This window comes from Sesamum indicum, linkage group LG1 (genome assembly GCF_026168435.1).
Source record: "Sesamum indicum cultivar Baizhima isolate 11 linkage group LG1, ASM2616843v1, whole genome shotgun sequence".
Classification (NCBI taxonomy): Eukaryota; Viridiplantae; Streptophyta; class Magnoliopsida; order Lamiales; family Pedaliaceae; genus Sesamum; species Sesamum indicum.
Window position 1 is genome coordinate 8,033,573 of NC_142657.1, and position 72,089 is coordinate 8,105,661.

Here is a 72,089-nt window from a genome sequence, read left to right on the forward strand (position 1 = left end):
TACTTTTAATAAGGTGGAGAATACTATAGAGGATAACCAACAAGGTGGGGGGAAACTGAAAATTTTGAACATTTAGAAGAACAAGACCTAGAACATCCTGAAAACGCGAACTTAGAAAATACCCTTGATGATTATCAATTAGCTATGGATAGGAGTAGGAGGCAACTTAGGATGTCCTCAAGACTTAAAGATTTTCAAGTAGCCCTTAACACTGAAATCCCCAAACCTACTAATGTGGAAGATGCAATAAACTCAAAAAATTGGCTTGGTTCTATGGAAGAAGAAATGAAATCTCTTAAGGATAATAAAACATGGATCCTAGTTCCCAAAATGTTCAATAGTTGATTGTAAGTGGATCTTTAAGATTAAACAAGAGAATCCCATAAAATATAAGGCAAGACTAGTAGCAAAAGAGTTCACACAAAAGAGAGTATCGATTACAATGAAATATTTTCTCCTGTTGTTAAATACACCATTGTTCTCATTATACTTGCCCGTACTGCTCATTATAATTGGGAGATGAAACAAATGGATGTGAAAACTGCTTTTTTACATGGAGATCTAGATGAAAATATCTATATGCATCAACCTTTTGGCTTCATTGACAAAACAAAACTTGATCATGTGTGTCTTTTGAAAAAATCTCTATATGGTCTAAAACAATCCTCCAGACAGTGGAATAAAAAGTTTGATCTTTTTATGCTTTCTCTTAATTTCAAAAGGAGTAATTATGATCATTGCCTTTATTTTAAATATATTGATGATTGTCCCATATTTCTTGTTTTATATGTGGATGACATGCTTATCTCTAGCCAAAATCACGAACTCATTGACAGTCTACAAAAAGATCTTTGTAAAAGTTTTGAAATGTTCCTTGGAATGGATATCACTAGAGATAGAAAAGAATAAAAAAAAAATTTAAAATCAAAAGACTTATGTTCAGTCCATTTTGAAAAAAAATTCTATGGAAAATTCCAAACCTGTTTTCGTCCCATTAACTGCTCATTTCCAACTGTGCAAAGATGAATGCCCAAAAATCGAGTTTGAAAAAGAGAAAATGAGCAAAATACCGTATTCAAATGTTATCGATTCTATCATGTTTCTTATGGTTTGTTCCAGGCCCGATATTGCTTATACCATCAGTTGTCTCAGCAGGTATATGTCTAATCCTGGTCCTCCACATTGGAAGGCCCTGAAATGGCTCCTTAGATACAGTCGTGGTTCTGATGATATCGGTATCACTTGGTCTAAATTTTTTGATAACATTCATCTTATTGGGTATGTGGATTCGAATTATGCAAGCGATAGGGATAGTAGAAAATCTACTACCTCTTACATATTCTCTCTATTGGTTCATGCATTAGTTGGAAATCTCAATTACAACATATAGTTGCATTATCTACTACGGAAGTTGAATATATAGCTACCACTGAAGCCTTTAAGGAGGCAATATGGTTAGAAGGTTTGATAAAAGAAAATGGTTTTCTTAAAAACAAACTTACAATCTTTTCTGATAGTCAGTCCTCTATACAATTGTGCAAAAATCCAATGTTTCATGATAGGACTAAACATATTGATGTTAGAAATCATTTCATTCGAGACATTGTTAGTAAGAACTTATAAAACTTGGAAAAAATCAAAACTGATGAAAATCCAGCTGATATGGTACCAAATGTTTGCCTGCTGAAAATTCCTTATGTGTTTAAAAATTCTAAATCTTTTTCCAGACTAACACTCCTGCTAGAAATTTTAGTTCCTTGTGACTGCAGGTACCTCGGAGGACTCTCTTGGCAATAATGAAAAGCCAGATCCATATAAAAAGGGCTCCGGACCTCAGACTTTGGGTCTTTGGTCCAAGGTGGAGCATGTTATTTTTTCTATGGCCCAAAGACTCTAAATTACTAAGCCCACTTGGAGGCCCAACCAAGCAAACCCGACAGGCTGACCCATGGACTCTAACCCAACCCAGGTTCCACCCCTTTTATACCCTTTACCTTAACCCTAAAATCTATTTTTGATCTCTCTTCTTCTTCTCCTAGCACCGACTGCTCTCTCCTCTCCCCTATCTCTTTGATTTTGTTTCTCTCTATTTCTCACCATGGAAATGGAATCTTTCCTTAACCAAATCAATGGTTTTTGGAAAAGCCTTCATGGCTTCTCTTCTTCTTCGATTCCCTACTCCTATAAAAGGGGATCTCCCTTTCAGTTGAGTATCATCAGCTGAATCTCTTATACGCACTAAACCAAAAACTGTTCTGAGTGAACTGAGTTTTCTTCGTGGGTCTCTATGATATAAAAACTGGTAAAGATCTGAGTGATCTTAAGGTTTCTGTCGGTTTCAGTGGTGGTGCAGCCGTGGCTGAAAGTTTGTGTGGTACTAGGTCTTCTGTGACCATATTTGGGGATCTGGCTTACCTGAGCCACATTTCACTCTAATCTGTTATTTCTGTTTTCGATTCATTCATTCATTTTATAATCTGTAATATTATTTGTATTTTAAGGGGTTTCGTACTCCATTCTCTTGTAATAGTTGATTAGGGCTTCAATAGTCCGAAATACATACAAGGTTGCCACTCTACAGTATATATAACAAAAAGTAATTTGATTTAATTTATTTTAAATTCAATTCCACATCATTTAAATATTTTATTAAATAGAATTTAATAATAATCCAGTTTATTCTTATAATATCATAGAGTACGGTATGCATTGGTTTATTTATATGGACATATCATTTGTTGTTTAAGTAAGCAATAATGAAAAACCTGATTCATTTTTTCCATCCCAAATTAATTGTTCCAAACTATATGTATTTTCTAACAAAATTAATAATTTTAAAAGTACGAAGAGGATTAATTTTATTCTAACCAAATCCGTATTTAAATGTATGATTAAGATCAACATATTATAAAAGTTGAAAAAAATGTGATAGTATGAGCTATTATATATATATATACATGTGTATTAGAAATCTATATTAAGTATAATACAGCTAAATATCAATAAGATGTTTGAAACATCAAATAATTTTAATTAAATAAAAAATTCTTTGAAAACAATTATAGACCAAAAAGAACAAATCAAAGCTCTTTGTCAGAATTTTGTTTTTTAAAAAAACAATGTATGCATGAATTATATACTATCACTGAAATAGAGACTAATTACGATTTAAAAATTAGAAATTGTTAGATAAAATTACACGATAAAGGAATTTTATGATAAACAATTATATAATTTTTTTTTATGATTGAGCATGCCAAAAGTGAAAAAGTACACGGCGCTAAGTATTTCTTGAAAGACAGAATGAGTAAAATTTAAAAACATAGACCAAAGTATCTAAAAATGATTTCGTGCCTCAAAAATAATGTCTTGGTGATTATTTATTCATTAAATTAATATGAATGATGCATTCAAATAGCTCTTAGTTGAGATTTATTTTAAATGAAAAATTCAAGGCATGATATCAGCAATGCAATGGAAAAAACAGCACCTGTGGTAAAAAAATTGCAGCGGGACCTTTGTTTATTGGAAATATACTTTTGCACACTAATTCAAACTTGATTGTAGATGACAAAATTGCCGATGCGTTCAACAATTTATCGCGTAAAACACTTTCATACATTGCCCCAACGAAGCAAAAAAGGTGAGGTCGTAGTCCGTCCTTCATTAGAAACTGTGAGAAATGGATCTAAACGATGGAAAACTACGGAAGTAGGATACTTTCTTGGAAAGCGACCGTACTATCATCGCTTGAAGGAGTTTGCTCACTCGATCTAGCAGGCACTACGAGAGGTCACAACAACTGCAAATGGCTTCTTTTTCTTCCAATTTAAATCTGTAATTGATATGGAGGAAGTTATTGAAGGGGGACCGTGGTTGTTCCAAGGACAACCGATAGTATTGCAAAAATGAAAACCAGGTATGGCTATGAGAAAGTTGAAGCATACACAAATACCTATCTGGATAAGAATGCGACACCTCCCAATGGAGTATTGGACGACGGAAGGATTGAGTACTGTTGCTAGCGGTGTGGGTAAGCCTCTATACCCTGATGCGATAACGAGGGCATGCACGAGACTGGACTTCACTCGTGTATGCGTGATGATTGATGTTACTCAGAACTTGCCCAAACATATTATCATAATGACGCCAGATGAAGATGGCGGGGAAACCCCATGCAAGGTTGATATCAAGTATGAATGGCTTCCCCCTAAATGCACTGGATGCATGACATTGGGTCACTTGGAGAAGGAGTGTTCGTTGATTAAACCTCAGAAACAGACAAAGCCTCCAGTGAAAGTGTACGTACCAAAAACCAATGTCCCCCCTCCACCAGCCCCCAAGGAGAGAGAGAAGAAACATAAGACCGTGGTTGAGGTGGATGATGAAGCGAGAGGAGATGAAGGCACAGTACAGAATAAACGTTACATCTCATCACAGAAGGAGAATGGTAAGGAAGTGGTTATTTATAATCCTTTTGATGCTTTGAATTTACTAGATGATATAGAAGAGAATACTAGGGGTCCTAACACATGCAGCCCCTCTAGTAGTGATCCATGTTGAATTTAGCGGTGTGGGATGTCCGGGGGCTGAATAAGAAAGACCATCAGCTCGCAGTTAAGGACCTTATCTCAGAATACAGATTACATTTTATGGGTATCTTAGAAACTCGTGTTCGTATTAACAATGTCATGCATATTCAGTCGTTTTTGCTTCCTCATTGGAAATGGTTTGTTGATTATGCAACTGTGGGTAATCGCATTTGGATAGCGTGGGATGAGAATGTTGTGGATGTTCATATTCTAGATTTGTGGAATCAATTTATGCACTGTCGTGTCACTCTTAGGGCTGACAGTGAATCACTCATTATCACTATTGTTTATGGTGCCTCTGAGATGATTGATCGCGGAAGCTTATGGACTACCTTGGAAACATTAGCTCGGGAGCACTCGAATGAGCCCTGGCTGGTGGGGGGGAGATTTCAATGCGGTCCGAGAAATGAATGAGGTGTGTGGAATTTCTGGTGATATAAGGATGGCCATGGAAGAATTCAATGCTGGTATCCAAGAGGCCGGGTTAATGCCATTGCCTATGCAGGGGGAATGGTATACTTGGCATAATTGTAGCACGAACTCTCGGAGTCTATGGAAGAGATTGGATCAGATACTCATTAATGATAGATGGCTTGTGAGATTTCCTTCCTCATGTTATCATAGCCTGTTACCAAGGACTTCTGACCACTCGCCGCTTGTACTGCATGGGGACAGGCAAAATCAAACAGGAGGTATGTTTCGTTTTGACAACTACCTAACACATTCACCTGAATTTATCCCCTGTGTGTAGAATATTTGACAGCATACAATCATTGGGGTTCCTATGTTTGCGGTAACACGTAAACTTAAAGCATTGAAGCCGGTCTTCAGGGAACAAAGGAGGAAGAAGGGGGACTTGACATTTAACGTTCAATTAGCTATAGGCTTTCATGATGAGGCAAAACAACTGGTGAGCTCAGATAGACAGAATGAGGCCTTTTTATAATTAGAACACTGTTGCCGCCTGGTTTATGCAAAAGTGGTAAAACTGGAACAAATCATGCTGCAACAGCGAGCCAAGCTGCAATGGATGAAGGGAGGTGACCAATGCTCACGGATTTTCTTCCATAAAATTGCCCAAAGAAGGGTGGCGAGGAAGATATTGCAGATCAATGATGATAATGGGACCATCCACACAGAACCAGAAGAGATTATCAATGAATTTGTCCGTTACTATCAAAATCTCTTGGGCGGCAACAGACGACAAATAATGGGTGATATTGGTTTTCTCAGACCGTGGGCAAGACATGTTCTTTCTAATGAGGAGGCTGACCACCTTATATCGGCATTTACACCGGATGATGTGAAGCAAGCAGTATTTGACATTGCAGAGGATAAGGCCCCGGGACCTGATGGATATTCATCAGGATTCTTCAAAGCAGCCTGGCCAGTGGTGGGACAGGAAGTCACAAAGGCGGTACTAGAATTCTTTAGTTCCGGTAAACTACTCAAGCAAGTCAACTCCACACTTTTGGTACTAATCCCAAAGGTACACACTCCTATGACGGTTGGTGATTTTAGGCCAATTTCGTGTTGTAACGTGTTATAAAAAATTATTGCAAAATTACTAGTCCAACGGTTGAGTGTGGTTCTAGACAAGATAATTAGTCCCTGTCAGGGAGCGTTTATTCCAGGGCGTAGCATTGGTGACAATATTTTATTGGCACAGGAATTGCTCATGGGATATAACCAGGTGAGACTCCCACCTCGTTGTACCCTGAAAGTCGATATAAGGAAGGTATATGATACTGTGGGAGTGGGACTTCCTACTTGCGGCCTTGCAATTATTTGGCTACCCCCAAACGTTCACCAGGTGGATTGAGGAGTGTGTGACGACGGCCTCATTCTCGATTGGTCTTAATGGAAACCCTCATGGTTTCTTTGCAGGAGCACGTGGATTAAGACAGGGAGACCCTTTATCTCCCTATCTTTTTGTTCTTGTTATGGAAGTCTTGCATTTGGGATTATTGCAACTCATTGAGCAAGATATGCAATTCTCTTGTCACTGGAAATGTGAGCCGACCAAAGTATTCCAGGTGGGATTCGCAGATGATCTCCTGCTCTTCTGTAGAGCTGACTTAGATTCTCTCAGGATCCTCAAGATGGGGTTGGACCGATTTGCAGAATGGTCTGGACTACGGCTGAACGTACAAAAAAGCCATGTCATTATCTCTCGATCAGCACAAGGTTGGAAGGATCAGATTTTAGCTATTATGGGCTTCCAGGAGGGCCAACTACCAATGAGGTACTTGGGTCTCCCTCTACTGTCTTCAAGATTGTCTTTATCCGATTGTCAGCCACTTTTATTGAAAATTGATGCTCGCATTAATGGCTGGGGAGGAGTTTCATTATCGTATGCTGGACGTATACAAATCATTAAATCCGTACTATCAGCAATGAGCATTTATTGGGCGTCTGCATTCATCTTACCGAAGGCTATTATTAGACAAATTGAGAAACGCCTCAGAACTTTTTTATGGAAAGGCAAATCTACGTCGGGATACACCAAGGTAGCGTGGAAGGATGTGTGTAAACCAATTAAAGAAGGAGGCCAAGGAATTAAGGATATCGGTATCCTTAACCGTGCCTTAATGGCAAAGAAGTTATATGACGTTATCAGATGTGACCGAACATCTATATAGGTTGAGTGGTTGAAGAAGGGACGATTGCACAACACTTCAATTTGGACAATTAATGAGAAGGGAGGATCATGGGGATGGTGAAAATTGATCCGACTTCGCAGCTCTATCCTACCTATGACGGAGTTTCTTATTGAGTGGATTAAAATAAATATTATTTCCTAATTATATATGTATGGAAATGAAAAAAAATAATTTATGTAAATACACTTTTAAAAATAATTAAATGCACTCTAATAATGGATTAACAATATTTTTTGTTAGTTGTTCTATTCGAGGTGATAAATTTAAATACATTATTCAAATAATGTAATATATGAATTATCTGCGTAGAATAATTATATTATTTTATATTTTTTAAAATTTTTAATTATTCCAATCATGTAGAAAATATTACGTATAAAATATTAAGTGGTTAAAATAAAATATATTTATATTTAAAAATTAAATACTTAGAAACAAGACAAAATACTTAGAAACAAGACAAAAACATGACAAAACAAGCAATGGCAAACATTGCTTCTGTTTTGGGCCATCTCTGAGATGGCCCAAAACCGAAAACAAACATAAGAAAATTATTTCACCCTATCTAGATCGAACACAAAAGATAAAAATAAAGAGGAACTCATGGAGTCGAAAGTTGAGCATGAACGTTTTGTCGCTCCGGCGCTGGATCTCACTCCTCCACTTGTCTTCTCTTTCGCGTTTCCATCTTTCTAGCCAAAAGGTTTCTTTCTCTTGTCTCTTTTCTTCTTTTTAAGCTAGTTACTCAATATGGTAAGAGAGACAAGGAATCTGCCTTTAATTAAACCTTGTTTTCTTTCCCTTCCTTTTAGTTCTATTTCTACCAAGCTTTTCAAATATATTTTACAAGGAAATAAACTAGTTCCACAACAAATTTCATATTAGCACTCAACTTAGAAATTTTCAAATTTCGCCTACTGCATGTCTGATAGCCCGTGGGCACAGGTAAAACTAACACCGGTTTGTCTTGCGAACTTCTGATAACCCGTGGGTCACAGGTTATTTTGGCAGCGCTTCTATTAGAATATTTTATTTTTCTATTTTAGTTCTTCTCTTGCAACTCTCGTTCCTTCCACAAAAGCACCTAAAATATCACAAATACACCTAAGAACAAGCATCATATCATAAGAGTATAGGGGTATCAATAGAAAAATACATCATATAATTGACCTTATTCACGTATACTTAATACTAATGTATTATCTAAAATAATTTTTTAAAGGATTAATATTAACTTTAAATTTATAATATTAGTTGATAATCTATTGAATTTGGGTTATTGCTTTTAAAAAATTATTGAAATTTTTATTTTAAATTTTAAATTAATCTATGTCTATGGTACACTATTAACAGTAACTTAAAGTTATTTCTTCATATGTGATTTATTTAAAAATATTAAAAAAATAAAAAAAATGCGAAGCTTATTTTATTTATTTGTAATTGCATAAGATTTCAAATTTGTAATTTTCTATTGTAGTATTATATTTTTAAGTAATTAATTAGTTAGCTACTTTATTTTTACAAAAAACCAATTTGTTTGACCCTCAAAAAATCCTGATCAAATTTATGATGACTACATAAATAAAATAAAGAAAATGAATAAGAATCATTAAAAAATTATGGTTCATTGAAACTTTAACATGTGTCGAATAGATTATTCTTATATGTCTATTAATAACTTATTGAATGACTTAGTTAATGACTATTTCTGTAATACTTGTTACAATCTTATTATATCTGTATCAGTAAAACTACAATGTGTCTACAAAATTTTAAAAGACCTATCCAATGATTCATAGTTTATAAATAGTACAAACATTAATTTGTTTATGGTTGCGTGCCCATTTTTTTTTTCATTTTCTTTTAATGTATTTGGAAAACAAGTATATGTGGCAATGGTTTAGGAGTAAAAATTTCAGTGTATTTTATCGAAAAAAATTGAATTTAGTACAATGACAATTTGTTCATATTATAATATCATAAATGAATAAAATATCACATGACAAGTAATAGTCACACTCCAGATGTTCAAATTATCTTTTAGCGTCTTACAACAAATAGTCTTTTATTTTGAGGATAAGTGATTCAATTTATTTATTTTTATTTATCTTTTAACATGTTTTACTTTCAAATGTTTGATTTATATGACAATTTTGTCTCTAACTAATTATCATTTATATATGTGCTTGGAAAAAAATTTCTAAATGTATTCAATATTCTTTAAATGTTTATGATTTTTTCTAGTAATTTTTATCTTTAGTAAAATAATATTATACGATTAAATTAGTTGAGTCAAAAAGTAAAAAAGACTTTTAAAGACATTCATCTTTTTTATAGATATATAGATATAGATAGACAGAGTATAGGTAGATATAGAATATAGATATATAAAATAGAAATAGATTTAGTTAATTATTTATAATAATAAAAAAAAAGAATGGGTTGATTATGAAAATGTAAAAATACAAATTTGACAATTACGTCTACTCTCTCCCCTTCCTCTCTCAATCACCGTGCGTGTCTTCCTATCTCATACTTAGAAGTAAACAAGAAAACAAGAATTGCTTCTTCTGAAAATATATATATTTTTTTTATGGGTTTGATATTTTCGATTCACTTCTTGATGGGTTTATGACTGTTGATGTGCTTATTTACATAATTTCACTGTCGATTTTGCGGATCAATATAGACTGAGATTTCTTGGAGTAGTTTATGGGGGTTCTGTCGACGACGGAGCGGTCGCGCGTGCCTTCGTGGAAGTTCCTTGTAGCCGGCGAATCCACCATGGAGGAGTATAACCTGCTTATTTGGTTTCAAGAACTTCATCATTCCAAGACTGCGTGTGGTTGGTCGCTCAACCCTAGAATATATTCGTTATCTTTTTCCTATGTTGGGTTCATTTTTCTATTTTTCGTATTTTAAATATTTGTACCCACTGTCCACCGTTAACTTCTTCTCTTCTCTCGACCCTTCTACGCAGAAGAAACCCGCCTCTCTCCACTAAAGATTTGAGAGCCCTCATTTTTATAATTTGATTGAAAGGAAAGTTGATATCCTCCTTTGAAATTGCAGGAGATAGTTATACGAATCCATAAAAAATCGCGTTGAAAATGTGGGTTTTCTACTCCAGAGAAACTGATTTCTCTACTACAGGTGCTCTCATCTTTGTCCTCTCAATAATTGAAGTTATTTTGGCAATTTTAATTTCAGTTTGATTTCTTAATGATAGTAACTTTATATGTTTTCATGGGTTTCGTGTCTTTTTTTTTCCCCTTCTGAATCTGGGATTATTTATTATTCTGTGAGAATTTGGAGAAGATCAAGGTAGGAAGACTTTTCTTGATGTGTAGGGTTGGTACATTGATTGAGTAAATTGTACATTGAAGGAGACCGAGAGAGTTTGAATCTATTTTGTGGAACTTCGGAATTATTGAGATAAACTTTGGGGGTGCTGAAGCATTCTTGTTCGGACTCCAAAGCCACAAGATCGAATATAAGAAATTAAAATTCATCAACTAGTTACTAATTTTAAATTATATATTATGCAGTCGAATGAGAACTCCAATACCTTTAGCAAAGGTTCTTCTTCGGGCCTAGAATGTAGATAACTATACATACACATGCAAGCATATTTGGGCATGTATCAGTATTTCTGTTTTCCTTTGTGTTGGGTGTAGGATTATTATAATGGATTTCTAGTGAGTGACTTCATAAATTTACTTTTTCAAAATTCATGATTCGGCATGAGTACTAGAATGAAACAGGGACCTTGCCATGTGTATTATGTTTTTTGCTTTCAGCATTTACTGAATATGCTGCTACCCGATTTGTTAAAAAATTCCAGTGTTATGATTTTTAGTTTGTACATGACTCTACTATAACTTGTTTTAGCAGACTTGTAATCTTCATTCAAAGTTATGAGACTCATCTCGACAGAATTCTTGTGTTCCATATTTTTATCAATGTATGTATTGTACTTTGTGGCATATATTCAAATATGATTGTAATTACTTGAGCTGATGTGGCACTCTGTAAAGGTTACTCTTTAAATCCTGAGGTCATTGCTTCATGTTCTGGCAATAAAACCTCCCTACTTGTAGGGTAAGGCTTTGTGCACTTGGATCATCAGCTGACACAAAGACATTGCTTCCGTTTGCATTAAGTAGACCTTTTCATTAGATGTTACAACCGTTGACAAGAGTAAAGACACAGTTGAATTATGTCTGTCCTAAGTCTTGAAAATAGGTTGGAGCAAAATAAGGTAATAATTTCCTGTCTGAAATTTGTTGAAATGGCATTTATCTAGTTTGTATTATACATAAAATTATTTCAATTTTTCAAGGAATCTTTGTTTTGCTGATTTGCGTACTATCTTTTTCCATTGTCACCCTACTGACTATAATATCTTGCTAATGGTGTCCCTTATTGCGGACTACAGGGAGAAGATATTCTTCTCAGCTCAATGAATTGATACCTCAGTCGCGGTTAGCAGATAAGTGTCAACAAGTGACTTGCTTCCATGCTTCCAAAAGAAAGCAAATTGGTGTGAACAGATTCACCTCCGGATTCTTTGTTGACAAGTCAAACTTTCATCTGCCAAGGCACAAACTTGATTATGCTAATGTAAGGCATTGGTAACTGTAGTAGTTCTTTTCCAGTGCTTTATCTTGATCGTGAATCTGTGAAGACAAGTTGTTAGCCAGTCTTTTTACTATTCGTATGAAAATTGTGATGTCTCTTTTCTATATCATTTTCTTCTTGCTAAATTGGCAGTGGGGAGATTTGAATGGCATCAATTGTTTTCTGCTACTTATAGATTATATTCATCTTTGATCATAATTCTATGATTACAATTGATTTCCACCCCATTTTCCATCTTTTTCAAAATTTTGAGGATCTTTCTTCATCCACACCACAATTCAGAGCAAATATTTACATTATCCAACACTGCTTTTCTACAGCATCGTTGTCCTTTTTTAGGATGGTTTTTTTGAGGCAAGAAAGGGAATGGCGAGTTCTGAGGAGAGTGAAGGGAATTTAAGGAAACAAGTGCGTTTATGCTGATTTTGTTTTCATTCCTTCCCTTGGTATCTGGTTCTTGTGTCAAGCATTTGCCATGCTCTATATGGTTAATCTTAATTTCAAGAAGTTTCATCATTTATCTTCTAATAGTCTGAACTCACTTCTTATTGATTCGTTCCTGCCAGGTTAGACAATTTGATGTTCCACATGCCACTGTGGGCCCTGAAGAGCCACATGCAGCAAGTACAGCATGGCCTGATGGTATTATGGAGAAAGAGGGTTTGGACTTATTAGAATCAGAAGTAGAGAGAAAAGATTTTGAGAACTTTTTGAGATTTGAGCTTCCTTCTCACCCAAAATTGCACAGAGGACAACTGAAGAATGGGCTCCGCTACCCCATTCTGCCGAACAAAGTCCCTCCTAACAGGTACTGTTGTTTACAATATTTTGCAGTCAGTTGGATGCAATAAATGTACTTTTAGGTTGTTCCGAATTTACAGTGACATTGTAAGAGATTTTTAATCAATTCTTCAAGAAAATCATGAAACATTGCAATCTGCAGTGCGGTGTGAAAATAATTCTCCCCATTTAGGAATATATGAATGTTGACCTCACCATTTTTCATCATTTTTCTGCTCAAACAAGGTGCCCGGGGGGGGGGGGGGGTGCCGGGGGGGGGGGGGTTACATCTCTTCTTTAATGGCATGATTTTAGAATTATGAAGTATTTCTTATTCTCTTTCTTTCTCTTGTTCTATTATAATTATTTTTAAGAGCATTATGAATGTGTCATGGTGGGAAAGAAGCAATAATCGGGAGAGAAAAATATTTACCATTCCCTAATGATCATACTGGTATTACAATTTGAAGAAAGATCACTTTTCTGTTATTCTCGTACCTCTCTAATATTCTTCAAGGTTTGATCTTTTGTTGGTACAGTTGTTGCACACTTGCACTCTGAGAACAAGTTGAGCAAAAGATTTCCTATTGATTGGAGGAGCAGATTAAGAAATGGGATGCCGATAAAATCAGGAAATTCCATGAGCGCTGGTATTTCCCCGCAAATGCCACATTATACATTGTTGGGGACATTGATGACATTTCTAAGACGGTTAACCACATTGAAGTATGCAATTGTTCTCAATTGATTAACTATCTCTAGATGATGTTGATCTGGGGCATCCGTCTGTTATTGTCTACATTTAGTTTCTCTGTAGTTACCTCAGAAGTAGTAGGTAATTTCCAAGTCTTTTGTTGGCAGTTTTTGGACAGACGGGCATGGAAAGTGAGGTAGCTGCTTCACCTACACCAAGCGCTTTTGGTGCGATGGCCAGTTTCCTTGTTCCTAAGCTGTCAGTTGGACTGGCTAGTGGCTTATCTCAGGAAAGGTTATCCAATTCTGTGGAATCATCAAAAAACTTTAGAAAGGAAAGCTATGCTATTCGCCCTCCTGTTCAACACAATTGGTCCCTTCCTGGAAGCTACACCGGTGCAAAGCTGCCCCAAATATTTCAGCATGAATTGCTTCAGAATTTCTCAATTAATATGTTTTTCAAGGTTTGTATTCCTCTCTCTAAGTATTTATTGAAATTTGTTTCTTTGCATCGTTGCTTTTATGCTGTTACTGGGACTTGTTCTATGTGCATAGACTATTATAGTTACTCTTGAAAGTGTTCTTTCCTTCCATATCTTCTATTCTGCTCTTCTTCTTTATATTTTTGATGTGGGGGTTGGGGGCATTAGGGATTAAAAGGCATCCTTTCTCTGATTTACCATCATACTTTGAACACATTGCCTACATGGGCAAGGATGATATTAAAAGTACAAAAGAAGAAAAAAGAGAAAACAGGAAAAAAAGGTTAGCTATCTTAATCAAAATTGAATTGTGTTTAGTTATTTGGTTACGTGTATTACTTAGCCTGTGCACTTGAAGACCAGCAGTTGATTATTTGGTGCTGGTTTTGGAAGCTTTAATATCTGAAGGCAGTCACTATCTTCTCTGTTCTCCCATACAGAGATGGTAATGGATTGCCACGGCTTATGCATGCTTATAGTCAACGTTTTTAAGAACATGGAGTAGGAGTACCTGGAGTCCTTCGCTGATGTTCCATTTCCTTTAGATGAATAAAAAGGTAGTTTTCTTTATCAATAATTTCTACCATAATGAATCTACTGCTGTTTTCTCTCAGATCCCTGTTAACAAGGTTCGTACATATGGTGACTTGCGGAATGTGCTGATGAAGAGGATCTTTCTTTCTGCTTTGCATTTCCGAATTAACACAAGATACCAGGTGCACTGACTTTTCCTTTCAATTGGTTCTTGCGCAAAAAGCCGTCTTGGGATTTCTGCCTCTAGTATGTTATGGTTTGCTTTTATGTTGCCTCAGGTCAAAATTTAAGTTGCTTGTGAAATTCATGAGGCGCCTTTTTTCTTTCTTAATTATATAAGAAAAGGAGAAGTGAGATACAATGTTTCCTCTTTATGTGTTCTTTCATCCAAATCCAGGCATAGTGAACGACAAAATTATAGAAAAATATAAGGCAAGTAGTATATTGCAGAAAAGTAACAAATATTATTTTTTTCTTGTCAGTGCCAAAAATGACTAATCATATGTTTTCTTTGGTGTGCCTCTTCTAATGCATTGACTGAGTTGACTGGTCACTGGAACTATGAACTTATTGAAAAGGCAACCAGTCATTAATTTTCTTGAGGAAATGAAGCTGAAGGAAACCTAATTCATGGAATGATATTTTATCTTCCTCATGGCACTATGAACACAATTGCTCAGCATCAAAAGTACTGTCATCCTTAGTCTCTGAAAGATTCTGACAGTATATTCACTGCATAGTCCAATTTGTATGTGGTTCCATGAGATATTAATTTTACAATGTTGGCCTGGAGTTACATTGATTTGGTGTCTATCTGTGTGGCTATTATCAATTTTGTCTAGGCAGTTGGTGTTTTAGTTTGCGTTTTCATTATTTGTATTTGAAGCTAATCGGAAGAATTTTCAGAGTTCGAATCCCCCATTTACGTCGGTGGAATTGGATCACAGTGATTCAGGAAGAGAAGGTTGTACAGTAACCACTCTCACTGTCAATGCAGAACCTCAAAATTGGCAAAATGCAATCAAAGTTGCTGTGCTGGAGGTTTGTTGTTTCCCTAAGTTTCTTTCTCATGCTCTCTCTACGATCATATATGTTACCTTGTTGCCACTTACAGATACTGTATTCAATGTGAATAATAGGATCCCATTTGTTGCCTTTCTCTCTTTGTTTTCTTGAAACAATTTAGCTTGGTTAGGTTTTCCAGTTATCCTGTCATCCTTTATATGTTTTTGCTTTGCATTTCAGGTTAGAAGGCTTAAAGAATTTGGTGTTACTAATGGTGAATTAGCCCGTTATCTAGATGCCCTGTTGAAAGATAGTGAACAATTGGCAGCTATGATTGACAATGTGTCCTCAGTGGATAACTTAGATTTCATTATGGAAAGTGATGCACTCGGTCACACTGTGATGGATCAGAGGCAAGGACATGATAGTTTGGTTGCTGTTGCTGGTACAGTTACTCTTGAAGAGGTAATTATTGCCTTTTCCTTCCAATCCAATTGGTTTACCTGAATGATAGCTTTTTGTATTTTGCCTTCACATGTAGCAGACAAATCATGATATGTCAAAATTGTTTGAAATATGAACAGTTACCTTCTCAGACTTATTGGTTTCTTCATTATGTATATGGAAGTAATCAACAGCAAACTCACATGTCGCAAAGTTGTAGATGTTCCTAGGATGAAGTTTGCATACTGATGTTGTATTTTCTGATATGTCTTAGGTCAACTCTATTGGCGCAGAGGTATTGGAGTTCATATCTGATTATGGGAAACCATCTGCGCCACACCCAGCTGCAATTGTTGCATGTGTGCCAAAGAAAGTGCACATTGATGGAATTGGTGAAACTGACTTCAAGATAGAACCAGAAGAGATTGTGGATGCTATTGAAGCTGGTTTGAAGGAACCCATTGAGGCTGAGCCCGAGGTATTTACCTTGAAGGCTTTTATATGTTATAAGAGGGGCATCAGGCGGGCCTGGGGCCATTGCCCTCCAGTTGGAGAGAGATTTTTATGTTTTCATCTTTAGAAAGTTGTGCTCGGAGATGCTTCTGTTAATTCTTGTCATTCCCATTTACAGAAGAGTAGGAGTAGAAGGCAAAGGGGAAGTTTCTTCATTCGCCCAGTTCCTATTTGACTTAAAACTTTTTTCTCTCTTCTGCAGCTTGATATACCAAAAGAGTTGATCTCTTCAGAACAGCTGCAAGAATTAAGGTTGAAGCAAAATCCATCCTTCATTCCTGTTGACCAAGAAAAGAAAACGACAAAGGTTTATGACGAGGATACGGGAATTGTGCAGCGGCGTCTTTCAAATGGCATTCCTGTAAATTACAAGGTAAATAATTTTTATATTCTCAATAAGTTAAAAATATTCATTGTGTTTGGGAAGTTTTTCTGATTCTTCTATTCAGAGTTTGTAATTGACTGCTGTCTTTTCCTTTTTAGGAATAAAATTAAGTGTTGCTTCAGAAACTCAGTTCATGATCTTGTTTCCAATTTAGTTTTATTGGAAGAATTTCTCTATATACTTGTTTTGAAACATCTGGTCTCTACATATCACTATTTTCTCAGGATTCTTGCTCTTTTTGGCTCTTAAAACCTCAAGGTCTATTTTGATGGAATAGTTTGCACCAGAATTAATACATCAGTGTTTTGGCTGTGAAAAGTTAGATTTCTGTTCTAGCTATGAAGCAAGCGCTTAGTGTTAGTCTGAAACTAAAGGTTCTAAGCAGTGTCATTAAAATTTTTAACTTTGAAATTGCAGTTTCATATTTTACGACAGGATGCTTTTACTTCAAAATGTTCCTGTTCAATATTTCTGGACAAAAGTCATAATCATAAGCCGTGATGGTGAGAATTACACAAGTGCTTGGCAATAGTAATCATGCTAGTCTTATGCTGTAGCTTATGCTACTTTTGTGATCTTAGATTTTTGCAAATAGATACTTATGGGATTATTTTCAAGTAGACATGAATGTGCAGTTGTGTTATGTGATTGTTGATCTGAGTAAATGTGGAGTAGTTGAGGCCTAATTTCATACATTTTGAATTGCTTGAAAAAAGAGTAGGAATGTCTGTGCTTCCACTCAATCATCGGAGTTCTTGTGAAATCATATTTGTTTGCCAAACGCTGCCCAGTTGATCCTTATAAGCCTAACATGGGACATGCATCATTTTGAAAAGTCAAAGGCCCTTCCCCTTAGAAGTTTCTTTACCATGAATGGGAGAAAAAAAATGGAAAGAATAGCAAGAAAAGGGAAGATTACATCTACTCCGCTGGTTTAGGTCACTTAGTAACTGGGTAACTTCATCACAAATGTTGTTATTCACGTAAAACGGTGACTAGAGCCATGAGTATGCAAAGCACTTTAGGTAAAGCGGTTTTTGGTTGAGTAACCGGGTGCCTTCACCACAAGTGTTGTCATTCGCGTCAAAAGACCAAAATACGACGTTTTTTGGTTGAGTAACCGGGTGCCTTCACCACAAGTGTTGTCATTCGCGTCAAAAGACCGAAATACGGCCTAAAGAACGTAATCCACGGCAAAAACAAAGAAAAAAAGAAAGGAAAGAAAAGCCGTGACAAGACAAAAGGGGAAGAAAAAAAGAAAAAGAAAATCATTAGTGGCCAAAAAAAAGAAAGAACAACAAAAGTCGTTCCAAATTAGGCAAATATAAGGGGATAAAGGGTATTGTGTTGAAGCGACGGGTATGGTGACATTTAGAAACCTATGATTTTGTGGAAGCTTGATTGTTCTACTCTCCACTTGGCGAAACAAGGTGTTGTGATGTGATTGGCCTCTTACCCTCATTATGATAAGTTAACGTTTACATAACGTATTGCGGCATTTGTGGTTTGAGATTATGTGCACATAGGTTATAGGTTACGTTTGTTATTACGAATCGTTGGCACAATGTTGAGAACATGTCTTTTGCATTGTCAGACTTTTACTTGAGGACAAGCATTGTTTAAGTTTGGGGAGTTTGATAAGCTTAGCTTTTACATATTTATAATAGCGAATAATAGTATTTTGTTTTGTGTGGGAGGCAATAACTTCAAAAAAAATTGCACAATCCTTTCCTTCTATTTTTGGTTTATATCTAAAAATTGACACATTTCTTGATGGCTATCTGAAAATCCTGTGTAAATCCTTTATTTAGACATGCTTTGCTTTATTTGACTACTATTTTTGGTTGGGAGGTGATAGATTCTGATCTTGATATTATTTTACCAATATAACTCACAATAATTATTCTAAAAGTTTTTAAATGCCATATTATTATAATTATCTTTAATTTTATGGATTATTCCTCTTAGATGGCTATATTTGCAGGGTGCAAGTTCAGTGTATAGTAGTAGTGGTGCTTCTTACATGGATCCTTCTCCGCCCCAAGGGTAAAACTTAAAAGTAAACAAATATGTACGATTTGTGCTTCAGTAAAAAGAGTTACAGAAGTCGTTCATACTGCATATAGACAAGTATATAAATTTTTCACCACTAATATTTCCTATGAATGTGGTTTATCCAGGTATGTGAGGCTGGAAATAACTACCAAATCTTTTTATGTCTTCCATCTCTCTTTTAAACTCTTGAGGTTTATCCAGGTATATGAGGTTGGGAATCATGGTTAACTAACAAATCATTTTTGTCTCCCATCTTTCTTTAAACTCTTCTAATGATAACTTTATAAGTTAATTTTTTTTCAGTTACATTTGCTACACTTGGTGAGAAGACCATGTGTTACACAAAGTAATAAAAATATGCACAATGTGATTTTTTGTGCGAAGTTTTGTGTTCATAATCCATCTTGCATTCTGTGGAGAACTTTAGTATTTGTAACATCCATTCAGGAATCATTCTTAACGTAGCATAATATTATGTATAGAGCTGGATGGTTTTAAAGGTCATGACCTATTGCATTTTCGTGGGGGAAAGAAACCTCTGTACTTTCCCCGGTTCTAATATTGTTTCCATTTTGCTTGCTTTGGTGCTTAGTGGTACAAACAAATCTTGAGGTGGGTGAGGTACTCCCGGTTTGTTTCAAGCATTGTTGCAGTGTTAGTATTAGCATCAGTTAACATACAAATCAAGTATAATACTCCTATGAGAAGGGTGGTCTTAAGGTGAGCATCTCTCTGTTCTTTACCCTTTACGCATACTCATTTCGTGTGAACTCTTGTTGCCAGGATACTTGATTTCTTGATGCAACCAATAAGCTTTTTCTGTAGTTTCTGTTGAAGTTGGTGACCTGAGTTTGCACAAGCTCGTTTTAGTTGCAATTTTATCTTTGAAGAATGTTTTGGGTGTGTTCGAATGGAAAGACTAGTTTGTGGAGCTTCACTGTGATTAACAGAAAATATTCGCAGGTTTGCTGAATGCAGCAACATTCCTTAGATGATTTTAGTAAAATTTTAATGAGTTGTGACTCTATTGTTTCAAGGGAATTAAACGAAAGGGGGGCTAGGATATGACAGATTCCTACTACATTCAAGTTATTTGATTGCAACCTCAATCTGACCGACTTTCTAGGGGCTCTTTTCCCCGATGGATTCCGTTTGATCACAAATTTGTTTGTTTTTTTTTTTTTGTTGTGTTATCCATGAAGCAATGCCAATTGAAGCATGCACACTATTCAACAGTTTTAGATATTATTAGCTTTTTGATCACTTCAGGGTGACAACATTGTTTGAAAAGATCTTGTCATCTGGGTATTAATTACGGATTTGTGCTGTTGAGAAAGAATGCAATGATTTCCTATGTGACTGTGAAGACTTTGGGAGTAGGATGACATTTCTGAAGTTACTAGTGGAGACGATGCAAATGATTCTAAGTATGTTTTTGGTTTGCAGTCAATCCGAAGTTCATGTTAGTAGATCTAACATGAAACTGAATTGAGGAATCTGGGAGAAGTGTGGTTATTAGGACTAATGGAGAGTGAATATCCAGATTTAAGCATTGAACATAAGTTAAATGCTTTAGTTGCGTTGATTGATCTACCTAGTGTTGGTTCTGGTTCTGGTTCCAGTATGAGAATGGAGGTAATCCTTTTATTTTTCTTATGGCTCCTTTATACATTTTGTTTATAGGGTCAGCGCATTTCTTCTTATCTCTACACAGATCTCTTTCTAATTTGTTGCTTTTGCATTTCGAGTGTTAGCAGATACATTTGTACTAGTACGTGAATATACGAAATGTTGCATTGTGTCTGATGATTCCACTTCCTGGAGTTGGTAGAAAATATATTTTTCACCTATACAAATTATAACAAAATAGAAAGGTTATTGATATTAAGTTATCCAAATCTCCTTGAAGATTGGAGCGTGAGGTAGGGGATTGTTTTTTATACATTACAGGAGTTGAACTCTTTGTGTCATTGTGCTAGGTGGATTTTAGACGTCCACTTGGCATTTGTGTCTTATAATTAGTGTGTGATATAAAATTTTTTACATATTTTAGATTCACATAAGAGCATCATCTATTATAAAATGCAGGGTTAAAGCAGAATTTGCACTCTAATATGAATAGTTTGGTTAAACTATATAATTGATAATTTTAACGGGTTTGTACTCTAACACTAAACAAGATTGACTTATCTACATGTTTCACGTTTCGGTTGTTAAAATACTGAGTGGCTAAAACTTCTAATGTTTTTGTGTAAATGTATAACTATAACAAATTAAATTATCCACATTATTTGAGTCTGCATCTGTTGTTGGTGTTATTTATTAAAGATTTGCTCCATATAGTAAATAACTTTTTGTAGTTACAATATTGAGTGACTAAAATATTCTCTAATATATTTATGATTTAATTAGTTCAGTTGATGTGTTCCATCAGTTTTTGGTTTTTTTTTTTTTTTTCTTAATTCATGTATTTAAAGTTAATACATTTTATTAGTTTCCCAATTGAATTGTGTGTGCTTTGTTGAGTAGTTATCTATTAAGCATGTGAGCATTATAATAACGACCATTTGTTGACCCAAAAAAAGGTAATTTGTTTTAAATTTATCATTTTTGATAAGTTATTTATCTTCTATTTCATCTTAATTAAAAACAATAAAAATTTACATTATGTAAGTAAGATTTAAGTACTTTGGTTAAATTATATGATTGATAGATTGGATAAAAGTTGGAAGTTTGTACTCTAACTCTATACCAAATTGAACTATTTGCATGCTTCGCGTTAGTAGTATTACTTATTGATGATCTAGTATGATTTATTTATGTTGTAGGAGTTTATTTATTGATGATCTAGTATTATTTATTTATGTTCTACTCTTACAGTAATTACCCTTTTGTCGTAGAAATATTCAGTGACCAAAATAGTTTTTAATTTATTTATTATGTATTAATAATTTTTGATAAATGTATAATTGTACAAAATTAAATTATCCGCATGAATCGAGTATGCTTCTGTTGCTAGTGTTAGTTATTAAATATCTACCCCGTAAAAGTAATTTGTGACAATATTGAGTGGCTAAAACATTCTCGACATATTTATAGTTTAATTAGCTCATACTCTCTTTGATGATTTCACTTCCTGGAGTTGGTAGATAATATACTTTTCACCTATACAAATGATAACAAAATAGAAAGGTTATTGATACTAAGTTATGCAAATATCCTTGAAGATGGGAGTGTGAGGTAGGTGATTGTTTTTTATACATTATAGGAGTCGAGCTGTTTGTGTCATTGTGCTAGGTGAATTTTAGATGTCCACTTGGCATTTGTGTGTCTCATAATTAGTGTGTGATTTAAAATTTTTCGCATATTTTAGGTTCACATGAGAGCATCATCCATTATAAAATGCAAGGTTACAGTAGAATTTGCATTCTAATTTGAATAATTTGCTTAAATTATATAATTGATAATTTTAACGAGTTTTGGTACTCTAACACTCTACAAGATTGGCTTACTACATGTTTCACGTTGGTAGTATTTCTTATTATGGTTTTAGTATAATTTATTAAACCCTACAGTAATTAGCTATTGGTTGTTAAAATATTGAGTGGCTAAAATAACTTCTAATGTTTTTGTGTAAATGTATAAATATACCAAATTAAATTATCCATATTATTCGAGTCTGCATCTGTTGTTGGTGTTATTTATTAAAGATTTGCTCTGTACAGTAATTAACATTTTATAGTTACAATATTGAGTGGCTAGAATATTCTCTAATATATTTATGATTTAATTAGTTCAATTGATGTGCTCCATCGGTTTTTGGTTTTTTTTTTTTTTTTAATTCATGTATTTAAAGTTAATACATTTTATTAGTTTCCCAATTGAATTGTGTGTGCTTTGTTGAGTTGTTATCTATTAAGCATGTGAGCATTATAATAACGACCATTTGTTGATCCAAAAAAATGTACTTTGTTTTAAATTTATCATTTTTTGTAAGTTATTTATCTTCTATTTCATCTAATTAAAAACAATAAAAATTTACACTATGTAAGTAAGATTTAAGTACTTTGGTTAAACTATGTGATTGATAGATTGGATAAAAGTTGGAAGTTTGTACTATAACTCTATATCAAATTGACTATCTGCATGCTTCGCGTTAGTAGTATTACTTATTGATGATCTAGTATGATTTATTTATGTTTTAGGAGTTTATTTATTGATGATCTAGTATTATTTATTTATGTTGTAGCAGTTTATTTATTGATGATCAAGTATTGTTTATTTATGTTCTACTCCTACAGTAATTAGCTTTTTGTCGTAGAAATATTCAGTGATTAAAATAGTTTTTAATTTATTTATTATGTATTAATACAAAGTTAAATTATCCGCATGAATCGAGTATGCTTCTGTTGCTGGTGTTATTTATTAAATATCTACCCTGTAAAATTAACTTGTGACAATATTGAGTGGCTAAAATATCCTCAATATATTTATTGTTTAATTAGCTCATACTCTATTTGATGATTGTACTTCCTGGAGTTGGTAGATAATATATTTTTAATATATTCAAATGAGAACAAAATAGAAAGGTTATTGATATTAAGTTCTCCAAATCTCCTTGAAGATGGGAGTGTGAGGTAGGTGATTGTTTTTGATACATTATAGGAGTCGAGCTCTTAGTGTCATTGTGCTTGGTGGATTTTAGATGTCCACTTAGCATTTCTGGGTCTTATAATTAGTATGTGATATAAAATTTTTCGCATATTTTAGGTTTACATGAGAGCATCATCTATTATAAAATGCAGGGTTAAAGTAGAATTTGCACTCTAATTTGAATAGTTTGGTTAAATTATATAATTGATAATTTTAACGAGTTTGTACTCTTAACACTAGACAAGATAGATTTATCTACATGTGTCACGTTGGTAGTATTTTTTAGTAAGGTTTTAATCTAATTTATTAAACCCTATAGTAATTAGCTTTTGGTTGTTAAAAACTTTTAATGTTTTTGTGTAAATGTATAACTATACCAAATGAAATTATCCACATTATTCGAATCTGCATCTGTTGTTGGTGTTATTTATTAAAGATTTGCTACGTACAGTAATGAACTTTTTGTAGTTATAATATTGAGTGGCTAAAATATCTTCTAATATGTTTATGATTTAATTAGTTTATAATCTCTTTGGTTGATGTGTTCTATCAGTTTTTGGTTTTCTTTTTTTTAAAAAATTCATGTATTTAAAGTTAATACATTTTATAAGTTTCCCTATTGAATTGTATGTGTTTTATTGAGTAGTTATCTATTAAATATGTGAGCATTATAATAACGACCTTTTGTTGACCCAAAGAAAATATTTGTTTCAAATTTATCAATAGAAACCTATTCTTTTAATGCACATACAAGACTAATGAAAATTTGTATAAAGACTAGCATTTTTTATAAGTTATTTATTTTATTTATCTTCTCTTTCATCTAATTAAATAGAAACAATAAAAATTTACATTATGTAAGTAAGATTTAAGTACTTTGGTTAACCTATATGATTGATAGATTGAATATAAATTGGAAGTTTGTACTCTAACACTATACCAAATTGAACTATCTGCATGCTTCGTGTTAGTAGTATTATTTATTGATGATTTAGTATTATCTATTTATGTTGTAGGAGTTTATTTATTGATGATCTAGTATTATTTATTTATGTTGTAGGAGTTTATTTATTGATGATTAAGTATTATTTATTTATGTTTTACTCCTACAGTAATTTGGTTTTTTTCGTAGAAATATTCAATGACTAAATAGTTTTTACTTTATTTATTATGAATTAATAGTTTTGAGTTAATGTATAATTGTACAAAATTAAATTCTCCGCACGAATCGAATATACTTCTGTTGCTGGTGTTATTTATTAAATATCTACCCGTAAATTAACTTGTGATAATATTGAGTGGCTAAAATATTCTCAATATATTTACTGTTTAATTAGCTCATACTCTCTTTGATGATTCCACTTCCTGGAGTTGGTAGATAATATATTTTTCACATATACAAATGATAACAAAATAGAAAGGTTATTGATATTAAGTTATCCAAATCTCCTTGAAGATGGGAGTATGAGGTAGGTGATTGTTTTGATACATTATAGGAGTCGAGCTCTTTGTGTCATTGTGCTAGGTGGATTTTAGATGTCCACTTGGCATTTGTGTGTCTTGTAATTAGTGTGTAATATAAAATTTTTCACATATTTTAGGTTCACATCAGAGCATCATCTATTATAAAATACAGGGTTAAAGTAGAATCTACACTCTAATTTGAATAGTTTGGTTAAATTATATAACTGATAATTTTAACGAGTTTGTACTCTTAACATTATACATGATTGACTTATCTACATGTTTCACGTTGGTAGTATTTGTTTATTATGGTTTTAGTATAATTTATTAAACCCTACAGTAATTAGCTTTTGGTTGTTAAAAACTTCCAATGTTTTTGTGTAAATGTATAACTATACCAAATTAAATTATCCACATTATTCGAGTCTGCATCTGTTGTTGGTGTTATTTATTAAAGATTTGTTCTATACAGTAATTAACTTTTTGTAGTTACAATATTGAGTGGCTAAAATATTCTCCAATATATTTATGATTTAATTAGTTTATAATCTCTTTGGTTGATGTGCTCCATCAGTTTTTGGTTTTTTTTTTTTTTAAATTCATGTATTTAAAGTTAATACATTTTATTAGTTTCCTCATTGAATTGTTTGTGTTTTATTGAGTAGTTATCTATTAAGTATGTGAACATTATAATTACGACCTTTTGTTGACCCCAAAAAATATCCTATGTTTTTAATTTATCAATAGAAACCTATTCTTTTAATACACATATAAGACTAATGAAAATTTGTATAAAGACTATCATTTTTTATATGTAAATTTATTTTATTTATCTTCTCTTTCATCTAATTAAATAGAAACAATAAAAATTTACACAATGTAAATAAGATTTAAGTACTTTGGTTAAACTATATGATTGATTGATTGAATATAAATTGAAAGTTTGTACTCTAACACTATACGAAATTGAACTATCTGCATGCTTCGCGTTAGTAGTATTACTTATTGATGATCTAGTATTATTTATTTATGTTGTAGGAGTTTATTTATTAATGATCAAGTATTATTTATTTATGTTCAACTCCTACAGTAATTTGTTTTTGTCGTAGAAATATTCAATGACTAAATTGTTTTTATTTTATTTATTATGAATTATAGTTTTGAGTAAATGTATAATTGTACAAAATTAAATTATCCGCACGAATCAGTATACTTCTGTTGCACATATTTTAAGTTCACATGAAAGCATCATCTATTATAAAATGTAGGGTTAAAGTAGAATTTGTACTCTAACACTATACAAGATTGACTTATCTACATGTTTTATGCTGGTAGTATTTTTTATTATTGTTTTAGTATGATTTATTAAATCCTACAGTAATTAGCTTTTGGTTGTTAAAATATTGAGTGGCTAAAATAACTTCTAATGTTTTTGTGTAAATGTATAACTATACCAAATTAAATTATCCACATTATTCGAGTCTGCATCTGTTGTTGGTGTTATTTATTAAAGATTTGCTCCGTACAGTAATTAACATTTTATAGTTACAATATTGAGTGGCTAAAATATTCTCTAATATATTTATGGTTTAATTTGTTCATAATCTCTTTGGTTGATGTGTTCTATCAGTTTTTGGATTTTTTTTTTTAATTCATGTATATTTAAAGTTAATACATTTTATTAGTTTCCCCATTGAATTGTGTGTGTTGGTGGTTAGAGTATTGAGTGGCTAAATATAACTTCTTAAAGTATTTATTATTTATTAATATATTTGTATAAATATATAATTTTACGAAATTAAATTATCCACACGAATCGAGTATGTTTCTGTTGTTGGTGTTATTTATTTATGATTGGCCTTGTACAATAGTTATTTTTTTTTGTCACAATATATGAGTAGCTAAAAAACTCTAAGATGTTTTGGTTATTGTGTACCGTCGTTTTTCACATAAAGCATTTTTATCTTTTATATAAACCTTCCTATTATTTAATTTTTTTTAAGCACATTAGAATTGGTAAAGTAAATAATTTATTTATTAAAAAGTATTTTAAATTATTAAATACTTTTAAAAAAAATATTCTTTTTTTCAATCCTACCACCATGCCCACCCTCAAATATATATGTATAAATGTCTAATTATAATTTTAATAAAATTTAATTGTAAATAAAAATAAAAAAAATTAGTTCTAAGAATTTAAAATAATTTATACAAATAATTTTAAATTTAAATTTGTAATCTAACAATTAATTTTTATTAATATATTAATTAAAACAATTTTGACATTCATCTATCTTTTGGTAATTAAATAAATATTTTTGAGGACATTTCTGTTATTTTTTAAAGTTTAATAGGGAAATTTTGAATTTTAAAGGTTATCAGGGATAGTTTTTGAAATTTTTTGTTTGAATGGATGATTTGTTAAAAAGATGAGGGGCGTAAATATAATTATCTCTATATTATCTATTAACTTAGAGAGCGTTGTAATAACCACCAACACCAACACCACAAGATTGCATCCTTTTTCTAGGGCAACCTCACCAACACCTCTCATACTTACGCGCGACGGCAATGTCACTCAGAGCAGTTTGGGCGACATTGCTATTGCCCAGTTTGGCAGTAACGATTTCTTCGCCCATGTAGCCACCACACATTTGATATATATATATATATATATATATATATATTATATTTTATATATAAATATATTCATAATTTTGTAGAAGCAAATGGTATTTATATATATAAGTAAAAATATAATATGGGTTGCCAAATATAAGCAAATGGTATTTAAAATGGCTATGCAACATTTTAAAAAATATAAGCGGATTTTGCTCATTTTTTCAACAAAGGGGAATTTTTAGCTAGATTTTGAAAATATTAAAAACTTTCAAGCAATTTATCCTACATAAAAAATTATTTTAAATTGTGACAAACATAAGAAAGGACCATATAAGTTGAATAATTATCATATATTAGTTGTAATAATTATTTTTTATATTTATCACTTTTAATTAATTATTTCAAAATTATTCTCTATTAATCATATCATATTACTTTATTTAAAACATGATTTATTTCTCCCATAAATGCTCTAATTATCTGTTTAGTTTTTTGAGGGAAAATTTGCCCCTCAAAATTGTCTACTTTTATACATAATAAATTTATAGTAAATAATATATTTTTAAAATAAAAATTTATAGAAATTTTATAAATAAATTATAATTATTTGCATTTGATATATATCTTACCAAACATGTCTCTAATTTTTAAAATAAATTTTATTTTTGATATTTTTATATAAATAATAAATAATTATAATAGTGATTACGGAAACCCGCCCTCCTGAGAATTTGTGCGATCACATCTATAAATTAACAAATTAAGACAAAGAGCATCAGAGGTTTGAAAAATCTGATACCTTAACGTCTATAAATTAGTAATAAATTAGGTAATTCTTTCAATACAAAAAATTTGATCATTTGATTAACTTTTATCAATAGAGAAATTGTTAGACTAAAACAAAATAAAGGGTATTAAATATAATTTTTTTAAACCACGTAAGAATTAAAAATAATAATATGTTATGACTAAAAAAAGTAACTGAAAAATTTGTATTTAAGATAAATTTTATAAAAAATAGTATAGTAAATAAAATCTAATTTTTTAAATAAAACTAAAATTTAAATAAAATTATTATAATTATGATTAAATACGCTCTTTCTAAAATTTGACGGTAATTTTTTAATTTAAATTTATAATCTAGTAACTAATTTGAATTAAATAATATAAGTTTATGATAATTTATAAATAATTGAGAAATATACGTAGTTTTATTATTCATTCCCATAAATATTATTTTTCCACCCTCTCTAACTTTAGTAATAAAAATTTAGTCATAAATAAAAATAAAAATGTAATCTTTTATATTTAAATTTATAACCCAGTAACTAATTTTTATAATATGTTTAACCTATTATTTTAATTTTTAAGACATGTAATCTTATATAAAAAATTTATTTTAAATCTAATAATAAAATACTATATATTATACCATATTATTCATTCCGTTAAATATTATTTTGACGCGCCCTTTATCTTTTAGTAATATAAATTTAGTTGTAAATAAAAATAAAATTAAAATTTTAAATCAAATAAGAAACTAAAGTAAAATATTTATACAATTTTTAGTTAAAATTATAACCTATATACAGATTCAATAGGAAAAGTTAATAAAATTAATTAGTATAACTAACAAACAAATATATAAAATCATATTACTTATTTTATAAATATTGTTTTGACGACCATTTAGTAATAAAAAATTTTTCATAAATAAAGATTAAATAATTTATAAAATTTTTAATTTAATTTTATAACTTAGTAGCTAATTTTTATAGTATAACTTAATATTTTATTTGTTAAAAGGTGACATTTAAATAATGGTTATAAATAAAAATTAAATCATTCTTAATTTTTTTGTAATTTAAATTCATAACCTAATAACTAATTTTTATTAATATATTAATTATATAACTTTTACGATTCAACCAAAAAACTAAATAAAATAATTCAAATTTTAAACTAATATAAATATAAATAAACAATAAACTTAAAAATTTAATTAATACATCAATTAAATAATTTATCTCAACTATTAAGTGGTAGTTTACATACAAATTCAATTTAAATTATTGATGTCTCTCTACCATTTTTGAAAACTAAATACTCTATATAAATTTACAATTTAATAACTAATTTTTGTTAATAGATTAAAAAAATTAATTACATTTTAATAAATAAAATTCTATTATTCATTCCCATAAACACCACCCTACCTACTATGCATTCCATACATACATAAATATTCCTCAAGCTCCCTATGCATAATTCATTTCCATACACACATAAATATTTAGTTATGAAAAAGAATATAATTAATAATTTTATTCAAATAATTAATACACGTGATTTCTAATTTAAAAATTTATAACCCCACATCTAATTTTCATTGTTATGTTAATTAAATAACTTTTTTAACAGATGTATCTATATACAAATTCAATAAAAAAAGTTAATAAAAGAATAATTTATAATTCATTTCCGAAAAATTTTTTATTCGTATAAATAATTTAAATTTATAACCTAATAACTAACTAAATATATACAGATATTTATACCCCTCTACATTTAAAAATTAATCTCTTCACTTATATTTTAAATTAATATAAATGATTAAAAAATACGAGGTCTTGTTATCCATAAAAATTATCAATCAGAAGCGCATCTCATAAATTTAAAACAACTCAGTACTGTAACCAATGAAATGAACTTCATTGGCTTCTTGGCAATAGGCTGTAAGCAAAACGAAATGAATGGTTAGCAAAGAACACAAATAAATGAAAAAACAAGTTTGTTTATTAATCCTGTTTCTTTCCTAAGGTTGAAGTAGGAATGGAAAAGAGCTACATTAGAATTTAGATGTTCTCACCGTGCAAAGTGAATCCGTGTTTGACCGCGACTGGAAGGTTACCCTCCTCAGTTCAGCAACTGTTTTCATTCCCTGCACGTGGCTACAAGGCAGTCTTTAGAAGGTGGTAAAATTGAGAAGCTTGAAGCTCCAAGCTCGCAAGAGCATAGTGAATACCTAGAGAGAAGAAGAAACATATTGACCCTTATAACGAAATGCATAAAGGAGCTATTAAAAAAAATAAAAGGGTTACCTCCATTTTTTATATTGAAACCAACTTTGAGTAGATCAATCAACGCAACAAAAGTATTTAACTTCTCTTCAATGCTGAAATCTGGATATTCACACTCCATTAGTCCTAACAACCACACTCTCCTCGATTGCTCTCCTTAACTTCATTGTATACTCAGCACTTTTGTGTTAGATTTGCAAACATCAATTTTTTGATAGACTGCAAACCACAAGCTAAGCTCATACTAAATAGAATGAATATAAAACATATAAAGAAAAAATAATAGAAAATTACTGTATATACAAACTCACAGTATCCGAACTCGGTCACCTCTTCTGTTGTTGCTCAACTTAAGGCCTAAGAAAGAGTCCCCATAAACTTGCACCATCTGAACCGACGAGATTCTGCAAATAACCACGTGCACAGGCCACCAACATTTGTTTCCAGCATTTCTTAGAAGGCATGACTGCTGCTAATATGGACACCAAATACTTATCCAGATTTTGCACAAATGGATGCAAGAGTTGAACTGCAGAAACTGATCCAGAAAATTCTCCAATTTCCAGCATATTTCATGAGCGCTAATAGAACTTTTGCCAGAGCCTCCTCCTCATCAATGTCGCAGATAGAACTTTTGGAAAATTATATACATTAGCAGAGATTTCATATGATGATTTTGGTTTGTCCCACATTACTCATTGCCCTTGTGATGTTCATTTGATGCTTCTTGTTTCCACTTTGGTGGTTAGAGTTGGAACTAAAACGTCAAGTGGAAGACACGGCACATAGAACATACCTCTTTCCCGTGTTCCGCGATGCAGCCTTTGGAGCCTAATGTCACCACAGCCCATTGGCAGTGTTTTGGCGAGAAATTCAAGGGCCGACTCTGAATCTGGGTTGTATCTTTACCCCTGAAATTAGTTAGTCACAGTTAATATGGATTAGCCCAAGTATTTTGGGACCCAACCTCTGAAGAATGAGCCTAATGTCATTCCAATTATGACAAACAAGGAGAGTCACTTTTTTCAAGATCATTTTCAGCATATGGGCATACAACAGTCATAGAATTTCTTCAATTAACACTCGGAAAGCAAAATCGCGAATTAGAAACTGCAAACAAGATATTTGTGTATAGAGAAGAAGAAACATACTGACCCTTATAACGAAATGCATAAAGGAGCTATTAAAGAAAATAAAAGGGTTACCTCCATTTTGATACTGGAACCAACTCTGAGTAGATCAATCAACGCAACAAAAGCATTTAACTTCTCTTCAATGCTGAAATCTGGATATTCACTCTCCATTAGTCCTAACAACCACACTCACATCGATTGCTCTCATCAACTTCATTGTATACTCAACACTTTTGTGTTAGATTTGCTAACATCAATTTTTTGATAGACTGCAAACCACAAACTAAGCGCATACTAAACAGAAGAATATAAAACATATAAAGAAAGAATAATAGAAAATTACTGTACATACAGATTGACAGTATCCGAACTCGGTCACCTCTTCTGTTGTTGCTCAACTTAAGGCCTAAGAAAGAGTCCACATAAACTTGTGCCATCCGACCCGACGAGCTTCTGCAAATAACCACGTGCACAAGCCACCACCATTTGTTTCAGCATTTCTTAGAAGGCATGACTGCTGCTAATATGGACACCAAATACTTATCCAGATTTTGCACAAATGGATGCAAGAGTTGAACTGCAGAAACTGATCCAGAAAATTCTCCAATTTCCAGCATATTTCATGAGCGCTAATAGAACTTTTGCCAGAGCCTCCTCCTCGTCAGTGTCGCAGATAGAACTTTGGAAAATTATATACATTAGCAAAGATTTCATATGATGATTTTGGTTTGTCTCACATTACTCATTGCCCTTGTGATGTTCATTTGATGCTTCTTGTTTCCACTTTGGTGGTTCGAGTTGGAACTAAAACGTCAAGTGGAAGACATGGCACATAGAACATACCACTTTCCCGTGTTTCGCATTGCAGCCTTTGGAGCCTAATGTCACCACAGCCCATTGGCAGTGTTTTAGCGAGAAATTCAAGGGCCGACTCTGAATCTGGGTTGTATCTTTACCCCTGAAATTAGTTAGTCACAGTTAATATGGATTAGCCCAAGTATTTTGCGACCCAACCTCTGAAGAATGAGCCTAATGTCATTCCAATTATGACAAACAAGGAGAGTCACTTTTTTCAAGATCATTTTCAGCATATGGGCATACAACAGTCATAGAATTTCTTCAATTAACACTCGGAAAGCAAAATCGAATTAGAAACTGCAAACAAGATATTTGTGTATAGAGAAGAAGAAACATACTGACCCTTATAACGAAATGCATAAAGGAGCTATTAAAGAAAATAAAAGGGTTACCTCCATTTTGATACTGGAACCAACTCTGAGTAGATCAATCAACGCAACAAAAGCATTTAACTTCTCTTCAATGCTGAAATCTGGATATTCACTCTCCATTAGTCCTAACAACCACACTCACGTCGATTGCTCTCATCAACTTCATTGTATACTCAACACTTTTGTGTTAGATTTGCTAACATCAATTTTTTGATAGACTGCAAACCACAAACTAAGCGCATACTAAACAGAAGAATATAAAACATATAAAGAAAAAATAATAGAAAATTACTGTACATACAGATTAACAGTATTCGAACTCGGTCCCCTCTTCTGTTGTTGCTCAACTTAAGGCGTAAGAAAGAGTCCCCATAAACTTGTGCCATCCCACCCGACGAGCTTCTGCAAATAACCACGTGCACAAGCCACCACCATTTGTTTCCAGCATTTCTGAGAAGGCATGACTGCTGCTAATATGGACACCAGATACTTATCCAGATTTTGCACAAATGGATGCAAGAGTTGAACTGCAGAAACTGATCCAGAAAATTCTCCAATTTCCAACATATTTCATGAACGCTAATAGAACTTTTGCCAGAGCCTCCTCCTCGTCAGTGTCGCAGATAGAACTTTGGAAAATTATATACATTAGCAGAGATTTCATATGATGATTTTGGTTTGTCTCACATTACTCATTGCCCTTGTGATGTTCATTTGATGCTTCTTGTTTCCACTTTGGTGGTTAGAGTTGGAACTAAAACGTCAAGTGGAAGACACGGCACATAGAACATACCTCTTTCCCGTGTTTCGCATTGCAGCCTTTGGAGCCTAATGTCACCACAGCCCATTGGCAGTGTTTTAGCGAGAAATTCAAGGGCCGACTCTGAATCTGGGTTGTATCTTTACCCCTGAAATTAGTTAGTCACAGTTAATATGGATTAGCCCAAGTATTTTGCGACCCAACCTCAGAAGAATGAGCCTAATGTCATTCCAATTATGACAAAAAAGGAGAGTCACTTTTTTCAAGATCATTTTCAGCAAATGGGCATACAACAGTCATAGAATTTCTTCAATTAACACTCGGAAAGCAAAATCGCAAATTAGAAACTGCAAACAAGATATTTGTGTATAGAGAAGAAGAAACATACTAACCCTTATAACGAAATGCATAAAGGAGCTATTAAAAAAAATAAAAGGGTTACCTCCATTTTGATACTGGAACCAACTCTGAGTAGATCAATCAACGCAACAAAAGCATTTAACTTCTCTTCAATGCTGAAATCTGGATATTCACTCTCCATTAGTCCTAACAACCACACTCTCCTCGATTGCTCTCATCAACTTCATTGTATACTCAACACTTTTGTGTTAGATTTGCTAACATCAATTTTTTGATAGACTGCAAACCACAAGCTAAGCTCATACTAAACAGAAGAATATAAAACATATAAAGAAAAAATAATAGAAAATTACTGTACATACAGATTAACAGTATTCGAACTCGGTCACCTCTTCTGTTGTTGCTCAACTTAAGGCCTAAGAAAGAGTCCCCATAAACTTGCGCCATCCGACCCGATGAGCTTCTGCAAATAACCACGTGCACAAGCCACCACCATTTGTTTCCAGCATTTCTTAGAAGGCATGACTGCTGCTAATATGGACACCAGATACTTATCCAGATTTTGCACAAATGGATGCAAGAGTTGAACTGCAAAAACTGATCCAGAAAATTCTCCAATTTCCAGCATATTTCATGAGCGCTAATAGAACTTTTGCCAGAGCCTCCTCCTCGTCTGTGTCGCAGATAGAACTTTGGAAAATTATATACATTAGCAGAGATTTCATATGATGATTTTGGTTTGTCTCACATTACTCATTGCCCTTGTGATGTTCATTTGATGCTTCTTGTTTCCACTTTGGTGGTTAGAGTTGGAACTAAAACGTCAAGTCGAAGACACGGCACATAGAACATACCTCTTTCCCGTGTTTCGCGTTGCAGCCTTTGGAGCCTAATGTCACCACAGCCCATTGGCAGTGTCTTGGCAAGAAATTCAAGGGCCGACTCTGAATCTGGGTTGTACCTTTACCCCTGAAATTAGTTAGTCATAGTTAATATGGATTAGCCCAAGTATTTTGCGACCCAACCTCAGAAGAATGAGCCTAATGTCATTCCAATTATGACAAACAAGGAGAGTCACTTTTTTCAAGATCATTTTCAGCATATGGGCATACAACAGTCATAGAATTTCTAACACTCATTGACTGAATTTCTAACACTCAGAAAGCAAATGGCAAATTAGAAACTGCAAACAAGATATTTGTGTATAGAGAAGAAGAAACATACTGACCCTTATAACGAAATGCATAAAGGAGCTATTAAAAAAAATAAAAGGGTTACCTCCATTTTGATACTGGAACCAACTCTGAGTAGATCAATCAACGCAACAAAAGCATTTAACTTCTCTTCAATGCTAAAATCTGGATATTCACTCTCCATTAGTCCTAACAACCACACTCTCCTCGATTGCTCTCATCAACTTCATTGTATACTCAACACTTTTGTGTTAGATTTGCTAACATCAATTTTTTGATAGACTGCAAACCACAAGCTAAGCTCATACTAAACAGAAGAATATAAAACATATAAAGAAAAAATAATAGAAAATTACTGTACATACAGATTAACAGTATTCGAACTCGGTCACCTCTTCTGTTGTTGCTCAACTTAAGGCGTAAGAAAGAGTCCCCATAAACTTGCGCCATCCGACCCGACGAGCTTCTGCAAATAACCACGTGCACAAGCCACCACCATTTGTTTCCAGCATTTCTGAGAAGGCATGACTGCTGCTAATATGGACACCAGATACTTATCCAGATTTTGCACAAATGGATGCAAGAGTTGAACTGCAGAAACTGATCCAGAAAATTCTCCAATTTCCAGCATATTTCATGAACGCTAATAGAACTTTTGCCAGAGCCTCCTCCTCGTCAGTGTCGCAGATAGAACTTTGGAAAATTATATACATTAGCAGAGATTTCATATGATGATTTTGGTTTGTCTCACATTACTCATTGCCCTTGTGATGTTCATTTGATGCTTCTTGTTTCCACTTTGGTGGTTAGAGTTGGAACTAAAACATCAAGTGGAAGACACGGCACATAGAACATACCTCTTTCCCGTGTTTTGCGTTGCAGCCTTTGGAGCCTAATGTCACCACAGCCCATTGGCAGTGTTTTGGCAAGAAATTCAAGGGCCGACTCTGAAGCTGGGTTGTATCTTTACCCCTGAAATTAGTTAGTCACAGTTAATATGGATTAGCCCAAGTATTTTGCGACCCAACCTCAGAAGAATGAGCCTAATGTCATTCCAATTATGACAAACAAGGAGAGTCACTTTTTTCAAGATCATTTTCAGCATATGGGCATACAACAGTCATAGAATTTCTAACACTCAGAAAGCAAATGGCAAATTAGAAACTGCAAACAAGAGATTTGTGTAGAGAGAAGAGGAAACATACTGACCCTTATAACGAAATGCATAAAGGAGCTATTAAAAAAAATAAAAGGGTTACCTCCATTTTGATACTGGAACCAACTCTAAGTAGATCAATCAACGCAACAAAAGCATTCAACTTCTCTTCAATGCTGAAATCTGGATATTCACTCTCCATTAGTCCTAACAACCACACTCTCCTCGATTGCTCTCATCAAATTCATCAGCCCTAAAGAGTGATTTTATATGAGTGGAAAGAAAGATCAAAGGCTCACACTGTTTCCCTCCTATTTCTTGTATGCTATTTCCTGCACTTCGATTGCAACAACGGATGGTTCAGATGGGATCCAGACAACGGGAAAAAGTGAGATTTTGATATTTAGTTTTTTCGTTTTCTTTTTTTTTTTCCCGGAAACCGGGAGATGTGTTTAGAATGACTGATTTGCCCCTCTCCAAAGACTACCATACCCTTTGCCCAACTTCAAAATAAGTCTAGGGAATGTCTCCCAAATTTTGGGTGATATTCATTTTTGTCCTTGGCTTTCTGACACTTTTGTGTTAGATTTGCTAACATCAATTTTCTGTAGACTGCAAACCACAAGCTAAGCTCATACTTAGACGACACACAACATTAATTTTAAGACATGCTAGCTCTAAACAAAAATCCCTTCACCACAAGAACACAAGAGTTAAACCACACTCCTACAACTTCCAGTGTGAAGTGAAAAAAACTATCACTACCTTACACACCCACTCCCATCCTCTAGGAAATTGGGGTAACTTAACACCACTAAAGTATGCAATAAAATCTTTCCCAATCACTCGAATAAGCATGCATACGAGCTTTAAAATATAGCTTATTCCCCCACACCGAAACCATGACCGCCCTCAAGCATGTCTCAATCCAAATACACAAATTATCCAAGTAGCAATTCTCAAATATTCCTTCATGTCACTCAAGTATATCCCCTATACTAATAAGACTTAATAGCATAAGAAGAGCCAGCAATATTGAGACAAGCACTTGCAGTACAACATACAATATTCAACACAAGTATCCCATTGACTTCATCAAAATAAAATGAAACAAGTCTCAACACTCTCACAAAGGTATCAGTGTAATCACTCCACTCATAAAGTGTTTAAGAATTTGGGTTCCACTCAAATCAATACAGAGAATGCCATTACCATAGGCTTGCTTGTGAATCAAATCTCCTCCGCCAACGAAATGAAAATTAATACATGAATCAAAGGGTCTTTTCAAGGGTTGTAATGGGGCTTAGGACAAGGTGTGGCAAAAGATAGGCCGAATTGGGGCTTATGAATTCAAAGGAGCGATGCTGACCTAGTTGCTTATCTTTCCAACCTCATTGCCATTCAACTCGATTCAAGTAATTTGAACAACCAAACACCTCCAATTTTTTTCATTTTCTATTTCTTTTTCTTCTTTTTTTTCTCAATCTTTTCTTTCCTTTCGTTTTTTCTTCTTTTTCTTCTTTTTTTTTCCTCAATCTTTTCTTCTTTCCTTTCTTTTTTTTCTTTTGTTTTTTCTCAATATTTTCTTCTTTCCTTTCTTTTTTTCTTCTTCTTTCTCTTCTCCTTTTTCTTCGTCTCTTTGTTCTTTCTGTTTCATCATTTGTTTTTCATTTCCTCGTTCCATATCTCTTTTTCTTTTCCTTGGGGATAGTAGTGCATCCCTTGTTATTCACTCATATTCATGTCAATTTACAAGCAACCAAGCCAACACCATCCCCTTAAATGGGTTCAAAAATCAGTTCAGGAGATAATCAAGAAGGGGATGATTCAGCTTATGACGTGGTTTAACCAACAAAAGAAAAGCCAAGGCTCAAATGAGTTATTCTATGGGTGAATTCAAGGTAGGCTCTTTTGAGGTAATGGGGTATCCCTAAGTGCCCTTATCACTTTCATGCACCAATCTTACAAGAATGCGGACTCAAAATGTATTACACAAGCAAGTTCTAGAATGGACACACTAAGTTTGATGCCCTCGATCAAAAGAAATGTAGCACTGTTTAAATGAAAGTGCTTTGGCCCAAAAGCTCACATAAAGGCTTTTGTGTTGATTCTTGAACATTGTTCATTTGATGCGTTCAATGGAACACACTTCACACAACTTTTTTTTTATATGCCACTAGTGCTAGTCTCTCCTGCTTATCTCGACTTATACCAAAAATTCCTATTAATCTAAGGGATAACACAAGACAACAATCAAAAATTTCAAGTGCTACCACAGGATAATTCGCATATTTTTCTCAACACACTAACTTCCTTCACAAGTTTCGGTGTTCACTAAAAATTGTCAACCCTCAAATAAAAACTTTTAGTCCCCACATATCCACATTCCAACACATTAATTCCCCGACTAATCTAATTCAATTGTCACATTGAATATTGGGCTCCAATCACTTGTTACTTTATTACAAGAAAGATTGTATGGCAAGTCACTCTAATCTAACAGGAGTAATATGTCATAATACATAGAGAGCACAAGGAACAATAAATCAAAGTCTTGGAAGTTCCAAGTCATATCTTCCTTTATTTTTCTGAAACATGTTTTTTATAACTAAGTTCTACAGAGATTTGCACCTCTTTCTGATCTAATTCAATTGTCAAAATGTATTAATTAGAAACAATGAGCCACAGAAACTAAAGAAAAGATAAATTCAAGCATAGCAAATCTTTTCTACATATGAGAATTGCGAAACTTACCTATTAATCACAAAGCAAAGATAAAAATGCAGCAAATTTCATGCACCTCACAAACAATAATCAAAAAATGACAGCCATGTAGAGCTGTGGCTGCCGCTATCAATGGGTGCACATGCGAGGCAAGAGCTATGAGCTCCACCAGCCTACCTAATCTGCATTGCCATTGTTAAAAAAATTGATTAAGCAAGTAGTAAGTATACATACGAAATGGTGACTAACCCAGTGACAATAAAATAAAACTTCGAAGATATCTGCAAAAAGGTACCAGTTGCTTATGTAAAACTTAAGCACCCATGCTTCTCAAAATCCCACCGTATGCAGTTGGCCGATTAACACTCAGAATCAACTCACAATCTTCAAAAAGCTCAAGATCCTCATCAGCATTAGAAGGCTCATTTTGAAGCACCATATTCCTACATGATAATCAAGTTTCAACTTCAAATTCAAATAAGATCTTTTTATATTTGTGATACTGAATAAATAGTTTCTCGGGCAAAGTAATCTACCAAAGAGGAGCCTGTGCTCTAAAGACTTCATATAATCGAGCTTTTGGCTTTGGCACACAAACCGAATCTGACCCGCGTATATTGGCACATCAAAAGGACCATGTTTCTTTCTTACCAGCCCTACAAATGATCACATGAAAGTTCAAATCATAAATCGCAGTCATATTTTTCATTCCATGTCCTAGAGAATGGAATACCAGGATCTCCATCAACTTTTGATCAGCTAACTTGGAAGAGTTTCATAAATGTAATTTTCAAGCAACAAATTATCTTTAAATAGTAATATCAACTGCAGCCAGGAAAAGTGTAAAAAGTAACAAGACGACAGAAAGTATTCAAATATAACAATTATGGCCAGCCGTCAACTGCAGTCAGGAAACGTCTAAAAAATAACAAGTCGGCAGAAAGGACTCAAATATAACAATTTTGAATAAACAAGCATCCCAGTGTTTACTTTTCTAATATTTATTCCATGTAGGATAGGACATCACAATCATTTTGTCAGCAGGGGGGTTCCAGGGGTAGCTCCCACATGCCAAACAGCTCTTCATGCAAGCTCCCACTATCCCAACTGGCGATCGGTTTTAATACAATTGTCAAGTCCCAGCCTATACTGGATGCACAAATTGCCTCCAAATCACAAAGTGCAACATGAAAACTGTGCTATAAACAACTTGCCCAAGAAGGGGACGAACACTGGATTTTCTATCACTAGTAGTTGTCATATTGATATCTATGGATGGATAATTCATAAACACATTCCACCAATCAATTCTCAAATAACACGTTCCGGACACAAGAAATCAGGATAAGGAAGATATGAGTTTCCGCCAACTCACAGAACTATGATAATAACTCCAGCAGTTTAGCATTCTTAAACTTGCACAATTCTTGCCGCTATTACTAAAATTTTATGTCATGTACCTTGTGATTGTATGAATCCGCCAGATAAATTTGACCATCATTTCCGCAAAAAACTCCTAAAGGATGTTGAAGAAGAACTTCGGAACCTACTCCATCACGGTCTCCGAACTGAAACATATAACACAACGATGCTAACAAATAAGTTAAACATCCCATCCAACTAGTGCAAAGATCGATAAGATTCCAAATGGTAGCAGACATACCTTAAATAAATTGTCAGAGAAAATTGGATCACCACCAGCGAGTAGTCTCGATCCCCCTGTCCTTAAGTCAAGTGCCCGAATAGAGCTACTCTCACTATCAGCGATATATGCTTCCTTTAAATCTATCAAAACAAACAAGTGAAAATACTGCATGAATTAACAATATTGCAACTAGCTTTGAATTTTTACCACGTACCAGGTGACAAAGTAATTCCAGAAGGTTGCACAAATGAAGTGCACACAGAACTGTATCAACATAAAACAAAAGTGTCAAAAAATCAGAAAAACTATTTGAAAAAGACCACGGAAGTTTTGAAAATTTCAGTTGCGCCTAAAATAAGTGCAGATGTAAAAGTCAAATTCTCCCTAATCAAACACAAAGAACGCCAAAGACAAAGGAGTGCCTCTTAATAGGTGTTATAGTAGCTTTCCAATCTTATTTCAACATTGTTGAGAATCAAAGAATTGATTCTTCAAATACTTGTAAAATCACAAGAGAATCTAAGTGATTTTTGTGATACTTATATGATTTAATTTTGGAAGAATTTCTTCCAATTTCCATTATTGACATATGCGATTCACCACGGATGTCACAACCTCAAATCAAGTTAAGATAACATAATTTAGCCCTTTGGACATTTGTGTTGTGTATGTAGGCCAAATGACAAAACCACGTATCCTCGTCTTTTATTTCTCTTCACATATCTAAAATCTTGTCCATGGAGCATGTTTTAGGGCCAGCTTGGATTTTGCCGTAGCATGCATTTCATGCATTTCATTTCTTGGTGCACATTGATTATTGTACCACTAAACATTCCAATTGCAGCAAGAGGATGTTCCATTTTTGCTGCATATCCAAGACTTCAAGAAAAGTTTGACTTTGTTGTTCAAGTTGAACATTTCAATCAAGATCTCCATGTTCAGCTTGAGGAGCAGTGTTGAGAATCAAGGATTGATTCTTCAAATAATTGGAAAATCACAAGAGAATCACAATAATATATAAGTGGTTCTTGTGATACTTATGATTTGATTATGGAAGGATTTCCTTCATTTTCCATTATTCATATATATAATTCACCTATATAAATAGGTGGACATTATAACCTCAAATCAAGAGAGAATAACATAATTTAGCCCTTTGGACATTTGGCTCGTGGATATAGCCATATGGCCCGAACTACGTAAATCCTTTTCTTTTGTTTCTCTCTTCATTTATCTAAAATTTTGACAAGCATAACAATAAAACATCTCACAAACTAACAGCCCATTACCTGAATATGCTAACATATTGGTTTCTAATTAGCGTCGGATAATGCATCCATCCCCCAAGGCAATGGTTTAAGAGGGTAATAACCTTAGCGTATACCGTCTATTGGATAGCACCACATGTATTTAAAAGTAAACAATCACATGATAATCACCTATATATTTAATGAAAATCAGAGCCATATAATCTGTTAAGTCTATATTGCGATGTATATGAACGAAAAGAATGCTTAAATGATACAACATTAGCTCTGCTTTTCCTATTATTACGATTATTATCACTATTGATATTATTACTACTACTGCAACAGCAGCATTATTACATTTATTGCATTATATTTTCTCTGTAATTATTAGCAAATCATAAAACAGAATGGAAGTAGAGGATCATAATATAAAAGGACTAAGTTTCGGGTCCCTAAATAATACGGCATACTAGAAAGAGATACATTTTTTTGCCACAAAACTGCACGGTATGCTGTCACGACAACATCATTATATTGTTTAGCTAATTCAGTGTCATGCTCTGCCATAAACAAGTAGCTAGTTTTAGTTCAAAACTGCTGATATAACCTAATTTCAATATCCAACAGAGATACGGCTCACATAAAGTAAATTTGTATAAGAAACAAGGATCATAATCCACTGCTCATAAACCAGAGCATTCTCAAGAAGAACATGAAAGATCATAAAAGATGTAATAAATAAACACAAACTACAGAATGCTGCCAAACTCAAAATGTAATTGCACAGGTATCAAGAGACTTTCGCAGACACACTAGTACCAGAAAACACATACAGTACCTGGCACCATTCAAATTTCTTTCATAGCCATCACCACTGAAAGCTCTGGTATTTCCATCTAATGTATTATGTTTCCAGATCTGATGCTGCCCAGCCATTGAAATATAAACAGTTTCGTTTACAGGCTCAACGCAAACATCCCAGGGGGAATTGAGGAGCTGAAAATATAATGAGAATATAAGTTACATATTGATGCTTATAAGTGTAGTTTGTGCTCTTAACGGAGTTTCATTCTTCAATACTAATAACTGGATAAGGATGTTATTTTCCCTTCAGTATTAGGACCATACTCATGATTTATGGTCCATTAATAAATTTATACTTTTAGTTCAAAAAGTCTTGCCTGAGTTGTTCCTGATCCTCCTCCTTGGTAGTCAGAACCTTTGGTTCCGTTTCCAGCAAGGGTCAGCACAGACTCGTCAACAAAATCAACCACCCTACAGTAGTAGAAGATTAATGCAATAGCAAATTATAGATTAAGTTTGATACAAATTCCCTGCAAAGTAACTAATGCTAGGACCCTTAGAAAATTATAAAGAATGATTAACAGCTGGGAATGAAAACAGATGAATGCTCTTCTGATTGATTTTCTTAAGGTTCCCAAAATGGAACAGAAATGGAAAACGGTGTTAGGAAATATAACAAAGACAATAAAAATATCAATGTTTGGAGGGGAAGCAGAAACCAGAGATAAGGTACTCTTGTTAATGGATAAGTATGATATATCTATTCTACCTTGTTTGAAGCAAGAAAGATTATTAGTAAATTTATTGATGTCCCATATATGTTTTACCAATAATTGACTAAGACTTGTTTAGTAGTTGATTTCTTCCTTTCTCACATTCAAGAAGGGAAGAAAATTACAGGCTCGGTCATCTCCATTTATACTTGCCCTATTCTTAGTCCAACCAACAAAGTACTTGTTCTCTTTACTTCAACTTCCCTTTCTCCAGTTTTCAGACAACAAGCATCACAATGTGGAACACACAATGCCGAGTAGAAAAGAGAACAAGCATACCAAGGTCCTAAAATGTATGCAGTCGCTCCAAAATTTCTAACTTCACTAGTATCAGAAACAGGAAGACAACCGCAATATGCAAAATGAAATCACATAGGATTACTGCTACCTTAGAGCATGATTTTCAGTGTCAGCCACATATAGGAGGTTCTTCTTCGGGTTGTAAGCAAGTCCCTATAAAAGCAAGTAACAAATTGATTATGTCTTCAAGCAAGTAAAAGAAAAAGAAATTTCAGCTGGATAAAATGCAAAAGTAAAACCAGCAATTACTCTTGTAAGAATCGAGGAGATACCAAAAAGATAATGAAAAACCATTACCTGTGGGCGGTTGAACATGGCATCATCAAAATTACCAAGTAATATAGTAAAAAAGAAGAGTTGCAAAAAAAAGAAGTAGATAAGAAGGGTGGGCCTGGTTCTTAATTAATGAGTAAACAAAAGTCATAGAAAATGATTTCACAATTGTTTTCAATGAATAAACATTCGTTGGACTAACTTTAAGACACAACCCATAACAGATATCAGTTTCTTCCTTTTTTTTATCAAAATTATCATTCCCCATGCCATAAAAGATAACGACTCAACCAAAAAGCCCACAAATTAATCACATGCAACCGCAGATTCACAAATGTTCAAATCCACAAAAAAGATTCAAGCTAAATAACACCATAAAAAGTTAAACAATTACAGAAATATAAAAAAATTAAGGAGCTAAAATCGATACTTACATAGATACAAACATAGAGAAGAGAGAAGTCGGCAACTTAATTTCTTTTTTCTTTTTTCTTGCCCTTTCTTCTCTACTGCTCCGGCTTTTCAAACCCTAAATAAATGAAATAAAAAATCGAGAGGTGGAAACATGTGAGTGTAGATGCGGTTGACGAGTAAAATGGTGGGAAGAGAACACTAGTTTTGAGGGTTTTTACCAGGTATTCTTTCTTGAATTTTTGTGTTGCACCCACCTCCATTGCTGCTTCTCCTCGGTGCGCTGATTGGTGAACAAACCCATCTTCGCTTCCATCAACCGGAGTAATAAACCCATTTGAAAACCCTCAAACAATGGTACTAAACCGCAACCCCTCTCTTGATTTTTCCTCTATGTTTTTAAGGGTTTTAAGCATTCCTCGCTCGCTATGGTATTCCCCAAACCAAAGGCCTGGGCCTGGCGCTTTTACGAGTTCGCTCAACCCTCGTTAGAGGACATACCAATTTAATTTGAGACGCCGAGCAGCTGTTTTTTCAACACAAACGATTGTTCTTTCCACAAAGGGTTTTCAGAAAACTCCTCGGTTGCCCCTGCTTTTCTTCTCTCTTTGTTCAAGATTGCAAGATCCTTCAAGAATCTCTCTCTTTGTCACAGCGTGCTTGATTTCATCTCTATAAATGGTTTCGCATAGCTTTTCTTGGAATTGGAGGGTCTCGTGTCTTTAGGATGGTGTTGGGGTATATTTGGAAGCAGTCGACTATTGGGGTATATTTGGAAGAAGTCGACTAGAAGTAGAAGACTGCTGGCCGGAGAGAATGCGGCCTCTCTCGGGAAACATCTCTTTTTTCTTTTTGATTTTGGGGGTAGGTTCAGTAAGAGCAGAGGAGATTAGATACACGGAGACGAAAACCTTCGAGCACAAATACAATTAAAAAAGGAGGTAAGAATAATTTGATTTGTTTTAGAGGATTGTTGGAAAATTAAGAAATGAATTTTATGTTATTTTACCTTTTGTTTGTGGTTTGGACAATTGGAATATTAGCAAAAATTTCATTCTTTTGGTAGTTTATTTTATTTTTATTATTAGAAATTGATAATATCTCATATCCAACTTATTATATATTATGTGTATAAAATTCGTAGCCTATATACTTTAAAAAATATTATACACATAATCCATTTATATTAAAATATAATTATCGTGTTGTAAATGTCGATAAAAACTATTCGCTTTTCTTCGTTCATTAAGAGGGTGTCATGTTGTATCTATTATATATTTCATATTTAAGTATTCTTTTAGTATTTTGTAAAAATATCTTTGGAATTATTTTTATTACCTTTCACCCTCCAAGTTTGGGTGTTTGATCATTTATGTGTAGAGAAATATTGGTTGCAAACTAATCGAAAATTCTTATTTTAAATGTTCTTTTGGCCTTAGGATTGAATAGATCAAATCACATTCTATCATAAATACAAAGAAAATAAATTTTAAAACAAAATTTACTTTTTATTCTCTATTTTTATGTTTTTGTTGTTTTTACAATATACATCTATAAATTTATGTGTATATACATATGTATGTAATGCAATTAATACTTTAGTTTGTTTTTTAAAAAAAAATTAAAATTATTATATTCAATTAATAATAAGTAGTACCATTATATTTCTACATCACTTTTTTTATTCTTAAGTATATGTGTGTATATAAACATGTGTATATAATACAATTATTAATTTAGTTTATTTTCTTGAAATTTTTTTTTAATTTTTATATGCAATATTTTTTTTAAATTATTATATTCAATAAATAACAGGTACTACCATTATATTTCTACATTACGTTTTTTTATTCTTTTCTAAGAACAATAAAAGGTTAAATTAATCATTTTGATATACTATTATATAAACTCCTTTTTAAATATTATAATCATTTCGTCAAAGTAGTAAAGATCACATCTACATTGAAACAACACAACTTTTCGTCATACATGTAAGAAAGAATGGACTACCAAAAAATTAAGACTTTCAGTGAACTTCTCAAACCAGAGAACAAGGAGAACATGACACAAGGGAAAATCAGAGCATCACTACAAAGCATGAATCCCAGCTGCGTATTTGAAATCTGATTTCACAAACCAAAAACGAGATGACAAACAACAAACTCTAAGACCAAGTAAATTAAATAAACATCATTGATGTTTCTTAAATAATTATCAATTCCATGGTTGTCTTAGCCAACCACCCTGTTTCTCTTTTGGAAATGTGGTCTGACTTGGGGACAACTCTACAAACCAAATATGCATCGAAATGTTGATCGGTTTAAGTAGTTCCTGACTTATAGGCATAGCAAAATTGATCAGCAGCAGCAAAGCGAAGTGTATGAGCTACATATGACACGAACATCCATATACCTTGCTAATTTAAAGTATAAATAGTTAATTTAATTGATACTCCAATACATGTAAATATCTATACATACCGAGTGCTAATAAATGTCAGAACAAAGCGTATCAACCAATTGGAACAACTGTTACAGTAAAAAAATCTAGCTAATCAATTTACACCACATGGATTACTCTTGACAAATGAATTGGATTATGTTGAGACACAAACAAAGTGAGAAAACATAGTCAAAGAGAGTGCTATATTTAGAGCACGAAAAGGACACCAGTCTGGAAAAGACAAAGTTGTCACACAATCAATATGTGGAAAGAGAAAATAATTTTGTTAACAGATCCTAGCTTAAAGAGCTCATAAAGGTGTCTATAGATGACATTATTTGGGGAACCTGTAAAACATGATTCTTGACTTTAAAAACCATTTAAGTAACGACAAGGTTCTCATATCGAGTCCAAGGCTCTAGCCCGAGATCCATCCGTTAGTCAAGACCGCAACAAGATCATTTACAAAGACAGGGCACTAGAACTCGTCATGAAAGAAATCTAAGGCCTCCCCCTTAGCAAGGCCACCATCCATCCACTGGACAACCAAAATATATAATTCTTATAGTATATTTGACATCTAAGATATCTTTAGCTCCCAACCATGCAAAACATGCAAATGGGTAGCAGGTGGAGTAGGGATATTTTTCAGAAAAACCCAGAAAATGAAGGGGCAACCATACCAAGACAAGCCATATTTTGAACTGTATGTTCAAAAAAAGTTAAGTAGTAGGAGGGGACATCATATCAATAGAAGCAGAATCAATATAGCATGTAAAAGACAAAAATGTTAATACAATCACATGTTTACCCATCCAAATAGAAAGAGGAGGAAGCTAGATAACCAGGAAAAATAGTTTGTGGTCCATAGATTATACTGCTTCCCAAGATTGCACAGATTAGGATCAATTACAGTTCAACTCCATTTCAAAATGTAAAATTATACTTTTTCTAATCAAAATTTTAAAATTTATACGTACACGAAAATTCTCCATTTACACCTTATCCTTCCGTAGGGTTTGGACAGAGACTTCAAAAAAAAAAAAAAAATACATAAATTTTTTATTTTGCCCCTCATTTAACATTTCAATGGATATTTTTTATAATATATGGACAGACAAGTCAAGAATTTCTAAGCAAATAACATTGAAAGGGATGTTGGAATAGTTTCATTTAGGCCATTATTTTCAGGAGTGAAGAACCTCAGTTTGGAATGGAGTCGACAATGGTAAGTGGAATAGGCTTCTCAAAGTTGTTCTTAGAGTAATCTACACAGAAAGCTTTTGGGGTGGGGGCAGGGGCAACTCACTGTGGAGCTGGTCCGTGTGTAAGTGTAGATTGTTTAGGACTGTAAGATTAGGAAAATTGTGCATGTAGCAAGAACCTGAGAGGGTGTTTGGCTAAGCTTTTCTAGAATATCTTATAAGATATAGGAGCTTATAAGATGTTGGATATTATAATAAAAATGAGCTCATAAAATATTTGGATAAAATAAGATATTGAAACTTATAAGATGTGAAAACATCTTACGATTATATGTTAGGGTGTTTGGCATAATAAGGTCTTTTATTGATAACATGACTAAAATGGGCATGATACTATTAGAATCAAATAAATTGTTATTTCTTGACATTTTTTGCTTTAAAAGATTTTAAAACGCTTTTATAAATAGTATATTGATTTAGTTCCAAATAAAATTTTTGTAGATAATCTTTTTATAATAAACAAAATAACAAATTATTATCTAAACTTTTGAAAAAAATAATATATATGTATATTCATGCTAGTCGAAGATTAATATAGATATACAATTTATATTTTCTTTGTTAATGCAATGATTATTTCTAATCGCATAATAATGCCTTGGATTTATATTTTTCAGTAAATATAATATCAAATACCAATATTATTTTTATTTAACTATAATAAATATATTATTAAATAATTGAGTGTTTTCTCTTTTTTAATGTTAGAAAAATTAAATAGTATTTTTTAATTCTAGAGAGAGAAAGAGTGGGTGTGTGTGTATGTGAGGGATAGAGTGTGTGAGTGTATAAATGTGGATATTTTTGTCTTATGATATGTTAATTTTATATAACTTATAAGATCTTATAAAAAAAAATTAAGAAAGTTAAACTTTTTTTTAAAGAGGTTATAAGATCCAAAATATCTTATTTTGAGATTTTATAAGTTTTTTAAATAAAAAATTGTCAAATACGTTATTGAAGCTTATAAGCTCTCTAACATCTTATAAGATGTTTTAGGAGCTTATAAGCTTAGTGAAACACCCTCTAAGTCTAACTTGAATAGTTGCGAAAATGAAGACAAACTTGCACTAGTACTACTCGATGTCAAAGGATATGTTGTTGTAAGAAAGGTCAAGTATTGTAAGATTGACTATACTTTGGATATTTTCTAGCTGAACAGTGTCATTGAAAAAGTTGTGAGATAGATCGAGATCTTCAAGCCTTTCTAGTGTGAACAAATTCAGGAATAGAATCTTTCGATTGATTACTGCTCAAATCTATCACAACCATTTTGGAGAAAAGTAAAGTTGGAAATTCATTGGCTGTGCAGTTAGCTGGTTGTAGTTAAGTACAAGTACTTGCAGGAAGAAATAGCATTTTTAGTCTCATAAGTTAGGCTCATGTCACTTTTGGTCTCATTCATTACGCATTAGCATTTTTAGTCCCATAACTTACAAAAATTGCACTTTTGGTCCTCGGATACTTTTTCATCTATAATTTAATGATGTAGGTCACATGTCTAGCACGTTACCACTAAGTACTTTTGGTTGGAGGAAAATTTGGTAATTTTTTTTCAATAGTAGCATATGAGTGCTTCCTTGGCCTACTTAATTCACTTGTAGAAGACATGATTATTCTGTTGCTTCTGCTTAGCTTCAACTCATAGAAATATGAGAAGTATAGGATTCAAATTTTGTGAGAAAAGAAAGAAATTAATATGTTTTTTGCCCTAATTTTCTTAAAGATTTATTGTTTCTCCCAGATGTAGTAATATTTTTCTCCAAAAATGGTCCCAAGCTGGGAAACAAATCAATTTTCTCTCAAACTAAAAATACTTAACGATCACATGTTAGGCACGTGCTCTACACCTTTAAATTGTAGACAAAAAAGTGGATGAGGACTTAAAGTGCTAATTTTTGTAAGTTACGAGACTAAAAGTGCTAATCTCAAATGAATGGGACCAAAAGTGAAACAGACCTAACTTATGAGATCAAAAGCGTTATTTTCCCTTTCTGCAGTGAAGGAAGATCAAAGAGAGACTGGGGGATGCTCCCACTGAGGGAATTCAAACTGAGGCCTGTCTATTGAAGTTTCTAAAACATATAAAATGATAGGATAAAACCAATGAAGGAGCTAAGTGATAAATCCACATGTATTAGTTCAGTTAGGTCAGACATTGTGGATGGAATCCATGGAATTACATAAGTTTCAAATATGCATAACATGTTTACTTATATTTAGGTTGGAGATCCAAACATTTTGTTAGAATTATCGCATCAATTAGATTTGTCATTTCTATAATTTTCATCAATAGACTGAATGCAATATTTTTAATTTGCAATCAATTTAATACCATCTAATATTATTGAAGTTTGCATCCGTACAAACTATCAATTGTTGAATTATACACAATATTATTATTAAATAACAATTTAATAATTAATAATTCACATAAGTATAAATTCACATATACGACATTAAAATTTCCCCATAAGAAACTTCCCACAAACAACTCAAATGCATTAATTTCAATGTGAAATAAATTTACTTTGTCATATTATTTTGGGATAATTACACAATCATTCCTTGAGGTTTAGTTTAATTACATGTAAATTTTTTATAGTTTGAAAAATTACATATACTACACTTGACATTTATTGTTACCTAACAGAGAGATCCTCGTTAGTCAAAATTTACTAAATTTGCTGATATTTACAAAAAGTTGAATAAAACTCAAATTTAACCCCTATTGACTTATTAATGATTTATTGCAAGTCAAACAAATATTTTCCTGACAAAACTATCCTTATATATCTTTACATGTTAATGAATGTGAGGAGGTATATATTCACACCTATAAGGGTAGTTTGGTTGGAAAAGATTTGTTTGATTTGTAATAAGTCAGTATTAAGTCAATAGGGTTTATATATGTATTTTTATTTAACTTTTTTACTAATATCAACAAATTCGATAAATTTTGACCTATAAATAAATCTATTTATTAGAAAAAAAGAAACATCATAAAACCTAAATTAATTTTTCAAATTACATAAAATTTATACTTAATTACACCAAACCTTAGGAAAAATAATTACCCCTACTTTTTGTTGTTTTCAAGTAGCACACTTTGATGTAGATTTTACATCTTATAGTAATTTAATATTACTAATAAGTCCCATATCACATGGCAATGGCATGTGTTATAGTAGCCTAACTCTTGTCCTACACCCTCTTGCCATTGATGTGCCAACTATTAATTAAGTTGGACAATTAGGACAGATTTAACTCTTTTCTTTAATATAATTAAATGAATTCGATCTTTCGTCAAAACTTGTTGAGATACTTTTTAACTTGATCACTGTAGTTTCGTCAATACATTAATAAAATAAGTTCAATTTTCACAGGATCAAATATCATAAGTCGGCTACCACTACTTTACGGTACACCCATATTCCAGGCTCAACACCCATAATGTGCTAGTCTAGTGGTTAGAACCGATGTTTCATAAACAGGTTTGAAATTATGGGTTGAAATTGCACCAGATGTATGGGTATTTGTCTCACTTTATGTGAATTATTATCACTTAAAAAAAATATTCAATGCTGAGGGTTCACCTTCTAGTACTTTACAAACTTCTTAATTAAATTGTCATAAATCTTTTTCTTCCATTTGTACATTTGTTGAAAGGAAACTTGAAATTACCGAAAAGCCCACATAGTAATTAATCAATAATTTTTTTTTAGAAAAAAGAAGAAAAGAAATAGCATCCAATCTCCAAAACCTTTTTCTCTCTCTTCCTCAAAAGCCCAAGTCTAGACACATTAATATTAATAAATGCAACCTTAAACTGTTTGAGGACCAAAATTGAATTGGTGACTGTATTTGAGGACCATAAATGCATTTATCCTTATATACATATAACTTATATTATATTTTTAAAATATGTATTATTTAAAGATATTGGTAGTTTGCTCATTTAGGGGCAAAAAATACTTACACAGTCCCACTTTTAATGCGTGAGATACAATTCTAAAGGAGGAAAATGTGCACCTTTTTAAATTTTACAGGAGATTATATATGATTTTTTTTTAATCATAGGGACTTATCCGAATATATTGAGTATCACAGGGTTAATATGAATTTTACGCTTTTAATTTTGATTATAATGAGAGATATTTTCCATGTCAATACATATTATGCATGGATGCTGGTAAGAATTTAAGTTATATTTATACACTCATCATTGTATAATGTATTTAAATAATATAATAATTTGATGAGACTTTTTCATATACACAAGAACAAAATAGGATTTGTGAGTTTTTTAAATTTTTAAAAAATAATAATTCTTATTCTTGAGCTAGAAAAACTTTCAATTTTCAAGCACGTAATAGTTTGATTTAATTTTCAACTGTCACAACAATTTTTTTTAATATACACTTGACGTGTCACATTCTATTTGTGTACATAAATAAAGTAAAATATATAAATCAGTACATTACATTAACAAAAAAAAATTAATTTATCAATTAATATAAATTTTGAAAAGTTGAATAAGTTAAATTATTTTATCATGAAGAGTATTTTTGACTTCACAAAAAAATTGTGTGTGGTATTATTAGCCGCCGTTTGTGAGTATGGACAGATTTGGCATTGATAAATAATTTTAGTTTGGACCGATGGACTGAAAGCCCATTAATAATTGGGCCCGATGCAGAAGATAAAGCCCAAGCCTCCCAACCGGACCCTATTCATTTATCCACCCATTTTTCCTTTTTGGTTTCGCCCGATACATTAGACGAGTCATTTTTAGTTGGCCATTAACTAAGAAAGAGGGAAGAAACTCTTCAGAAAATTAGAGCGAAACCGGCATGAATCTATCGATGAACAAATGGTGAACAAAGTTTCTGCTTTTTAGTCGCTCGGGGAACTAAATTTTCAGTTGAAAGAGAAACTGCTAAAAAGAGACTATTTAAGAAAAAAGAGCCTGAAAAAAATATCTAAAGGAACAAGTAGAAAAGAAACCGAGAAGGGATACCATAAACCCTCTGGGGTCGGATCAAGCAGTCGCGATAGAAGCTATTAGAGAGGACCTGCTATCTCATGAGCCGAGGTAGATAACGTGGGGAAACAAATCTCTATGCTAGGAAAGTAGATCGATGAACTCAAGAGGCGGGGAGAAATAGTATCTCATCACCAAAATTCTCCATTCTGCAATAAAAATTTGACAGAAGTAGTAAATTCGCACTTCAGAATGCCCGACCTTCCTAAATACGATGGAACCAAAGATCCACAGGAGCATGTGACAACATTTGATTTGGTAATGAATTTATACGGGCAATCTGGCCCCATTAACGCTAAAGTATTCGTTACTACTTTGACAGGGAAAGCTCAGGAATGGTTCACTAGTCTAACCCTCGGTAGCATAAAGTCACAAGAACAACTAGTGCAAAAAATCACTTTCCACTTGGCAAGCGAAGCAGAAGCGATCCGCTACTCATCTTTTTACCATAAGACAAAAGGAAAATGAAACTTTAAAAAGTTTCATTGGGCAATTTAATAATGAAACACTGGAAGTACAAGACCTACGGATAGACATGATGATTAGTATTCTCATCCATGGGCTAAAGAAAGGAGTATTCGCATCTGCACTAGCAAGAGACCTACCTACAGACGTGGAACAACTGATGGTCTAATACGATACCCTAGACTAAGGCCGGGAGATGATAGACGGAAGGACCATACCCGTATGGACTCGATAGCCTAAATGTTCACATGGTAATTTACTTAGTCTCTCGTGTCATAAACCATTGCTAGACGGCCACCCATTTACGGGCTCTTTTGATTAAGAGTTAATAAAAAATTATTGATTAAATTGGATTTAATTAATAATAGTGTTAGACACTAACCCTAATCTAGCTGCAAGGTGAACCTAAAAAGTCATACACAAATTACCGGAAAGGAACAAGGAATTAATTTAAAATTAATTGCACAAGTAATTAGATTAATTATGAAGAGAGATCCATTGGATGGAAAAACATGTTTAGAGGGAGTCCTTTAGGAGGACTTGTTGAAAGATGTCTTTCAAGGGGACGTGTTTAGAGGAAGTCCTTGAGAGGACTTATTAGAGGATGTCTTCTAGAAAGACATATTTAGAGGGGGTCCGTCAGAAGGACTTGTTGAAGGATGTCCTTTAGGGGAACATGTTTAGAGAGAATCCTTCAGGAGGACTTACTGGAGGATTCTTTGAACGCGAAAGGGATGCTCTTCTTCATGCATAGTATTTCTTGAGGTTGTGTATGTTCCAAGGACATGAGGTGATGCGCCCTTCAAGGTCCTCTAACTCATACGCTCCTCGTTCAATTACTCCCATAACTTCAAAGGGTCCTTCCCAAGTGTGGTTTAATTTTTCCACTAGGTTCAAGGTGTCCACCCTTCTTAATACTAGATCTTCGAGTTGGAAACTTCTTATTTTTACTCTTCTATTATGGGCATTAATCATGGTATTCTTGTATATTTGAATGCGAATGAAAGCTTTCTCTTTGAATTCTTTAATAAGATCCAGATTTTCTTTTAACAACTCAGTATTGTTTTATTCAAAGAAATGTTAAATCCTATGAGAGGGTACCCCAAATTCTGCAGGGATGATCGCCTCAGTTCTATAAACCATTCCCGCAGACCTTCGGGGGGTCGTGTGATATGCCCATAGGACACTAGATAACTCTTCTATCCAATTTTCACCAATATGTTCTAATCTTCTCTTGATTCCTTAAACGAGGATTCAGTTAGTGATCTCCACTTGACCATTGGACTGGGGTTGTGCTACTGATATGAATTTTTGTCGAATGTGTAGTCCTTTACACCAATCTTGTATTTTGTGAACTTGGAACTGTCGGCCATTGTCTTAGATTATCTCTCACGGCAATCCAAAATGGCAGATAATATTCTTCCATATAAATTTCTAAGGGCATGTGGCCCGGATTCTACCCATTTAGTGAAGTAGTCGATAGCTATTAGCAGAAATTTTCTTTGCTAGGGGGAAGGCCCTACGATATCTATCCCCATTGTGCGAAGGGACATGGTGACAACATAGTTATGAGGGGTTCCGCAGGTTGATGTATGTGGGAGGAGTTCTTCTGACACTTCTCACATTTGCTCACCAGTTGTCGTATGTCTTGTTTCATGGAAGGCTAGAAGTATCCCGCCCGTAATGCTTTATTAGCGAGGATCCATGTTCTTGCATGCGCTCCACATCAACCACTGTGTATTTCTTTAATAGTATGTATTCCTTCTTGCTACGACAAATACCGGAGTAGAGGGTGTGTCAAAGATTTCATGTAGAAGACCCTCCTTGTAGCAGGAAAAGAGAAGCTCGGGCCCTGAGTCTTGCTGCTTCCCACCTATTATCTGGAAGGAATCCATCTTCAAGCCATTGAATAATAGGTGTCCTCCAATCTCCTGCAAAGGATATTTCTTGAATATTAGTTGGAGCTCTGGTTTTGGGAAGATATTGTATGTTAATGTGCCTCGTCTGACAATCTTCTAAAGCACTAGTCAACTTGGAAAGGCAATCTTCTTTGACATTTTCTTCCGTTGGGAACAATCTGAAAACTTTCAAATCCTATTTTTAACTCCGCTATCTATTGTAGATAATCATTTTTTCTTCCTTAGCTTCATATGAGCCCTCTACTTGTTTGACTATTAGTTGTGAATCTGAATAAGCTATTAAGTGCCTAACTCCTACTTCATGCGCCATTATGAGACTTGTTACAAGTGCTTCGTATTTGAACTCATTGTTGGAGGCATTAAACTCGAACTTAATGGAAAATTCTAAATTCTCTCCTTGACGTGAAGTGTGACTATGTCTGCACCATTACCCTGAATTGTGGATGACCCATCTATATGAAATAGCCATTTTTTAGCTTGGGGAGCGTCTTCTTCAAACGTTCCTACTGTCTTAGAGTCAAAGTCGGCTGAAGCCTGGGCCTTGATGGTAGTTTGGGGTGGGTAACAGATATCATACTCACTTAATTCTACCACCTATTTTACAAGTTTCCTGATGTACTTGGCTTACCCAGTGTTTGCTTTAGAGGCAGATTGGTTTTTGCTCCAATGGGATGCGAGAGAAAATAGGGTCAGAGTCTTCTAATAGTGATGACGTGTGCGAGGGCTATTTTTTCGATAAGGGTGTATCGTCCTTCCACTCCATTGAGTACTTTACTGATGTAATAAATCGGCATTTATTTCCCATTATCTTGGTGAATAAGGATAGAGCTGATAGCTTGGGGGTGGCTGATACGTACACATAAAGAGTATCCCCTGGAGATGGTTTCACCAGTAAAGGGGGTCCCGCTAAATATCTTTTAAGCTCTTCAAAGGCTTGTAGACCCACATTGTCCTACTCAAAATTCTTTGCCTTCCATAGGACTTTGAAAAAGGGTTAACTTTTCTCTACCGACTTGGTGATAAAACGAATGAGTGCCGCCACTCTCCCAGTTAGTCTTTGGACTTCATTAGTGTTGGAGGGGGCCTTCATGTCCAGAATAGCTTTGATCTTGAGGGAGTTAATCTCGATCCCTCATTGGGTGACCATAAATCTGAGGAAGCGTCCCCCTTTTACTCCAAAGGTGCATTTTTCAGGAATGAGCTTTAGTCGATAGTTCCTCAAAACAGAGAATGTTTCTTCTAAGTACACAACTTGGTCTTTGGTCTCTTTACTTTTTACTAGCATGTTGTCCAAGTACACTTCGACGTTCCTTCCAATTTGTGGATGAAATATTTTATCTACCAAACGTTGGAGGTGGCTCCAGCATTCTTTAGATTAAATGGCATGGCCACATAACGAACTGTTCCCGCGGAAGCGATGAAATTGACTCTTTTAAGATCTTGTGTGGCCAACATTATTTGGTGATATCCTTTAAATGCATCCATCACGCTTAACAATCCACATCCTAATGTGAAATCCACCAATTGATCAATTCGAGTTAAAGGATAAAAATTCTTAGGGCACGTCTTGTTGAGGTCCCTGAAGTCAATGCACATTCTCCATTTCCCCCCTAGTTTGGGTACTAATACGATATTGGATAGCCATTTGAGAAATTGTATTTTTTTTATGTGTCCTGTCGCCAATAATTTGTCAACTTCAATTTGGATTATTCTATTTTTTCAGGCCTAAAGTACCAGCTTTTTTATTTCACCAGCTTGATGTTGGTATATATATTGAGATGGTGACTTATGATGTTAAGATTGATCCCTTCTAAGTCTTGGGGGGTCCATCAAAGATGTCTACACTACGATGCAAGCATTGAATTATTTCTTCATGTATTACATCCTCAATCTGAGAATCGATTCGTGTAAATTTTTTGGGATCTCCAGGTACAAGTTTAACATTCATTAATTCCTCAGCAGACTGAACCTTGGGGGACACCCCTCGTTTTCTTTATCTTCTACAATCCTCTTCTCACGTTTGCTTGGGGGAGCATCCTTAGGCATCTCATCCTTGTTCCTTTTTTTCCCTTTGTGTACAGCTTCAACATAACATTAGCAGGATTGAAGGGGATCTCCTTATACTTATCCTACACCTCCAAGTGTAGGGGATTTGATTTTCATATGATAAGTGGAAATTACAGTTAGAAAAGCGTTGAGGGTGGGTCTCCCCAAAATGATGTTGTAGGCTGAGGGGGTATCTACTACTAAAAATTTCAACAGGCACATCTTTCAAGAGGTGCCAGCACCTACAGTCAATGGGAGTGACACCATCCCTCCCGGGTGGACTACCTCTCCCGCAAAACAGTACACGGAGGTGCTCATTTTTTCTAGGGGGTGTCCCCCAACTGCATCTGATCATATGCTATTCCGAACAATATGTCTGCAGAACTTCCCGAATCTAAGATGTGTTCTACTTCATAGTTGGCTAATAATGCCGTGATGACCAGAGCATTGTTATGAAAGCTTTTGGGACCCGACCGTTCTGCCTTTTTGAACTGGATGAGGGGGTGTCCTCCATCATTTCTACATTCCATATCTATTTTATAGTTATGCCATGTGCCACTTTGACTTGAGCTTTTCTAACATGATGGGAGTCACCTCCACTTGGACCCCCTGCAATCATTTGAATAACTCCTTTATGGGTTGTTAGCCTTGGTCTTATCCCCAAATGCACTTCTATGCTCTTCGTTTGGTGAAGACTCAGGATTGGAAATCTTCACTTCTTTCCTTTTATCTATTTCTTGCTTTACGATAGGACCCTGTTCCTCGAGCTTTCTCTCAATAGACGTACTCCTACAAATCTCCATCTTGGATAAGCCTTTCAATCTCGTTCTTCAAATGATAGCAGTCTTCAATAGTGTGACCGTAATCATTATGGAAACGACAAAATTTATTTGATTTTAGGACATTGGGGTTCGCTCTCCATGACTTGGGGCGAGCTAGTAGGTCTTTTCCTTCGAATGTCATATGGGCTTGAGTGATAGGTACCATTAAGGGGGTATATACTGCATTAACCCTTTAGAAGAGTGCCTTCTTATCCCGAAAATCAATTTGGGGCTTATTAGAGGGGGGCCTCCTCCAGTATTTTTTTTCATTTTTCTCCACGACTCTCCTTTTGGCAGCCTAAGCGTCCTCCATGTTGATATATTTCGTCGCACGAGAAGAAGTCCCCATCCAAGAGTCCTTCTGAGAAAGCACTGGCGTTTACCTCTTGCCTCCAACGCTGCAGCATTGAACCTCTGCAAGTACTCCTTCAATAGTTCGTTGTCATTTTGACGTACAACGAAAAGGTTGTGCTCCGTCTTTTGAAGCTTCCGACTGCTACCAAATTGTTGGAAAAATAAATTCTTGGATATTTGCTATCGTTTCCGCAAGCAACTGATTCAACCATTGATGTGCGGCCTTGGCAAAGGTGGTGACAAAAACACAATATTTGATTGTATCGGTATACCTATGTAGAAGAGCCGCATTCTCAAAATGTGAGAGATGTTCTTGAGGATCAGTCGTCCCATCATATTTAGCGATAGCCAGGGTACGATAATTCACAAGAGGTTCATCTACCATCATTGCATCCGTGAAGGGGACACCCTGTTGTTCATCTTCAGGGACCCCTGCAATCTGGTGTTAGACGTCTTGAAGACTCTTCTGAGGCATTTCAGTTGGTCTCGCCATTTCCAGGGGACCTCCTAGGGCACCGCTGGAAGGAGCCCCTATTTCTCAATCAGTGGGGTTATGGGTACGGGAACGTCTCCTTCAGCTAGACCTCCTTCTACTCCTTCTTCAGGGATGCTTGCTTCCATTGCGGGGTTGAGCGGGTAGGAACAAGCACTGCCATTTGCTCACAAATTGCTACTGTGACCACCTGCTGAATTGCAGCTATTCACTTGAGTGTGTCCGAAGAGGTGCTTCGTCTTGGAGGATCAAGCATAGGATCCACCACCTTAGGGGGTGGCATTGGCGCAGTAAGGCTAGAGCATATCCTCCACCAATCGGAGTCAAAGAGGTTCTTGCAACGACCTGCAAGGGCTAATTGTTGCCAGGTGTCTCCATGGCATTTTGCTTGTTTGCAAGGTTGCTAGGGGTTTCTATGTAACTTACGTCTTTAACTCAAGTTTTCCATAGACGACACCACTTGATGCATGCGATTTTAGCATGGGATGCCACGAGCTTGGACCTTAATAATGGACTTAGCCTGGTAAGCAAAAGATCTTGAAAAAACGGAACCTGCAAAACAACACGTTAGCACTCTGATGCCCAAGTTAGTCTCAAATTTAGGAATAAATAATTGTAAAATAAATTGTAAGGAGAAATTGAGATACAAGTAACAAATTCTTGAGAAAATTATGGTCAAGTTGATAGCTACAGCAAGAGCAGAAAGCAATTTTCCAAATTTTGGAAGGTGCCCCCATTGGGGAACTATACCTGCATTTATAGAGGGGTATCCTCCTTTGTTGGGACTCTATATATTACCTGTATTTCCGGAAAAGGGGTTAAGGTATCAATGGATAAGGCATGATTTGATCTTATCTCTTGTAGATCAGTACACAACAACACGTGTTTGCTTGGGGGAGGCCTCCTTTCACGTGAGGACTCCTATTCTGTAGGTAGTCCTTCTAGGTCAAGAAGTCCTGAGTCTTGGGTGCGCCTCCCTTCTCCTAGGTTGTATTAACTAGGCCTTGAAGGAAGACGTGTGGTCTGGAAATCGTTTTTACTAGGCCCCCTCTTGGGCCGAGTCTGGGAATCTTTTGGTGGCTTACTTTCCTTATGGGCTGATAGGCTTGGTTTGGGCTTCATAACCTCTTTTAGGCCAAGTGCTCTAAGGCCGCAGACAGCAATATCGTAAAGTAGCTTTTTAATTTTATTCCTATAAAATAATTATTTTTTACAATATCAATCTTTCATTAACATATTTCTTCTCTTTTTTTTTTGTTTCAATTTCGGTAATTTTGAGTATTTTAGTAAAATACAAAAATTAGTGGTGGGTCATACAATTAATTTTTCCTCTCGTATGAGAGTTCTTTTAGGTTTTTATTTTTTATGTTGGACTCTTTCTACAATGTTCCTGCCCTCGAAAGTTCTCACTGTTAACACTCATACGTCTAATAATTTCTCATAATTTTGGTTTTGTGGGCTGTTAATTTTTCTCGTCTATCTTCTATAATCTAGAATTGATTTTTGCTCCCACGTTCTCTCCTCCTTTTTCCCTTTCTCAAGTTTAGTTTTTTCTTTTCTCTTTTGTTTCCTACTCTGCTACTAATCTAGTCCTCTCTGGTGATTGCCAAAATATGTATATTTTAACTAGCAAGTGCACTAGCTATTAATTAGTATATAAATATCGATTTTATGAGAATTTGAATGAAATAATTACCAAAACTATGACCAAATTGGGACTATTTGAATAATCGAGAATCAATGGATGGATTATAACTATGAAAAATAACTATTAACTAAAATAAATCAAATAAATGTGTTGGAGGAGATTTGATAATGAGCAAAATGCTAAGGCTATAGATACACCTATTTGATCCAATGAATGCAAAATTTAATAGATTAATCTAACAAGCAAATGTTTTCATATACTGAGAGTTTTCTCAATTTAATTTGATATACTCTCTTGAGCTATACCAAATCTATTATTATCAAGGAAATAGTGGATCTCTCCAATCTAAAATTCATGACAATAATGCATTAAAATTTGGGAAAAACCTACAGAACCACATGAATCATGTCTATGTGTGTCAATATATCATTCAATTCACACTACAAATTAGCCTATCCATTATGTTGAATCCCCTTCCAGTTCATCAATGTGATTAATTCAATCTAAGAGATGGACAGACTCTCAAATCATAAGAACAAGCACAATAATTTGCAGATACATGAAAACAAAGCAGTTGATTAATCTGATAAAAATACTTAGAACATTGTCTCAATTTGGCTTCCCAAAAGCCTTAGCAAAAATTAAATTAGTTCATCCTATCTATAACACAAAGGAGAAAAATATCGAATAACTCATGGAGTCAAAAGTTGGGCATAAACGATCTGTCACTCAGGCGCCGAATCTCGCTCCTCCACTCGTCTTCTTCCTCATATTTTTCAGAATTCTCTAGCAAAAAAGTTCTTTTCTCTTGCCCCTTTCTTCCATTTATGCTAGTTTATCAATATGATAGGAGGGACAAGGAATCTGCCTTCAATTAACCCTTCTTTTCTTTCCTTTTTAGTTCTATTTCTACCAAAAATAGTTTATCAATATACTACTAATAACAATATTCTCTTTTGCATACTTTAGTTTTTAGTTAAGGCTATTCATTAGATGAAAACTTTAAAAGTAAAAAAGGTGAAATGCGAGTATTATGTAAATATATATATATATATATATACATGTGGTGAAATGCGAGTTGTTGTAACTTTCGATGGAGGATTGGGCTTGGGAAATAATTTAGTTGTATTGTATTTGTTCAATCTCGCGATGAATTATCTTTTGGTCGTGTATTGTTTATATTTGTTCAGTATGGTGTTTGTATTTCTTGCAATTTTAGCTTGTATTTTTGTTTGATTTCGTGCAGTATGGTCGTTGTGAGGATGGTATGCGACGGTGTTGTGTTGGTTGGCTATTTGTTTGGTGGATCTCATTGGCAAAGTTTGTCTCCTGCATTGTACTTTTTGGTATCCGTTTTTCACTTTGTGTGGTGACTCTTGTGTTTGGTGGTGGTTGTTAGACCAGACTACACTGGCCAGTGGCTATGCATCCATTTATTGGTAGATCAACAAATCCATGTTGGTTCATAGTTGATTTTTGGTGAACTAGTTTCCTACATGTTTTCTGTGCTTGATTTTCTTAGGGATGCTACTTAATTGCTTCTGATTGGCAGTTTACCATCGGGGTTGCTAAGATATTTAGCATTTATAGCTATATTGCGAAGTAAATTGTATCTATCTGAAATTCCATAGTAGTGTTGTATATTGTTTTCGATTAATACTTGTTATAAATCATTCTTTTCTTTATTTTAGTATCAATTATTTTGATGTTGACGAAAAGGACAAATGGTATTTGGTATTCTGTTGTGTTATAATTGGGATCATGGAGCTAGTTCCCCTGGATCGAGTCAGTTCCATACTAACAGTAAAGCTTTGATACCGGTGTTGAAAATCATCAAAATTCAAAGAATTATGCTGTATGGAACATGAATATGAATTCTCATATCTATCCAAAATATGTTGTTAGTTTTAAGAGGACTTTTGATGTTGAAGGTAGTAGTTTGCCCTTGCATTTAAAATTCTCTTATCTTAGTATATGCTGAAATCTTCTTCTAATTAAGTTACTTAATGGGGTAATAGTTTGCCCTTGTATTTAACACTCAAGGAAACTTGACCGAAACGTAGGTCTAAACCCATGCATTTTTGTGATAAATTTTCTAAACGTAATAATAACTACAAGTTAGTATGAAGGAAAACAAACATTATTTAACAAAACCATGTAAAAAAAATTAAATTTTGAACGTTCTCAAAATTCCACGAAACTTGACCTAAAAGTAGGTCTAAACCTATGGATTTTTAAGGTAAATATTCTAAACGTAATAATAACTACAAATCACTATGAAAGGGAAACAAATTTTCTTTAATAAAATCGTGTAAAATAGCTAAATTTTGAACGTTTTCAACATTCCACAAGACTTGAACCAAACATAGGTCTAAACCCATGCATTTGTATGGTAAATTTTCTAAGCATAATAATAACTATAAGTTAGTATAAAAGGGAAAACAAACATTCTTTAATTACCCTTATCGCTGCAGAATTAACTGAAATTCTGTAGTTTGCTTGTTCTGTTTGCTCCATACAATTCTACTATAGCAAAAAATTATAAAATGGTATGTTTTCTTACACTGACTTCTCTAGATGTAGAGGCAGAGGCAGAGGCAATTGTGCAATTAAAAAATAATTTTTGCTACCCGCAAGACACAAAATACAATAGCTGATACTACTTCATGTCAAGTACGTGGTGTTATAGTTTGTTGTTTCAGTAAGATGGCTATTAGTTAATTTATTTGGTTATAGCAAATAGTTTCTGTCTAGAAAGTGGTTGTTGCAAGCTGCTACATGCTCTGTGAGTTGCTTTAGCTACCTATATAATCCATTATGATTTAGTATTCCCTTTTGTTTCTTAACATCTTAATTTGTTCTTTGAGCTTTGCTCCTTGGCCATGTAGATTATATATTAGATTGCTTCACTTGACTTGATCACTAGTTTTGCTACGCATTGCACTCATTCATTGATTGCCTCAAAGGCAAACTGATCATTGACATTCTTGAAAATCTTTGCATGTTAGACTAGTTAGGAATTTGAGTGAGTTTTATCTATAATTTTCTGGAAGTTTTCCCTTTGCCTTTCCTATTCAGACTTATAATCATACATGCTAAGCCTGTGACTATTTTTTTGGCTTTCTTTGTATGGTTTATCTGTTGTAACTGTCTTATTCAAGTCAATTTGGATTGTTTGGATATGGTTGACTGTTTTTGGATATCAATTTGTAGTTGGCTTAATCACATTTGCCCCTTCTTGTTGCTTTTTTTTTTTTCTTCTTTTACAGCTTTAACTATGAGATAGGCATCTTGGAAGAATCATGGTCTCCAAGGGTCCAAGTCTAAACTTGACCATGAATCGCAAGCTAGATGACAGAAGGTCAGGATGTTTGTGTCATCTGTTCTTCTGAATTATTGTTAACTTTTTGTAATTTTAGAGTCCAAACATTTACCGATAATAGCTTTAAAATGAAGAGAGATGTGAATTGCAGAACTTCTATTGATTACAAACCCTGTATTACCCATTTATAGGATTTTATGCTTCTTCCTAACGACACCTACGAAGATTCTAACATCAAACACAACTATAAATATGAATATTTTATACTCATATATGGTGCCAATTTACACACATCTTAGTACTATTAGTTGTGATTCTCTGTTGGATTCAATGAGATATGAATTCATTTTCTTGGATCAACTAGCAGCTGGTTGAGAAGTAAAGTTGAAGTATAGCAACTGAATGTCTTGATACCACAATTAAGAAAATTGGCACTCAATATTTCCAAGGAAGTGAAGAAATTTTGGACAAAAATAGAGAAGCTAGCAACTCATTTTGAAATGGCTTTATAATGTTACTGTCATAACCACCTTTTGCGACTAAGTTACCCACGATCATGGTTGATTCCAATTTTGTATAAGCACAATTAGAACTTGATGAGAAAAAGAAAAAAGCATTTGATAAGCAGTTTGAGTTCCATTATCGTGATAACAGTTTGACTATCTGCTGGGTGAAGTTATAATGAGATTTAAGGAGGTTCTGCTAACTGCATAAGATGAAGCGAACAGATTCATATTATTTGTTGTTTCTATTTTGGAAAAAGAAGTTTGTATTTGCCTCCATATATATATATATGAAAATAATGATACCCCCAACTCTCTTCTTCTAGGTACTCATCAATGCTGGCCGAGAACCTTGTGAATTTACCCACCCTTTGAAAATCATCTAACTTGTGCACTATGCAAGAGCAACCCACTATTCATCAGAAAGGAAGTGACAATAGCGATGAAAAAACATCTGAATCAAACAGTGGTAAGTGGTTAATTTTGCATATTTAGTTTATTGTGCTATTCTTGTACATTTGTGTGGTACCTAGTTAAATTGATAATGCTAGGATCCCAGTCAAAGGTGTATGTGAAAGATGAAGACTATGATTTGCAGCCTGGAGATGAATTAGTAAGTTTTATGCTCCTACCTATAATTAGCTTTCTTAAAATGCGCATGCTTCAAGTACTAGATTCTGTAGTACTATGGGAGGTATAGGTCCATGAAAAACTGTGGCAGATTGCGTGCACTTATTTTTCTAGAATTAAACTACCAATTGATTTCTCTATTTGCTATGTTGAATAATTGTACTTTTGACTGGGTGGTAGCTCTTCTCCTTTCCAATCCCCTTCTTGTCATTGAAACTGTTACTGGCAAGATGCTTAGGCTTTCGGACATAGACAAATTTGGGTCAGTTCTCATTGATAATCGTGTGTCTCCAACTGTCAAAGATATTCTTGCAGGGACAATACTGATAACTTGAATATGTGCCACCATTTTTGCAATTTCCACATGCTATCTAGCTACTGTATTGCTTGTAAAATGTGCTTTTATATTGTATGCTCATTGAAAATGTGCTACATCTAAGTGCATAATACTGTTTTATTTTATGAAACTAATTGAACTACTGCACGAGTATCATTAATTACTTGAAAGGCCAATTCAAACATTGCAATGCAAACATAATTGCCAATGTAGCTGTTTTCTATTTCAGGACACTCCAATCCATGCACAAAATATGTAGTCTTCGCATCAGTAGTATAGTAAAACCAAAAAGAGTAGCAGTACTTTGCCATGTTGGCTCAAATTTAGTTCTGTAATATTATTAATTTCTTTCCTATAAACAATGGTGGTAGAGGGGGAAAAAGAAAATACGAGTTGTAACAAAACCTACAAATTCGGAGAGTTCTCCTAATCCCAATTTTGTGTGCCTGCAAAATTCTTTTCATGTCATAGTTGCTTACAATGAGGGGGCCATTTCTCTAACTCTTCTATGATAGGTTGATCATCCCACTCTTTCGTCTCCAAAGGGATCATCATCATCCTTGAAAATAGAAAACTTTGACTGGTTAATATGGATAACTGCATTTTGGTTGAGGGGCCACACTCCAAACTTCAAATAAGCAACATTATCTTGAGCTCTAATAGGCACTCCTCCATCTCCTTGGCTGAAGTTTAAAATTTTTTCAAGCTTGAAACAATGGTAATTTTCTATAGCTAGATTCTCTTGAAACAACGTAATTTCATATAGTTGGGCTCCTCTGTTCTCTCTTGGCCTTCTTAGGTATGAAAAATCAGCAACCATCTCACGCTAGATCCAAGATATAACCATCATATGCATGCGACTGCCATGATTCGTCAAGTCCAAGGACTAATCCTGTACTATCGGAGTAGAGAATTCAAGTCATACTGACCAAGCCTCCAAGATTTCCATATGACGATTCCCTCAAATCAGTTCAATCAGTTAACAACCTTGTCAACTAATCCACTAAAATTGCATAGACATCCCATGTCTGTTTTCGATGAAACATGACACTCATCCAATGAATGCAATACTTAGTGCAAGTCTCTATATGACTCTCGATGCCAGTCTCGGGGTCCTTGACTTGGAACGTTTCAGACCAACCCTCAAAAGTTGGTTTCGTAGCTACCATCCAATGCGTAACGCAACTACATAGGTTATTCAGTTGGTCTGTGGGCATTTGTTGTGGCGTTAAAATGTCGTTTAACTTAAATAGTAAGTACAACAGACACATGGTGCCATAGATGAATGTTTACTACATTCATCAAAATAAGATTACATTCATATAGATTGTTAAATGGTTCCCAGAACCGCCAATCCAATTGGCTTTCTGGTCACCATTTCTAACAATCTCCCACTTGACCTAAAGTCAATCGCCCATATCCATCAGACCTATCTGAGTTAGCAATCTGCGATACCTGCTCGGTCTCACGGGTCTACCATATTTTCTATCGAAATGATGCGGTCCAATGGCATGTCACCTCTTCCTACCATCATTCCAAACTAATGGTGGCGTTTAAGAATATTTCTTGGATCTATGATGAGATCTTGGCCTGTTTGCTTGTGTCGTTGCATAGTTGTTATCCTCTTGGTAACTACTGGCTTGGCCGTGCTAGGCTCTACATTCAATTATTGGATGTGGATTTTCATCCAAAATACTTCATGATCAACTATTAAAGTGACTATACATTTGACTTCCATGGTGAAAACCATTGTGGCATCCCGCTTGAAACCAATCCAAGCCACCGCATCACCATTAGATCTGAATGTACATTCAAATTGAGACTAGTCATCATTCACATATAACTGGAAGCTAGTATCGCCATAGCTTTCCAGAATCAACTCTCCATTGACTTGCATCAAGAACACTTCTTTAATTCTTATTCAAGTACTAAAGAGTAATCTTGACTCCTATGCAGTGCCTTCTCCATACACTTCCGATATCTATTGTTGTGCTCAAAGCACACATAGCATTCGGCCTAGTGCATCGGACCACATACCCATGTTGTCAACGACAAAAAATATAGGGGATGTCAAACATATTTCTAAGCTCTTCATTAGTCCTCAAAACTGAGTCTTGGATGGCTTAACCCTATGATAAGGAAAGGAATTGAATTCATTCATGGAGAATTGCATGAATAATGTTTGTGCTTCAGTATCTCCCAACATCTTCACATCATTCCAAATGAGTAAGACGTTCACACCTAAAACACTAGGAACACAACTAAGCTCCCACTGACCTTCTAACTCATTCTCGACCTGAATCATAGCCTGCATGACCTTGTCTACACGAATATTCCAGATACAGGAAGTTTCAAATCTAGTTTTTACTCCAAGTCGAATCTCATGGCTCCAAGCCATTCATCCAACCCGATATCCTACATCGCTTCTCCTTATGTCTTTGGATAATAATCCAATTGACTGATTAGATTCCGAAACCTGTACCTATTAGGTAACTAAGGTGTTCTAATCATCCCTCAGGAGGCTGGAATATAGTGAGTTAGTGGAAGAATTCGATTATAAATTATATTTGCTACATTTGACTGAGGTGTCTCTCCACTTGATTCCTCAAGGAGCTACTCCTCACGTCAGTTATCCAATGAAATCCTATTTCCTTTAGGATAACAAATAAACCTTTACAAACCTAGTTTGTCTACCACTAGTCCGTTAATGTATATAGAACCATCCCATATACTAAAGTACGTTGTGGAAACAGGCTTGCCATGCCGCATGGGTCAATGTAGTTCAGTGAAAGAACAATCGAACCAAGTCTAATGAGGTTCGACCCTCCCTTATCAGAGACACCGTTCAATTCTGTCACTCCAAAGAAGAACTCTACTGAGTGAGAATTCCATTCTCGTGAGATACTTCAAGAGCCCCCACTACCTCGATCCAATTGGAGAATTTAATTTTGCAACCAGTTTGGTTCTCCACTTCAAGTCTAACTCTCCAAACCTTCCAAAGGCCCTTTAGACTTGTGAACCCCCTTCTGGCTCTATGTATTCAATGACTCATAGATGTCTAATTGGATCTAATTCAATAGACCAATGGCAAACGCACTTTGTCCCACAAAGTGCTTCTCAATCCTCATCTTGCTGAAGAAGGACTAGCAAGCTTGTAGCCTCAACTTGTCTATTTCGAGACTCGTTAAATTCACCAACTTTCTTATCCTAAATAGAGAAGTGTGACCTACCTTCGCATGTCAGATCTATGAGTTTATCTTGATTATCCATTTTACCATTTGTTTTGAGCATTCATAATCCAATTATGAGATAATGTTGAAATAGTTGCGTAAACAACCTAGCAAACAAGAATAACCATTCTTTGTCAGGAGATAAATGGTAGACCAAGGTACTGTATTGGTAGAATTCCTTCCTGATAACCGGGAATATCAAGAAGGGCATTTTAATGTGTCCTATCCTGCATTACTTGCTTTACTGTTTGTAATTTGTGGCAGGAATGCAATAGAAGAAGATTCCAGCAGACTCTACATCTCGCGAATATGATAGCTTATTCCATTGTTGATATAGTTAAATAGAGGATTATTAGAGCTAATCTTATGGACTCTATTAGTACGAGAGACTTGTATAGATTCTGGCGTATTCCTTGGCCTATAGGGGATATGGCTAGTTGATAGGCCTTGTTGTATCTATTCTATTTTTGTTATTAATGCAATTTACCTTCATTAAAAAAAAAGAAGGGCATTTCGTCTATTTTGGGCCGATTTAGACGGGATAAGTTGACTCTTCTCCAGATTAGTGTGTAACCCAGATAAGAAGCAAATAACTCCAATCCCATTCGGCATACCCTTATGGAGCTTTCATCTTCATGGTTAAAGGTGGAGATCTTCTGCAAAGCAAAGCTGAAAGAGACCAATTTCCCAACACGTGAAATGCATTTTCTGTTCAATGTAATGCTGAAATATCATTCTTAATACTTCCACAATTAGCACAAAAGGTAAGGAAAATTGTTCATAAAATTCTCCATAATAGGAATTATATTCCTGTCTAGGGATAAACTTTCCAAGATTCAGTCATGTTAGATTGATGAGGAGCTTAGATGTTTGACATCCCTCATGTCTTTGTTGTAAGCAACATGGAATGTTATTCGGCGCACTGAACCTGATGTTGGTTATGCTTTTTGAGCATAACAATGGATATCGAGTGTGCACCGACGAGGCAACAGACAACTGTTGAAGGGCTATCTTTAAATACCTAAATAAGAAGAAGAGCCCTTGACGCACATTAATGGAGAGTTGATTTTGGATGGCTATAGTGATAGCAGCTTCCAGGATCATATGAAAAATATTTAATCTCAAAAGGAGCGTACATTTGAGATTAATAATAAATATGATAATATTGGAAAGGTTCCAAGTGGAATACCACAAGGAACCTTATCATGGAAAATTGAATGTATAGCAAATTCGAAAAGTTATATTGGAAAATGATTAGGACAAAAACAACGCCCGATTGTTGGGTGCGCTACCTAGCATAGCCGCGCCATTAGTTACTTAGACACCATCATCTGCTTGGAGCGATGATAGAAAGATGTAATGTGCGGTTGGACCGGGGGACATTGGCAATAGACCCATATGACCTAGCCGGTATCGCATATTGCTCATAACTAGTTTAATCTGAAAACATGAGTAATTAGCTTTAAGGTCAAGTGGGAGATTGTTTGAATAGGTGACTAAAAGTCAATTAGATTGGCGGTTTTTGAGGACCATTCAAGCAATCTTTATTTAAGCAATGTTATCCCTACGAATATGGTAAGTACTCGTCTTTGGCACATATATCTATTGTGCTCATCAAATTACGTTATGCACTTCTTTGACCTCACAACCATAGACCACTACAACCCTACAAAAGTTGGACTGCGCCATTGGATGGCGGTCATGAAACCAACTGCCAAGGGTTGGTCTGAAATGTTTCAAGTCAAGGACCTCGAGAATGGGCATCGAATGTCCTATGGAGATTTGCATTAAGAGTTGCATTCATTGATGAGTGTTGTGTTTTATCGATGACAGACATAGATCGATTGACTAGGTGTCGAATCAACTAAACTGACTTGCGGGTATCGTCATATGGAAATCATGGAGGCTTGATTGGTATGACTCGAATCCCCAACTCCGATAGTACAGGATTAGTCCGCAGACTTGAGTAATCACTGCAGTCACGTGCATGCGATGACTGTATCTTGGATTTGTGCGAAAAGTGATCGTATCTCACACATGGTCATCATAAGCCTTGTCTAGCTATAGTCAAAGTATGTAGCAAGGATGGTGAGTTCTAGAAGAGGATCCGTCCCCTATCAAAACGTGACAGGGGTATCTCCTATTTACTTAGAGATGTGTTTACTCTCTATAAACCTGTGGCCACAGTCATTGGTTGAATAGGAAACAGATGTTCCTATATCAACCAATTTGGTGTAATGCGATCTCAAGTATTAAGCATAGACGCCTAGTCTACGATTGGAGCCAACATCCAATTCCATGTCCTAGACTAAGGGTGGGAGATGGTAGACGAAAGGACCTTACCCATATGGACTCGACAACCTCAAAGTTCACATGGATATTCGCCTAGTTTCTAATGTCATGCACCGTTGTTAGATGGCCACCCATGGTGACGGGCTTTCTTGATCAAGGATTGATCGAGAGTTATTAATTAAATTAGATTTAATTAATAAAAGTGCTTGACAGTAGCCCAAGTCTAGCTGAAAGGTGTACCTAAAGAGTCACAAATAAATCACCGAGAAGGAACGATGAATTAACTAGAAATTAATTCCATAAGTAATTAGATTACTTATAAATGAGAGGGATCTATCGGATGGAGGAGCCCAAGAATAAATTAATAGGATTAATCTATATTGAGCTTGCCCTTATTATTTAATAAATTGGACTTATTAATTAATAAAGGCTTATTGAACTCATATATTTAATTGGATTAAATATATAATGGGCTTAATTAGGTACGTTTTAATTAAATTGAAGTTAATTAAAATTAATTGGGCCTTTTATTTTATCTTAATAAAATCGTCCAACTACCTAATTAAAAGTTGTTCGATAATTCTAGGAAAGAAAATTATTGACTAGCAATTATCACTTTTGAAAAATGCCATATTAGTCATTCTTATTTGGAATAAAGAAT

The 72,089-nt window shown here is 34.2% G+C and overlaps 2 protein-coding genes across 31 annotated transcripts; one reads left to right on the forward strand and one right to left on the reverse strand.

The window, feature by feature from the left end:
• Positions 1–9,772: 9,772 nt before the first annotated feature.
• LOC148789428 (stromal processing peptidase, chloroplastic-like) lies at positions 9,773–21,074 on the forward strand. 5 transcript variants are annotated; one of them, XM_088885591.1, is made up of 15 exons: positions 9,773–10,100; positions 10,328–10,408; positions 11,356–11,516; positions 11,694–11,878; positions 12,463–12,704; positions 13,216–13,326; positions 13,538–13,833; positions 14,466–14,567; positions 15,292–15,426; positions 15,631–15,855; positions 16,109–16,312; positions 16,550–16,720; positions 18,717–18,778; positions 18,913–18,988; positions 19,380–21,074. In XM_088885591.1, exons 5-15 carry the CDS (start codon positions 12,659–12,661, stop codon positions 19,509–19,511), a joined length of 1,560 nt encoding a protein of 519 aa, XP_088741717.1. In that variant the 5' UTR covers positions 9,773–10,100; positions 10,328–10,408; positions 11,356–11,516; positions 11,694–11,878; positions 12,463–12,658; the 3' UTR covers positions 19,512–21,074. The 5 variants fall into 5 exon arrangements, with proteins under 5 accessions (XP_088741717.1, XP_088741726.1, XP_088741720.1 ...); XM_088885600.1 differs by lacking the exon at positions 11,356–11,516 and having other exon boundaries at positions 9,774–10,100; positions 18,717–18,803; positions 18,913–19,483; XM_088885604.1 differs by lacking the exon at positions 11,356–11,516 and having other exon boundaries at positions 9,775–10,100; positions 18,717–18,791; positions 18,913–19,483.
• Positions 21,075–30,260: 9,186 nt separating this feature from the next.
• LOC105180297 (protein SUPPRESSOR OF QUENCHING 1, chloroplastic-like) lies at positions 30,261–45,573 on the reverse strand. 26 transcript variants are annotated; one of them, XM_088880297.1, is made up of 20 exons: positions 44,839–45,573; positions 44,641–44,735; positions 44,022–44,086; positions 43,238–43,331; positions 42,895–43,052; positions 41,021–41,070; positions 40,825–40,946; positions 40,622–40,729; positions 39,698–39,817; positions 39,457–39,604; positions 39,238–39,343; positions 36,139–36,253; positions 35,367–35,974; positions 34,451–35,057; positions 34,171–34,367; positions 32,990–33,876; positions 31,812–32,697; positions 30,918–31,517; positions 30,628–30,825; positions 30,261–30,551 (listed from the first exon to the last, which is right to left on the reverse strand). In XM_088880297.1, exons 5-9 carry the CDS (start codon positions 42,990–42,992, stop codon positions 39,809–39,811), a joined length of 387 nt encoding a protein of 128 aa, XP_088736423.1. In that variant the 5' UTR covers positions 42,993–43,052; positions 43,238–43,331; positions 44,022–44,086; positions 44,641–44,735; positions 44,839–45,573; the 3' UTR covers positions 30,261–30,551; positions 30,628–30,825; positions 30,918–31,517; positions 31,812–32,697; positions 32,990–33,876; positions 34,171–34,367; positions 34,451–35,057; positions 35,367–35,974; positions 36,139–36,253; positions 39,238–39,343; positions 39,457–39,604; positions 39,698–39,808. The 26 variants fall into 26 exon arrangements, with proteins under 26 accessions (XP_088736423.1, XP_088736400.1, XP_088736412.1 ...); XM_088880274.1 differs by having other exon boundaries at positions 36,541–39,343; XM_088880286.1 differs by having other exon boundaries at positions 35,367–36,253.
• Between the last annotated feature and the right edge of the window lie 26,516 nt (positions 45,574–72,089).

Bases quoted from the DNA above. Each gene is read 5' to 3' on its own strand.
- LOC148789428 (XM_088885591.1), top strand. From the start codon at position 12,659: ATGGGCTCCGCTACCCCATTCTGCCGAACAAAGTCCCTCCTAACAG. The intron at 15,856-16,108 runs GTAATTATTGCC...GATATGTCTTAG, and splicing joins GTACAGTTACTCTTGAAGAG to GTCAACTCTATTGGCGCAGA. The intron at 18,989-19,379 runs GTATATGAGGTT...TTTGGTGCTTAG, and splicing joins AACTCTTGAGGTTTATCCAG to TGGTACAAACAAATCTTGAG.
- LOC105180297 (XM_088880297.1), bottom strand. From the start codon at position 42,992: ATGGCTGGGCAGCATCAGATCTGGAAACATAATACATTAGATGGAAAT. The intron at 40,947-41,020 runs GTACGTGGTAAA...TTGTTTTGATAG, and splicing joins TGGAATTACTTTGTCACCTG to ATTTAAAGGAAGCATATATC. The intron at 40,730-40,824 runs GTATGTCTGCTA...TATATGTTTCAG, and splicing joins TCTCTGACAATTTATTTAAG to TTCGGAGACCGTGATGGAGT.